We start from the raw sequence: 72089 nt of genomic DNA on the forward strand, positions 1-72089 counted from the left end.
TGTTTGTCCCACCACCTTTTAAGGAATATCACACACACACACACACACACACACACACACACACACACACACACACACACACACACACACACACACACACATACACACACACACACACACACCCCTACTAGAAATTTAAGAGCAGCATGTTAGAAATCGTAACACATCAGGGCATATTCTATCTAACTGCATTGCCGAACACTAATGCATATACTTGTGTCACCAGTTCGATTTGTCCATATTACAGAGAAAATATCACATAAACTCTTTTATTGCTAATGAACTGTTTCTTGAAGAGGTTAACTGACTCTTTCTACTTTGAATTTGATATTACACATGAACATATAACATAGAACATTACTGCACAGTACAGGCCCTTCTGCACACAAAGTTGGGCCGACCTACTCTGAGAGCAATCTAACCCTTCCATCTCACATAATCCTCCATTTTTCTATCATCTATGTACCCAAATAACTTAAATGTCCCTGATGCATCTTCCTCTACACTGTCCCAGCAGTGCATTCATTCCACACAACCACTGCTCACTGGGTAAATTCCTACCTCTGATATCCCTCCTATACTTTCCTCCAATCAGCTTAAAATTTTGTCTTCTCATATTTGCCACTTCAACCCTGGGAAAAAGTCTGTAGCTGTCCACTCGATTTATGCCTCATATCATCTTGTAGACCTTTATCAAGTTATGTCTCATCCTCCTCACTTGAAAGAGAAAATTAACAGCTCATCCAACTTACCTTCATAAGACATGCTCTCCAACCTAAGCAGCATCCTGATAAATCTTCTCTACATCCTCTCTAAAGCATCCACATCATTCCTGTAATGAGGTGACCAGAACTGAATGCAATATTCCAAATGTGGTCTAACCAGGGATTTTATACAGCTGCAAAATTGTGTTTCTTGAATTAAAACTTATGGTCTATAATGCTGAAGGGTATCCCGACTCCCTTTCTTGAATAAAGGAATAACATTTGCCACCCTCCAACCATCTGATACTACTCTTGTAGCCAGTGAGGGTGCAAAGATCACCACCAAGGATGCAGCAATCTCTTCCATTGCTTTCCATGGTAACCCAGGATATATCCCGCTTGGCCCCAGGAATTTATCTGTCTTAAAGTTTTGCAAACGTTTCCAGCATTTTCTCCTTCTTAATGTCAACATGTTCTAGCATATCAACAGGAATTCTGCAGATGCTGGGAATTCAAGCAACACACATAAAAGTTGCTGGTGAACGCAGCAGGCCAGGCAGCATCTCTAGGAAGAGGTGCAGTCGACGTTTCAGGCCGAGACCCTTCGTCAGGACTTAGTCCTGAAACGTCGACTGCACCTCTTCCTAGAGATGCTGCCTGGCCTGCTGCGTTCACTAGCAACTTTTATGTGTGTTTCTAGCATATCAGACTGTTTTACACTGTCCTCGCAAATGCCAAGGCTCATCATTGATGAATACTGAAGCAAAGTGTTCCTTAAGGACCTCCCCTAACTCCTCCGATTATAGGCACATGATTCCTCTTCTATCCCTGCCTGGTCCTACACTCACTCTAGTCATTCTCCTGTTCTTCACATACATGTAGAGTGTCCTGTGGTTTCCTCCTCATGCCCCTTTTAACTTCCTCAAAGTTCATTCTTAAGCTCCTTCCTGGTTACCTTATAAGTCTTTAGAGCCCTGTTTAATCCTTGCTTCCTACACCTTAAGAAAGCTTCTTTCTTCCTCTGGATTAGATATTCCACATCTCTTGATGAGCGGGGTTCCTTCACCCTACCATCCTTTTCCTGCCTCAATGGGACAAACCTGTCTAGAAGTACTCCCCAAACAAACTCCAGATTTCCATTGTGCATTTCTCTGTGCACATCTCTTCCCAATTTACATTCTCAAGTTTCTGTCTGGTATCATCATAAAATGCCCTCCCCCAATTAAATATTTTCCCATACTATCTGCTCCTGTCCTTGTCCAAGGCTATGGCAAATGCCAGGCAATTGTAGTCACTGTCTCCAAAATGTTCACCCACGAAGAGAACTGATACATGACCAGGTTAATTGCCAAGTGCCGGGTCCAGTTTGGCCTCTCCACTAATTGACCTATCTACATATTGTGTTAGGAATCGTTCTTGGATACACCTAACAAATTTCACCCCATCTAATCCTTTTCCACTATGGTGGTACCAATCAATATTAAAGACAATGAAAACACCTATGACAACAATCAGGTTATTGTTGCACCTTTCCAAATCTGTCTCCTGATCTGTTCCACACTGACTCTGTTGCTATTGCAGGGTCTAAGGAATGCTCCAATAGATTGATTGCTCTGTTTCTGTTTTGGATGTACCCACACTGACTCATTAGGCGAACCCTCCAGGTTGTACTGCCTTTCTGTAGCTTTGACACTATCCCTAAATAGCAATGCTGCCCCCAACACCACTTTTACTTTCCTCCCTGTCTCTTTTGAAACACCTAAACTCTGGAACATCCGGCAGTCATTCCTGCCCTCGTGACAGTCAAGTCTCCATAATGGCCACAACGTCATAGTTCCATGTACTAACCCATGTTCTGAGTTCATTATCCTTATTACTGACACGTCTTGCATAAAAGTAGACACACTCCAACCCATCTCACTGACTGCAATTTTGCCATATCAATCACCTATCACAGACTCTTTTCACCCTGCATCTGCCTTATGCCAACTGTCCCATCGTCTAACCTCTCACCTGGGTTCCCATCACCCTGCCAAATTAGTTTAAACCCTCCCCAAAAGCTCTAGCAATAGCTTTTGCAAACTTGTCTGAAAGGATATTGCTCCCCTTGAAGTTCAGGTGTAACGCTTCCTTTTTGTACAAGTCATACCTTCCTCATAAGAGATCCCAGTGATCCAGAAATCAAAATCCTGCCCCCTGCACTAACTCCTCAGCCAAATGTTCATCTGCCAATCATTCTGTTCGTAATCCTCGCTGCCACATGGCATGGGTAGCAATCCAAGGCATTCCAGAGATTACTACTCTTGAGGTCCTGCTTTTCAACTTCCTACCTGGTTCACTATACTCTTTCTGCAGGACCACTCAGGACCTCATCCTTTTGAATTGAATTGAATTGACTTGAACTACTTTATTACTTACATCCTTCAAATACAACGAGGAATAAAAATCTTTATGTTACATCTCAGTCTAAATGTGCAATGTGCAATTTATAGTAATTTGTAATAAATAGTATGTACAACAGGATAGTCAATATAACAGAAATACAATTGTATCAGCGTGAATTAATCAGTCTGATGGTCTGGTGGAAGAATCTATCCTGAAGCCTGTTGGTCCTGGCTTTTATGCTGCGGTACCGTTTCCCAGATGGTAGCAGCTGGAACAGTTTGTGTTTGGGGTGACTAACAATCTTTCAGGTTCTTTTTACACAGCTGTCTTTGTAAGTGTCTTGAATAGTGGGAAGTTCACATCTACAGACGCGCTGGGCTGTCCGCACCACTCTCTGCCGAGTTCTGCAATTGAAAAAAGTACAGTTCCCATACCAGGCAGTGATGCAGCCAGTCAGGATGCTCTCAATTGTGCCCTTGCAGAAAATTCTTTGGATTTGGGGGCCCATACCAAACTTTTTTCAATTGTATTAGGAGAAAGAGGCATGGCTGTGCCTTTTCACCACACAGCTGGTATATACAGACCATGTGAGATCCTCGGTGATGTGCAAGCTGAGGAACTTAAAGCTGTTCACCCTCTCAACCCCGGATCTATTGTCAACCCCAAATTCATCCTACATATCTCTTATTTACCTAAGCCCATTACCCTATTGGGTCATAGGCTGCTGACAGCAATTCATTAGAGTCCTCTCTCCTGGGCCCTCTATCAATCTGTCTCCAGGTGTAGCGCATCTTTGAAGATCCTTCCTCCCCAAGAGATGAGATCTTTGGAGCTTCTGTTGCTGTTTCTGCAGCACTGGGTTTTTAATGGGATGGGGATGCTCGCCCCATCCTCCTTTGGCAGATGGGCTTTGGGCCGTCCATGATACCAATGTGTTTAACAACTTCCTGCTTTTCACCTTCCCCCTTTAGAATGCTGTGGATTCAATCTGAGATATTCCTGACACCATAACCTGAGAGGCAGCATACCGCCTGGAAATCTTGTTCACGTCCACTGAATCTCCTGTCAGCTCCCCTAATTATTGAATCTCCTATCACCACCTCTTCTCCCTCTTTTCTCTCTGGGCCACAGAGCAGGACTCAACGCCAGAGACCTGGTTACTGTGGCTTTTCAATGATGGCTTGCTCTTCTACACCCAACAGTATCCAAACTAGTGTAGTTGTTATTGAGGGGAATGACCACAGGGTTACTGTTTGTCTATTCTCTTTCCCGACACCCAGCGACCTGCCTCTTGCAATTTAGGTGTGGCTACCTCCCTGTAGTTCTTACCTATCACCTCCTCATTCTCCCATATGGGCCAAAGGTCATTTAGCTGCAGCTCAGGTTCCCTAATGCTGTGTGTAAGGAGTTGCAACTGGATGCACTTCACACAGATATAGCTATCAGGGATCTCCCACATCTAGCATGAAAAATACACTAATAGCTCTGGATCCATTCTCACTACTCTAACTAAGCACTGATAGAGAAAGAAAGAAACTTACCTGCCTTAATTTATCCTTCGCTGTATCTAGCTATCGTGAGCCAAACCCTCAGCTCCCCACAGTAGCACTGTCTATTCGGACAATAGCCACTCCGCTTAAACCTAACTTCTTATTATTAGGCTCTGTCACGTACCTAATAAACTGCAACATCTCATGCCCGCCAAAAGTTCCAAAAGGCCCCACACCACCCTGTCTGGCACCGAAAATCGTTCCATAGTCAGAGTCAATTTGATCACATTTCTTCCCAATTCTGATGTTTGGTCTGAATAACAAATGAAGATTTTTACCATGTCTGCATGCTTTTATGCATTAGGTTGCTTCCACATGATTGGCTGATGTACAAGTGTTCCTAATGATGAAGTCACTGAGCGTCTGGCATTGGTGCCAATAAGTAGCATGACTTCTGGCTGCTCACCCTCCCCCTTTGGAATGTCATTGGCTCAATCTGTGATGTCCCTGGCCTTGGCATCTATGAGATAATATACCATCTGGGAGTCTACAGAATCTCCTGTCTGCTGCCCTAATTATTGATTCCCCTATCACCTCCAGTCTCCTCTTTTCCTTCCTTCCCTTCTGAGCCACAGAACCAGACCCAGTGCCTGGAACCTGTTAGCTGTGGATTTCCCCTTGCATATCATCACCTCAATGGTATGCAATGCAATAAGAGATGGGGAAAAAAACACTTTCAAGAGAAAGAAGTATTCCAAGGATTGGTTTGCAAGATAAGAGTGCAGAGCTTGTTTAGGTCATAGGGACTGAGTGGAAGGAGTTTCATGCAATTTTCTCTTAGGTGAAGACATGAAGATCATTATCACTTCTGGGATATGGTTCCACTCTCTACACAAAGCAACTGGAAAAGGAGTGCCGAGAGGGATAAACAGAAATTTGCATTTGACCACTGATCCCCCACCTCCTAACCCGTGTAATAATTGAAGATGAAGGTAGGTGTAGTCCCTGTTGGGAGTAGAAAACAGGCTTAAACCAAGGCAGTAAAATTCATCATCTGAACCTTCCAACCTTCTCAGCTGTGATCTACAGCACTTCAGTGTGAACAGATTAAACCATCAATACATCAGTGCCAGATGGACGAAGCTGCCAAGATTTGAAACATATTTTCTAGGACGTCACACTTCAAATCCTAAAATTAACATTAAAATGAGATGAAAATTGCATTACTCAGTAGGAGGTTTTGTCCATTTATTATTTCCAAAGATGAGCCTGCATTCAATCTTGTCAATTAGTGATATTATATCGTCATCAGAAGCTTGAACTTCAGAATTTCAATGAAGATTTCTAAATAATCCAGGTAAATAATGTCCACCAATATTATAATAGTCCTCAAAAATTTTAGTAGCCTTAAGAATTTTAATCTATTGCTTCCAAAATTCTGAAACAATTCTGAAAATTTTGAGAATTCAAAAGAACAAAAGAAAATCTCAGATTTCACAAAATTATGATTTGAATTCATCTACATGTGATGATAAATTATCAATAACTCATATGGTTTATCTAGACTTTTTGACAGTAACAGTGAGGATACAATGGTATAATAGTCAATCAATGACAAAACACTAGTATTAAAACCAACAATGGTGCCAATGCTGGCAAGAAAACACAGAATTCTATTTGGATGGAAAATAAGATTAGTTTCACTACAAGTATATTTCAGTTATTGTTTATTAATGTTAGTTCTATTAGAAAAAAACATTCAGACCATTTGATTTAATCATTCCAGAACAATATTCTGCTAAAAACTGTATTTGTGATGTTGACAAATGGTACCTTTAAATATTGATTGACACAGTATTTCTTTGAGAATTGATGAAAGCATCTGATAAAGATGGCACAGCAATTCTGGCAGGTCTTTTGATCTCTGATGGAATACAAGGATCAACCTATGTATGAAAATGTAAAAAAAATGCTGCAGATGTGGTAAGTTTGAAATTAAAAAGTCTAAAATGAAAGCACTCAACAGATCAAGAAGCATCAGTAGAAAGAGAAAAAGAATTGGGAAAGAGAAAAATATGGTTTTAGCAACAGACAGAATGAAGGTGGAAAGGATAAGATAAAAGGAATATCGTCAATAAGGTGAGGCCAATTTACTTGGTGATAATCTGTTGGTGAATCCCTCTTGTTAATGTGCCAACAAGAAGAGTTAGAGGGAGAGGAAATGGAGCGGTGGGTAAAATCTAGGGTCAGTGTTATAGAGAATGCCTAATACATCAGACAGTGTCTGTGGAGAGAGAAAAAAAGAAGCTACAATGACAAATAAACATAATACGACAGATTATTTTGACAGATATTTTTTCCACCAGGCAGTTCATTTGATCAGCTTTTCTATTTATTCAATCACAGCTCTGTATCTATGACCTCAGTCACTGCACTGCATGGTAAACACATTTAACAACTTTTTATAATAATGGTATTTATGCATTTATTCACATTTTATTCCATATCCATACTTTGATCTCTAAGTCTATTTTTATACAATTCTTTATTCTTATAATTGTTGGACGGTCTTGCTTTCTATTGCATGTCACAACAACACACCATAAGCAAATTCCTAACATATATACTTGCTGAATACAGTTGATCCTTAATCCTGCTTAACTGACAGACAAAGGTTTTGGAAGTCTGCAATGTGCTCAGACAAAAAGGGAAGCACTATTCCTCAAAGTTGTATGTACATATTTAGATCAGTGAGCAAGCAACAGACGGAGAATAGAATGGAAACTGGGGAAATGACAGGCAAATGTGACTTGGACTGTCCACAGGTGATATGCAAAGGAGTCACCCAATCGACATCTTGCAGTGTACAGAGGAACATTTTGTAACTACTGCATGCAGTGCGTGGATTGGAAGAAATGCAGGTGAATTGCTACTGCACTTGAAAGGATTGTATGTAGTTCCTCATGAAAAATGCTTGAGGGATTCAGCAGGTCAGGCAGCATCTATGGAAAGGACAGAAATAGTCAATGTCTCTGGCTGAGACTCTTTATCATGTTTGGAAAGGAAAGGGGAAGAAGCTCGAATAAGAAAGTGGGGGAGGAGGAGTACAGTCTAGAAGGAGATAGGTGAAGCATGGGTGGTGGAGCCAGGGTGAGGGTCAGATGCTGCGAGTTGATAGGTGGAAAAGGTAAAGGGCTGAAGAAGAGGGGATCTGATTAGACAGGAGAGTGGACCATGGGAGATAGGGAAGGAGGAGGGGCATTAGGAGAAAGTGATAGGAGGTGAGAAGAAGAGAAGAGTAGGAGGGGAGCCATAATGAGGAATGGAAGAAGAGGGAAAAAGAATGGAGAGGGGGAAACATTACTGGAAGTTAAAGAAATTGGTGTTTATACCATCAGGCTGGAGGCTCCCCAGACGTAATAGGAGCTGTTGCTCCTCCAATCGGAGTGGCCTTATTGTGACAGTAAAGGAAGCCATGAACTGGCATGTCGGAATGGGAGTGGGAATTAAAATTAAAATGGTTGGTCACCAGGAAATACTGCAAGTTGTGGATGGAGCAAAGGTACTCGACAAAGCGTCCCCACTCCCCTTGTCTATGTCAGGTCTCACCAATGTACTTGAAGTAGCATCAAGAGCATGGGATACAATAGACAACCCCCAAAATATTTGCATGTGAACTGTTCACTGTTTGGGGGCCTGAATGGAGGTGAGGGAGGTGGTAAATGGGAAGGTGTAGCATTTATTGTAGCAGACACTAACAGAATCATCAAACTCATTCGTAAGGCCAGTGATGTTGTGGGGATGGAACTGGATTCTCTGACAGTGGTGTCTGAAAAGAGGATGCTGTCCAAAGTTGCATGCCATCTTGGACAATGTCTCCCATCCACTACATAATGTACTGGTTGGGCACAGGAGTACATTCAGCCAGAGACTCATTCCACCGAGATGCGACACAGAGTGTCATAGGAAGTCATTCCTGCCTATGGCCATCAAACTTTACAACTTCTCCCTTGGAGGGTCAGACACCCTGAACCAATAGGCTGGCCCTGAGCTTATTTCCTGGCATAATTTGAATATTACTATTTAACTATTTATGGTTTTATTACTATTTAATTATTTATGGTGCAACTGTAACGAAAACTAATTTCCCCTGGGATCAATAAAATATGACTATGACTATGTCTATACTATTATTCTGCTTGCCAGGATGTGTCAGGAGAGAGATTAGTGGGGGGGGGGGGAACGAAGATCAGATTCCTTCTTCTTTTCCACCTATCACCTCCCAGCTTCTCACTTCTTCCCTCCCCCACCCAGCTGGATTCACCTATCATCTTTTAGCTTGTAGTCCTTGCCCTCCCCTGACTTTCTTATTTTGGCTTCTTCCCCTTTCCTTTCCTGCTCTGATGAAGGGACTTGGCCTGAATCTTCAGATGTTTATACCTTACCATAGATGCTGCCAGACCTGAGTTCCTCCAGCATGTGTTACTCTGGATTTCCAGCATCTGCAGAATCTCCACTGGGTCTGCAGTTCCTGTGTGCCGGGAGGGGATGAGATAAAAAAAAAGTAATGCGGCAGCTTCTGCAGTTGCATGAGTAAGTACTATGGAAGAGGATAGTGGGAATGAAAGAGCAGACCATGGAATTGCTCAGTGAATGGTGGTTTTGGTATGCTGAAGGGGATGGAAAAGGAAGAAATGCCTGTTGGTTGCAGAAATTGTGAAAAATCTGTTGAATGTAGAAGACTTACGGTATGTCGCATCCGGAATTTTCCGGTTAGCAGGCGATTTCCTTCCACATCGCTCTGACGTATTGGGAAACCATGTACGAGGCAAGTTACAGCAGTGGCTTGCCATTGCCTTCTGCCAGGTGAGTTTCCAAAGAGATCACCAGCTCGTAATCCCAGCATGGTCAGAGAGCATGCAAGGGTGCTGGCTGGAATCAAACTCGGGACCTCTCGTCCCGAAGTAGAGTGCTGATGCCACTATGCCACCAGCCAGCGTATGGAATAAAAGAAGACTGGGGAATGCAAAATGAGGGCCCTGAGAATTTTATCCTTGTTCAGTTCAGGATGCAAAGTGGGAGGATGTCAGGACAAGAAATAGATTGAATGAGGGTCAAGGCCTCTGTCAAAATCATCGAATGGGAAACATTATTAAGGGTGAAGAACAAAGAAAGATGCTTTGATGCATCCCATGTGGAAGGTCTTGTCACTGAAGGAGATACAATGAAGATGGAAGGCTAGGAAGAAGTTTTAATGAGATCATTATGGGGCCCAAGGTCTTGTAAAGGATGCTCGTCACTATCCTATTCCTGAGAGCTGTATCTTACTTGACTGATGGTCTGTGAAATAAACAGTACAAGATTTGAATGAGAAGTGGGTGAATTCAAAGTCATATTGGATACAAAATAATGAAAAAGGGGAGAAAAATTAGAATGAATGTTAAAAATACAAAATTAAAGGGATCAATATATTGGCTTTAATATTTAATTTCAAACTCCAATCACTAATTGAATGAGAAACCACAGTTGCTATTGATAATTTGCAATGCCTGTGAGGTGGATTGGTAGTAATTGTTGTGACTAACCATAACTGAACCGCACAGAAGCAGTAACTGGGGAACATACAGTAAAAGTCTTTATTCACACAGCAAACCTTCAGGAGAGGAAGTCCAGGAGAATGCAAGAGAATCTCACTCCCCTGACATAATGTTTTCTACTTCTACAACACAAGGAATATTAAGTGATTAACTACAGTTTCAACTGATATCATCAAGTACTTAATCTTATCATTTGGAATATAGTCAGGTAAATTTCACAGAATTACATAGTTATGACGACAGCACATCTCATCTAATAGAACTTCCTTGAATATTCGAGTTTGTTGTCTGCTCCAAAGGCTTCAGTTCAATCTCCAAAATATAAGGCTGGTTCCATGAATGTACAACTAACCAGGAAGTTAAGTGACACAACAGACTCTGTCCTGAACTGTGCCTTAAGTGGAAGGGATACATCTTTAATAAAGTCCTAATAGGAACTTTCATCTGTTATTTTCCACAATATAATTTCAATGGGGCAGCATTAGGATGTCCCACATCCACTGATGAGTGTCACTAGTCACAAATTGTGCACAGGTTTTACCTCCTAAAGACTGGTTCTCATTTTAGTTGATTCATAATTATGTTATCCATAATTTCATAGCCTCAGAATAATTCCTAACAGTAATTAACATAACATTAAAAAGCACCTGGTATGAATTGAGTGAGACCTAATTTTCTGTCCTCCCAATAGAACATAGAACATAGAAAACCTACAGCACAATACAGGCCCTTCGGCCCACAAAGTTGTGCCTCATATGTCCCTACCTTAGAAATTACTAGGCTTACCTATAACACAATGTGAAGGGTTACACGAGGAATTCTGCAGATGCTGGAAATTCAAGCAACACACATCAAAGTTGCTGGTGAACGCAGCAGGCCAGGCAGCATCTCTAGGAAGAGGTACAGTTGACGTTTCAGGCCGAGACCCTTCATCAGGACTAACTGAAGGAAGAGCTAGTAAGAGATTTGAAAGTGGAAGGGGGAGGGGGAGATCCAAAATGATAGGAGAAGACAGGAGGGGGAGGGATGGAGCCAAGAGCTGGACAGGTGATTGGCAAAAGGGATATGAGAGGATCATGGGACAGGAGGCCTATGAAGGGTTACGTTGTCATCCTTATGGAGATATCAGAATCTTAAGCAGATATTGACATTTACTTCAAAATGGACCAGCAATTTTAAATGTATTGGCATTTCCACCTTGTAAAATTATTGTGACTGCTATATCTTAATAGTAAAAGTAGCATTAGATTTTCCATTATCCCTTCAGTGACATCTGTCAATTTCTATTTTTACTTGGTACATAGATGTCATTACTGAGGTCTTTCTCACGTTGCCTAAGCTTCTGCTTTCAATCATTGTTGTCCTTAAGACAAAGGTAAATTGGATCTTTTGGAAGCAACATTTGACCTTCATTTAATAACCATATATTACTAGAAACTCATTTTACTGTGATCAATATTGAGACATTAGTTGAAGGGTCTACAATGTGAGAATCAGATCTTGCATACAGAATCTGTCAATGTCAGTGTTCAGTGCTCGGGCTAATAGAAGTCTTATCACGAATTGTCCTGTCACAGGTTGCAAAGTTTTATATAATTCTCATGTCAGCTACATGCTGTGTCCTCAGTATCATTGCTCGTCTCACACCTTTAGTTGGTTTGGGGCCACATGCAGCACAGGAATCGCTCGAGCTATATTATTGCATGTGGAGAGCCATGACACACGTATCCGTATTCCCACCTTTTAACCTAGCTCCACGATCAATCTCACAATGGCAAATATGAGCTTTTCAATCAATTCTCAATAGGACCTACACGTAGGTTCCATTTTATCACATGCGATAGCACCATTTTTAAGACATTCTGGACAACTTTACGACTTTTTGGACTGGGATCTGCCTGGCAATAGCGTTGCCTGCACATGATTAGCATGCCAAAAAAAGGTAAAAATCAATTAGTAGGTAAAATGTCATAGGCCACAATATGAAAACCCTTTGAGAATGGTAAGTGCAAATTTTATTATTAATTATTATTATTAAATTATGAATGCTCCTCATACTTAGATCATAAGCAGCAAAATCATCTCTTGGAAGCAACTCATTGTGCTTATTGAATCAGTTATTACAGTATTCTCATACCACTCTTACCCTGAGGCAACAATATTCTTCTACAGCCACACATATCCAACATTGCAAAATGCATTGGGGATTTGGCGACTTTTATGTGGACATGGTGAGGAAGAAATATGAGACAATAGTAAATTAATCATTCCCTCTTTATATAGATTATAATGTCCTTACTTGTACTGATATTTACTTTGAAAGAAGATCTACTTATTGCAGATAAAAGTGAGGATGAAGAAGAAGGCATTCAGTTATTACCCTTTACAGTACTTGGTCCAGCACTAGTGAACTGAAGAAGAGCCCCCATTTTACCTTTTGATCATTCTTTTAGCTGTTCTTCTCATATGTCATATTGAACAACTATTCTTCTCCAAACCTAGGCATCATAGGCCCCTGCCCACTTCCCTCTTGGGAAAGAGAGACATGGGCCAGGGCTTTTGGTCCCTGTGGGTGGACTTGCATTGCTAATTTCAGCATCATACCTCTGAAAGAATTTATGAACATTGCAAAAAAACCCAGCCCCAGTAATAAAGATCAAATTTTAGTCATGGAAGCAGCTTCTTGCTAATGAATGGAAGAAAACGTTATGGCTTTATCAACTGTGGGAATGCGTGTTGAATGCTGTCAAAAATTTTCCACCTCTTTTACAGATCTGTCCATTTCGCACCTGGAGGGATCTTTATAATTTCCAGCTCATATGAATCGTCACGACCTCTTTTGAATTGCTGGTAGTGGCATGCAATGAAAATCCGTTCCTGTTACACGGGACTCTCACCAATATGCTTACCTATAGAACTGCTCTACGACAGGTGCTATAGTGCCTGTCATGTACCTGGCCCTGATGCACCTAGAAAACAAGGGCATTTATATCAGAATGCTGTTTCTGGAGTTCAGTTTGGCATTCAACACTATTGTCCTACAGACTCTGGTGAACAAACTCCTAGGCATCCATTAGTCTCCTGAGACCATGGATTTGCACCTTGGAAGGTTTCCAGGGTGCAGGTCTGGGCATGATTGTATGGAAGACCGGCAGTTGCCCATGCTGCAAGTCTCCCCTCTCCACACCACTGATGTTGTCCAAGGGAAGGGCACTAGGACCGATACAGCTTGGCACCGGTGTCATCGCAGAGCAATGTGTGGTTAAGTGCCTTGCTCAAGGACACAACACGCTGCCTCAGCTGAGGCTCGAACTAGCGACCGTCAGAACAGTAGACTGATGCCTTACCCACTTGGCCATGTGCCAACTCAAGAACTAGCTCCTACACCTCTGTCTAAATACACCACTCTGCAAGTGGATGTTGGACTTCCTAAATAACAGGCATCAGACAGTCAGATGCACAATTGCTCCTTCCTCCCCATCATCCTCAACACTGGTGCCTCTGAGGCTGTGTGCTGCTGTACAATCTGCTCACACATGACTCCATGGCCAAACACTTGAGCAATCAATGTGTTAAATTCACTGATAACCCGACAGTGGTGGGCTCATCACCAACAACAATGAGAAATCCCATGGAGAAGAGGTGGAAGAGCTTGAGGCCTGGTGCCAGGCAAATAGCCTCTTCTTCAATGTCAACAAGACAAAGGAGGTGGTTATTGACTTCAGGAAAATTCACACCACTCACACCCCTCTTTGTGTCAGCAGCACAGTAGTGGAAACTGCAAGCAGTTTCAAACTCCTGGGAGTGCACATCTCGCATAATCTCTTCTGGTCCCAGATCATATTGTCCACAGTCAAGAAAGCTCACTAATAACTTTATTTTCTGAGGAGGCTAAAGAGAGCTGGACTGTGCAGAGCAATACTTACAACCTTCTGCAGAAGCGTTGTTGAGAGTGTCCTAATATGCTGCACCACTGTATGGTATAGAAACTGCACTGGGCTGACAGGAAGACTGAACAACTTATCACTGGCACCAGTCTACCTGCCATCAAGACATATATACAGAGAAGTGCTGGAAAATGGCCAACAGTACCACAAAGGATCCCACCCATCCTGCTAATGAGCGGTTTGTCCCACTCGCATAAAGACGACTAGACTCGAAAACAGTTTCTTCCTCGAAGCCGTCAGGCTGATCAACACTTCCGACTGTTAATCCACCCCACCACCCCCGACACCACCATGTCCACATCAGCGCATTAACTACGCCCCTCCACAGACGCTCAGCATCCTTCATCCCCCCATGCACTGCCACTACACTACGCACCTCATGCCTACACTGACACTGTCACTGTCCTACTGTGTTTTCATATTTCTGCTGCGACCTAGAAGAGTTCCACTTGCCAAGAGTCACTTTGTCATTTTATTGTTTCCTGTCGGAGTCATCTTCTGTTCAGATGCTCCTGCACCTAGTGTTATTTATATACGTACAATCAGTTTATGCACTGTGTTTAACCTAATCTTATCCATGACATACATGGCCACACTGAAGAGTTACTTGTAAATTGTGTTTTATAGGATTGCTTTTATGTTTTTTTTATGCTTATTGTGTTTTTGCTTACGCTGCATTGGATCTGGACATGTATAACCCTAACCCTAACCCTAACCCCCACACACCCCCACAAACCGTTGCCTAAACACCCCCGCACTTCAGTACTCATTCCCTACTATCCCACATCACTGCCCACACCAATTATAAGTAATAACCACATCACCTTAGCGTATTGATAACCATAAACCTTAAAATTTGTGCAAGGACGAGGAAGATCCCAATGAAGGCAAGTGTTGGACCTGGTTAATGAAGGCGTGGGCCAGATCAAAGTGACAGGGTTATGTGACGCTGAATCTCCAGAGGCAGTGAAGAGGCACAAGAGGGATCGTTTTCCCACTGCCCGCATAATCACAACCTAACGATTATTTTGTTCTCTTTTACACTTGGGTACCGAAGAATGGCAATAAACAACCTTGAATCTTGAATCTTGAATGTCCGTCATCCTGAAATCTGCCATCTAATTCTGGAGTCAATTTTCTTCACTGCACTATTGGTGGGCGTGTATTTGATCACCTGAGCCCTGAATTCTGAACTTCACACATGCACAAAAAAGCCTCTGACTGCTTCTGCCTCAGTATTTCAATAGGTACATTTAATCTCAGAGAAATGTACACTATAAACATCCTGAAATTCTTTTTCTTCGCAAATGTTCACGAAAACAGAGGAGTATCCCAAAGAATGGATGAAATTAAAAGGTAAAAGGTTAGAACCCCAAAGTCCCCCCAGCTTCCCCCCCAATGCATAAGCAGCAGCAAAGCTATGACCCTGCCCCCACCAGCAAAAAAGCAACGGCATCCCCCATCAAACACGCAAGCATGCAGCAAAGCATCAATAAAGACACAGACTTGCAGTACCCTGATTACCCATTCACTTGGTAATTCAGGCTCTCTCTCTCCCCCTAATGAGGGGAAAAAGAGATGTTCCTGCTTCACAACAAGAGGGGTGACATAACAACAACTTGCTGATTTATGGTGTTAAAAGTCTGTTGCATTGCTTTTTCCGAGTTCTGTGCCCAAAGAACTCGGGTCTCTGGGCACACAGCCAGCGTCCAGCTCGCTGCTTTTGATCTTCCGTCTCCCATGATGCACTGGTTTTCTGCGCCGGCACCGACCTCGAGTCCACCTGCCTCCAGAGCCACGAAATCCCATAAACCTGAAGGCGCACTAGTCTTCTAGGCCACGTCCTTGGCATATCGCATAGCGGCCAGTTGTGAGACCCCGAGAGCGAGTCCCATTTCCGCAAAGAACTGAAATCAGCATGTAACTCCATGTCAGAGTCTTCAAAAGAACCCCAAAAGGGAGAAATAGAGATATTAAAGATAGAAATAGAGCTACCTTTAAAGCGTAATTTAAAATTTACCTCTTGTGGTTACTTTTCTTAACAGTGACTGGAGTTTGCAGCTGGCGTCTTGATTTAACCTCATGCAGAGGACTCTACCCAAGACCATGCAGCAGTCCCTCAGTTCCACACTGGGGAATGCCAATCCTGATTTTTGTGTTCAAATTCTAAAAGTGGGGAACTTTGAATGACAACTTTCTGAGTCAGGGGTTGGAGGGAATAGACAACAAAGCAAATCGAAAGAGGCCTGTGTGTGCAGCATAGAAAATCTCAATTGCAGTTTGCACTTGGGAACCAAGAATCACTCACTCATTGCCTTTTGGTTACTTGTGACTCAGTCTGCTTCTTGCTTTGAAAGCTATGCTGCTTCTAGCAGTAACTCAGAATGATGGACTTCTGCAAAACTCTTGTACATCAAAAAATATCAATTTATCTGAGTGTAATTACCTCATAAAATTATTTGTAGGGCCGCACTATCAATTCATTGACACCGAATAATGAGAAGTGAGCACAATTGACTGTCACTTTGCAATGAATGTAAAGAAGATCAAGCACTGTAAACATTAATAAAGGATTGAAATTTGAAATAAATAAAAATGCCTGGCATTTTGAATCACTTCTCTGTATCTCTGAAGTTTCTTTGGTTGGCTCTTTATTTTGCTGGTAGAACTAATGAGCTAGAGATAGAGCTGCACTTTAATCAGAGTTAAATGAAGATGCAAAGCATGACCACATACTTAAGTACATGGTCCGGGGATACCAGTCGCTACATGGAATCCAGGCGTGAATTCCGGAAAGCCATTAAGGGCGCCAAGAGGCAATATCGAGCCAAGTTGGAAGCCCAGGCTAACCAAAAGGATGCCAGTAGACTATGGCAGGGTCTAAATGAGATCACTAGGCGCAAAGAAAAGGTTGGGAATATCAATAACTGTGGCGCTTCCCTTCCTGACAAACTTAACGTATTCTACGCAAGATTTGAACAGAAGAGGATCGTCCCGCTCCCTCCGGATGAACCGAACCTGGTGGCATTGAGATTCATCATCATCGAGGAGGACGTTAGAAGGGCCTTCCTGAAGATAAATCCAAGGAAGGCGACGAGCCCAGATGGCGTCCCAGGACGGGTTCTCCGGGCCTGTGCAAGCGAGCTAGTTGGAGTGTTTGCTGACATCTTCAACTGCTCCTTGCTTCAGTCTAAGTTCCCCTCGTGTTTTAAGAAGGCAACGATAATCCCAGTGCCGAAGAAGAGCAAGGTGGCATGCCTGAATGACGATCCACCTGTGGCTCTGACATCAATTGCTATGAAGTGCTTCGAGAGATTGGTTATGGCACACATCAACCACAGCCTACCGGTCAACCTCGACGCTTTGCAATTCACCTACTGGAGCAACAGGTCAACGGCAGATTCCATCTCTCTGGCCCTACATTCCTCCTTAGAACACATGGAGAATAAAGACGCATACGTAAGGCTCCTTTTCATTGACTACAGCTCTGCCTTTAATACTATCGTTCCAAATAAACTAATTCCTAAGCTCTAGAACCTGGGCCTTAGCACTCAGATCCGCAGCTGTATCTTCAACTTCCTCACAGACAGGACCCAGGCCGTAAAAGTAGGGGATAAGCTCTCCTCTACAATCACTCTGAGCACCGGTGCCCCACAAGGCTGTGTACTCAGCCCCCTGCTGTACTCACTGTACACCCATGATTGTGTAGCCAAGTTTCCATCAAACTCAATATATAAGTTTGCTGATGACACAACAATTGTAGGCCGTATCTCGGATAATGATGAGTTTGAGTACAGAGAGGAAATTAAGAACCTGGTGGCATGGTGTGAAGACAATAACCTATCCCTCAACGTCAGCAAGACGAAGGAATTGGTTGTTGACTTCAGAAGGAGTCGCGGACCGCATGACATAATTTACATCGGTGGTGCGCAAGTGGAACAGGTCAAAAGCTTTAAGTTCCTCGGGGTCAATATCACAAATGACCTGACTTGGTCCAACCAAGCAGAGTTCAATGCCAAGAAGGTCCACCAGCGCCTTTACTTCCTGAGAAAGCTTAAGAAATTTGGCCTGTCCCCTAAAACCCTCACTAATTTTATAGATGCACCGTAGAAAGCATTCTGCTAGGGTGCATCACAACCTGGTACGGAAGTTGTCCTGTCCAACACTGAAAGGAACTGCAGAAGATCGTGAACACGGCGCAGCACATCACACAAACCAATCTTCCATCCTTGGATTCACTTTACACCGCACGCTGTCGGAACAGTGCTGCCAGGATAATCAAGGACATGATCCACCCAGCCAACACACTTTTCTTTCTTCTTCCCTCCGGGAGAAGGCTCAGGAGCTTGAAGACTCGTACGGCCAGATTTGGGAACAACTTCTTTCCAACTGTGATAAGACTGCTGAATGGATCCTGACCCGGATCTGGGCCGTACCCTCCAATTATCTGGTCCTGCCTCGGTTTTTTTGCACTACCTTACTTCCCATTTTTCTATTTTCTATTTATGATTTATAATTTAAGTTTTTAATATTTACTAATTGTAACTATTTTTAATATCTTTAATATTTAATACTTGTAATCCAGGGAGTGTGAAGTGCAGAAACAAATATTGCTGTGATGATTGTATGTTCTAGTACCAATTGTTTGGTGACAATGAAGTATAAAGTATAAATAACAAACCCCAGCTGAATTGAACAAATATTCCCCCATGGGTGACATTGGTCAGTTTTAGATTCAGCTTGAATAATTTAGGGTGATCATTGATTTTCCTGCATCTAAGAAAAATAAGGTTTGGAAAGTTCTGCTGCCCATCAGATAAATATGCAATTAGTTCAGTCCATTTTACCGTCTTGCTGTTTTTTCCACTCAGAGTGTAAAGCAGCATTCAGAATAGAACATCATTGTAGCAACAATCTTTGCTTTTCTATGACAGGAAGTGGATGCAGCAAAAAACGGATCTGAACATTCCTTTTCACCTTCTGCCTAGATTCTTGGGACAACTGTTTGGTACAGAACAAGGCAGAAACTAAAGAAACTAAAACTAAACAAGGCAGAAATCTGCTTGTCCACCTTATTCATGGTTAGTCTGATCAAACAACATGAAACAGCTTTTTGAGGGCTGTTCTTTTCATCTACTTCCTGCTCACCAGCCACTTAACTAAATGTCCACATCTTCCAATAGCTTATTTGTCGTGGTGAAGAGCAATTTGCCCATTTCTCAGTCCACCAGACTACTTGTTACTATGTCTACCAGTGCATCTTCCAATCAATCAGCCTGCATGTATTTCAGATTACCTGACTTTCTGTCCATCAGTTTGCTTGTGTTTCTGACCTCAAAATCTGCTGCTTTTCAGTCTACTTGTCTTTCCATCCACCTGCTCACCTTCCAATCTATCTGTCTGCCTGTCATTTTGCCTACCAATCCACTTCTTTTGTCCACCAGTCTGCATCCTTTCTGGTGATTCATCTTCTGTCTTTCTACCAATGTCAGCCTGTTTTTGTGTTTACTTGTCTACCCGTCGTTCAATTGATCAGTTCTGTCTGCCTGATAATCTGACTGGAAATGTTCTTATGAGTTCCTCAAAACAAATAAAGAAAAAACAGTACCAAAGTTTAGCTTGACAGGAATCTATTGATTATTTTGCCCTTGATCATTCTGCAATGCAAATGCAACTAAATTGACAGGTGCAATTATGTACACAGTAAAATTAACTTGCCCACACCTTGACCTCTCAGTAAGCAGCCATGGTATTCAAACTCAACTCCTATGATGTTAGATTCGTGGAGTTACATCTCAGGAGAACAATAGATTGGAAGGAAAACCAGAAAATGCTGGAAAGGTCAGGCAGCATCTGTAGAAGGAGAAATTATGTTAATGTCTTAGAACAAAGCCCCTTCCATTGATGTTGTCTGATCTGCTGAGCGTTTCCAATATTCGTTGTTTTTATTTCAGATTTCCTGCATCTGCAGTCTTCTGATTTTCATTAGCAGATACAGGTTATATTAGTTTAATGCTCAAATTCCCTTTATCTCTGATGCCAAAAGTTTTGTTACATAAAGTTTATCTCGTCAGTTCAGTTGCTTGCCAAATTCAGTGTTTTGGGGAGACAACTTTGCTATTAACAAATGCTTCACTGATTCTTGTTAGAATCCATATTTTCTGTTTTAGACTTTTAATTTTGCAGAACAATAGTGTTTATTCACATGGCTAAAAGATTATGATGTAGCTTATGAATTGAGGTTGTACATTCATAATAAGGGTATCTGCCTCTTGCAGCTGTACAGCTTTTCATTTCATTTTCTCATCAGAATATTTGAAGGAATGGGGGCATATTCAATAATTTATTTATTTATTGAGATTCAGTGGCCCTTCCAGCCCTTCGAGCTGCTGAGCCCCGATTTAACCCTCGCCTAATCACAGGACAAGTTACAATGACCAGTCAGGTCTTTGAACTGTGGGAGGAAACAGAAACACCCAGAGGAAACCCACACAGTTACGGCGAGAGTGTACAAACTCCTTACAAGCAGCAGCAGGAATTGACCTGGGCCACTGGTACTGTAAAGCATCGTGCTATCCACTGGGCTACCATTCCACCCATGCCTTAAATGCAAGGGCATAGAAGCCCACTGATAAAGTGCTGGTAAAGGTGAGAGATACTGATGGTAACAGACACAGGAAATGTTGGAAATGCTCAGCAAGTCAGAGTGTATTTGTGGGAAGAGAAACAGTTAAGGTAGGATGTGATGACGTACAGTATACTATTATCATACACTGTACTTCAGTAAAAAATTTACTTGCCTTAACTTGAGTTAAGGTTCTTCAGGTTGGAACAGCTTCACCAGAACTTAAAAGATACTTGCAATTCTTCTAGATGCCTCTGTTAGGGTAAAACTAGGGTGACCACAGACATAAAGTGGTAACAGTGTTCTCTGTTCATTCAGTGAATGGGAGTAGTTAGATAGTGAGAACATAGAAAAAAAGCACTGAGACAAAAGAATGTGCCAGTTGCAAAATGTTGAGTAATTCCATCCTGAGCTGGGCTTGTCCTTCACTCCCAGAGTGGAAAAAATGGGGGAGCAATTAAAGATCTAATATTATAGGTGAATGACTCAAACACTTAGAAATTAAAGTGCTTGAAGTTTGAATTTAATGTTAAGTCAGAAGGCTGCAGTGTGCCCAGACAGAATTTGAAGTGCCATTCTTATGTTGGTATTCACTGAAACAGTGCAGGAGGACACAGACCGATAGGTCGGAGCGTGAGTGGGATGGGGAAAAGGTTCTTCTGTTCTTATCTAAATCTCTCATTATTTTTTGATCAGACAACTTAAATTTCCCCTGAATCTTCATTGTTCTCAAGGAGAGCAGTCTTGGTTCAGCAAGTAACTGAAGTCTCTTGTTACTGAACCCATTCTGGTAAATCTCCACAGCAACCTCTCAAAGATATTGACATCCTTTCTAGAACGTAAGCGCTCTGTGGTCAGAGGCTTAAGCAAGGACTTTGTTAGTGGATGCAATCTGACCGGCACTTCACTCAAGCATGGATCTCCTGGGCACTAGTAATACCTACATCAGGCTGCTGTTTATTGACTACAACTCAGCGTATGAAAGAATCATACCCTCAGTTCTAATCAACAAATTCCAAAACCAGGGCCTCTGTGACTCCTCTCTGCAATTATATCCTTGACTTCCTCATCAGTCTGTGCGGATTGAAAATTACATCTCCTTCTTCCTGACATTCAACACTGGCACCCTTGAGGACGCGTGCTTAGCTCTTCTCTTTCAACACCCATGACTGCACAGCTCAGACACCATCCATAAATTTCCCAATTCCTCAACTATTGTTAACAGAATTTCTTATGATGATAGGTGTACAGAAGTGAGATAGATCAGCTAGTTTAGTGGTGTCACAGCAATAACCTTGCACTTAATGTTAGTAAGACCAAGGAATTGATTGCAGACTTCAGGAATGGAAAGTCAAGGGAACTCACACTGATCCTCATCAAGGCATCTGAAGGGAAAAGGGTGAGCAGTTTTAAGTTCCAGGGTTTCAACATCTCTAAGGATCTGTCCTGGGCACAACATATTGATGCAATTACAAAGAAGGCACAACAGCTGCTATATTTCATTATGTGTTTGAGGAGACTTGGTATATCACCAAAGACACTTGCAAATTTCTACAGATGTACCATGGAGAGCTTTTTAACTGGTTGCATCACCATCTGGTATAAAGGTCTGCCTGCACAGGATGGAAAAAAGCTGCAGATATTTGTGAACTTAGCCAGCTCCTTCATGGGCACTAGGCTCCCCACTATTCAGGATACTGTTAAAAGGCGATATCATAAAAATCTGGCGTACGTCATTAAGGACCTCAATCACCCAGGACATGCACTCTTCTCATTGCTACCATCAGGGAGGAGGTACAGGAGCCTGAAGGCACACACTTAACAATTCAGGAACAGCTTCTTCCCCTCCACCAACAGATTTTTGAATGGACAATGAATCCATGAACACTATTACAGTTCTTTTTTTTACCTCTCTTTGCCCTACATTTTAGCTTTTTTCCCCTTTTTTTGGTACATACTTCTTATTGTAACTTATAGTTTTTATTATTACAATGCCCAGCTGGCACAAAACAACAAATTTCATAACATATGTCAATGATATTAAACCTGGTTCTGATGCTGATTCTAATTCTATATCCTATTACAATATCTATTACTATTACTTCAAGGAATTTGTGTCTGTAAAATCTTTTATTCCTTCCCACTTTAAAATGTTGATCATTCAATCTATATTGTCTCCCCTCATATTTCTTCTAATATACATCTCTTCATTGCTCATTGCATTGAATTTAATTTATTTGTTTGTGTGAAGTTCCCACCTTTTTTGCTCTTTATTTTGAAAACATTAAAAAGGAAATTGCACTTCAAACGTGAATCAAAAATAGAGCATTGGCTGATTGGCAGGAGACGACAAATGGGAATAAAAGAGTCCTTTTCTGGTTAGCTGCCAGTGACTAGTGATGTTCCGCAGCGGTCAGTGTTGGGACTGCTTCTTTTTATGCAGTATATCAATGATTCAGATGATGAAATAAATGGCTTTGTTGCCAAGTTTGCAGATGAGATGAAGATTGGTCAAAAGGCAGGTGGTGTTGTGGAACCAGGAAGGCTGCAGAAAGACTTAGATTAGGAGAATGGGCAAAAAATGGCAAATGAAATACAATGTTGGAAAATGCATGGTCATGCACTTTGGTAGAAGAAATAAATGTGCTGACTATTTCTAAACGGGGAGAAAATCCAAAATCTGAGATTGAAAGGGACTTGGGAGTCCTTGTACAGAACACCCTAAAGGTGAACTTGCAGGTTGAATCAGTGGTGAGGAAGGCAAATGCCACGTTAGCATTTATTACAACAGGTCTAGAATACAAGAGCAGAGATGTGATGCTGAGGCTTTATAAGACACTGGTGAGGCATCGCCTTGAGTATTATGAACAGTTTTGGCTCTGTATCTAAGAAAAGCTGTGCTAGCATTGGAAAAGGTTCAGAGGAGGTTCACAGGGATGAACCTGGGAATGAAAGGATTATCATATGAGGGACATTTGATAGCTCTGTTCCTGTACTCACCGGAATTTAGAAGGATGAGGAGGGGGTCTCATTGAAACCTTTAGAATGTGGATAGCCCTAGACAGAGTAGATGTGGAAAGGATGTTTCCCATGGTGGAGGAGTCTAAGACAAGAGGGCACAGCCTCGGGATAGTGGTGCATCCATTTAAATGCGGAGAAGTCTCTTTAGCCAGAGGGGGTGAATTTGTGGAATTAGTTACCGCAGCCAGCTATGGAGGCCAGGTCGATTGGGTGTATTTAAAGCAGAGATTGATCAGTTCTTGATTGGCCACGGCATGAAATGCTATGGAGAGAAGGCCGGGGAATGGGGTTGAGGAGGAAAAAAGGATCAGCCATGACTGAATGGCAGATCAGACTCGATGGGCCAAATGGCCTAATTCTGCTCCTATGTCTTATGGTCTAAAATTCATGCCTTTGACTGAGTAACAGTGATAGACAGAGCTTTGAAATTATATTGTACAAATATTGTGCATTTGGCTGAAATTTCATTCTATTATTTTGGCCAAAATACTGGCCTATTAAAAATTAAAGGATTAATGTTACTGACATTTCAGACAATCCTGTTAAACACTCATTTGCTAGCAGCCCATAGCCCAATTTTAAGGCCTATTGTCAATGGAAGTTCTCACATATTTGGCTAGTCATTTTCATTCAGCACCTGTAATCACTTTTGCAAGTGTGTAGACAACAGCTCAAACTACACATCATCAGGATTTAAATATGGAGCAATAAGCATATAATCATTAACCACTGAGCTCCTGTGAGCTACTTGTGGCCTTAAATCATGTGACAGACCATCTGATTCTATGAAGAACAAATTCAGCAGCTAATGCTGTTGGTGTTGCTAGTGGATAAGGTCTTCCAGATCATGTCATCTGTCCCACAAGCTAACTAAACACATTTTAAAGGACATCAATATTTTCAGAGGTCTCCAAGAGATGACCACATGAGTGCTGCATCTGAGCTTCTGTGCTGTGTAACTGGTGTTCGGCTGCATGAACTTGGCATATAATATCATAGAAGTGTTTACTAGTATAATCAGCTTGGTAGATTAACAATTTTAGTGTGTAATCTAAAAATGTAATAATATAAATGACTGTGTAAGCAACCAGATTTTGGCTACATACTGAGAGGCTTGCACAGCAGGGAAAAGAATTAAACTTGCTCAATAAAGAGGCTAATAGAAATATCACACAACTAAAATCTGTATTTCCCTGGCAGAGCACAGCTATCTTTGCAATTCATTATAAAGCTTACATTTGAATATATTTCCAGTCAACTTTGCACATCATGAATTATTATACCCACATTTATAATGAAAAGTGTTTATGTAAACTTGTCATAAAGTAATTATAATCTCCACCTCCTAATATCTTCATTGGTGGGAAACTGTCATGAATGCTTATAAAATTCTCAATGGATTGCTCTACAATGTAATGGAAAAGCAGGCCTTATTCTCCTTGTCATTTTCATGTACCTTTTTGTATTTAACATTTGGCTGGGTTTTGCTGGACCAGGGCATCATTTGGAACTTTCACATAGTGTCTGTAGTTATATTTACATGTGCCTTTTAAGCAGCTTTAGAGTCTAATAGTGTATGCAGAGATTCCACACTGAAATACCACAATTAAACTGTATTACACTTGAATTAAACTTTTCTTTGCAAATAAAAAAGTAACTTAAACACATAAAGAGATGGAAGTAATACTCTGAAACAAATTAATTTAAAGTAATACAAATTAAAAGGATCTAAGATCCTGGGCCAAGTCTAGTCTTGTAGTTCAGCATTATATCACCGTGTATGTGAGAGAAAGAGAGATAAGGCTAACCTTTAAATTAATAAAACCTGTTCCTTGAGAGGTCAGTTAAACTAAAGTATGCTTTATGTATATATGTGTAAATATAAAAGTACTAGTTGACGATTGCAACATGCTGCACCTTGAGACACAGTAGTCACATGATAACATTTACTCATCTTCAAGTTTCCCCTCAATGCAACAGAAGATTTAAAGTATTAATAATTTAACAGTTATTGATCTATTATTGTAGCTTGCCAGTCATCCCCAACCTATGCACCACATTGGCTAAGAAATTCGTAAAATAAAAGGAATTGGCAGAAGGACCCAGGAAGAATACATTAGTTTAACTATATCGTAATGGGCACTTTTGAAATTTCTGTCTCCACATTTGTCTATTGGTTTACCAGCAAGTTGTAAATGCAAGGATATCAAAATAATGTACTGCAAAATATTATTGAAAAAAAGATCAACCACCAATATATTTATTCATAATGGAATTTGTTAACTGTTAATAGATCTAGAAATAATTCTAATATGTTTGATAGAAATTCCTTTGTAAAACTAGAAATGGATACTGGTGAACACTCTGTTTTCTGAGTGGTATAAGTTGGCAAAGAGTAACACATTATTTTTTGAGTTACCACACATCAAGAGCTTGAACATAATAGAGAGATTTCCTAGTCTGCATCTATTTAAGGGTTTGTGGCATACACTTGACCATAGCCTTTATATATGTGTTGGAACTGAATACGAGATAATTTCCTAATTTCTATTGTTTCACATCCTCACCATAGGGAATGAAAATCAGAATGAGGTCTACCTTCTAAACCTCTTTCCCCTTTAGCAACAGGCAAAATGAACAAAGAAGGATGGAATGGTCAACACAAAAGTACTAAGCAACACACACAAAATGCTGGAGGAACTCAGCAGGCCAGGCAGCATCTATGGAAAAAAGTACAGACGATGTTTTGGGCCAAAACCCTTCAGCAGGACTGGAGAAAAAAATCTGAGGAGTAGGTTTAAAAGGTGTGGGGAGGGGAGAGAGAACCACCAGGTGTTATGTGAAACCTGGAGGGGGAAGGGATGAAGTAAAGAGCTGGGAAGTTAATTGGTGAAAGAGACAGAAGGCCATGGAAGAAAGAAAAAGGTGGAAGGAGCACCAGAGGGAGGAGATGGGTGGGCAAAGAGATGTGGTGAGAGAGGGAAAAGGGGATGAGAAATGTAGAAGGGGTGGGGTTGGGGGGCATTACTGGAAGTTTGAAAAATCAATGTTCATGCCAACATGTTGGAGGCTACCCAAGTGGAATATATGGTATTGTTCCTCTAACCAAAGTGTGGCCTCATCACAACAGTGGAGGAGGCCATGGATGGACATATCAGAATTGGCGTAGGAAGTGGAATTAAGATGGGTGGCCAGTGGGAGTTCCCACTTGTTCTGGCGGTCGGAGTGTAGATGCCTTGTGAAGCAGTCTCCTAATTTATGTTGAGTACCCCAACTCACTCACAGATGAAGTGTCGTCCCACTTGGATGAACTGTTTGGGGGCCTGAATGGTAGTGAAGGAGGAGGTGTAGGGGCAGGTGTAGCACTTGTTCCGCATGCAAGGATAACTGCCAGGAGGGAGTTCCGTAGGGAGGGGTGAATGGACAAGGGAGTCGCATTTTCTGTGGAATGCAGAAAATGGTGGTGGGATCCCATTGGAGGTGGCGGACTTTTCGGAGAATTATGTGCTGGATGCAGAGGCTGGTGGAGTGGTAGGGGAGAACAAGAAGAACTCTATTCCTGGTAGAGTGGCAGGACGATGGAGAGAGAGCAGACCTGCGTGAAATGGAAGAGATGCAGTTGAGGGCAGCATTGATGGTGGAGGAAGGGAAGCCCATTTCTTTGAGAAAGGAGGACATCTCCTTCATTCTAAAATAAAAAGCCTCATCTTGAGTGCATATGTGGCAGAGATGGAGGAATTCAGATGGAAGGATGGAGGAATTGACAAGTTGCAGGGTGGGACAAGGTGTAGTCTAGGTAGCTGTGAGAGTCCGTGGGTTTGTAATAGACATTGGTGGATAAACTGTCTCTGGAGATAGAGACAGTGAGATCGAGAAAGGGAAGAGAGGTTTTGGAAATGGACCAGATGAATTTGAAGGCAGGGTGAAAGTTGGAGGCAAAAATACTAATCCCAGTTAAGAAATAATGACACAGAATGAGAGGATAGTTCCACTAGGAAGTTTTCAAAATGATACAAGCTATAATCAGAGTACCACAGTGGAATATTCATCTATATCTAGAAGAATAGTTTAAAAACTTGATCAGTACTATGGCTAAAAACAAACTGCTAGAGGAATTCAATGGATCAAACAGCATCTGATAAGGGAATGGGATAGGTAACATTTTAAATTTACTTTGTGCATCAACACTGGTAACAGCAAATCAGTAGAAGGCAGATCAAAGCAAATGTTAAAAAGCATCAAGAAATGTGATCCAGTATTGTCGTGGTGTCTCAGTCATTAATTCAGCCCATGTTCAACTGAAGTATAATGATAGAGTTTTGAACTAAACTGTGGCTGGCCTTCCAACTGCCAATTCCAACTATAAATTAAACATATCTAATGCTTAGTTATGATTCCTATGGGTATCTGAATTTATTCATTGCAAGTCTAGCAGAAAATGTTCATGTTGAAATGAATATCTTAGCACTTACCACGCAAAGTTAAGGCCACACATGCAGTCAAAGAAGAGGAACACATTTCCATATTACAGAGTAGTTTTCTGAGAGATATGCAAACTGCCAAGAGTTGGGGTTGTTGAAGGGCATGAACTGTCAGCTGTTAGCACATTACAGGATGTGCTCTGACTCGGGCAAATATTGTTTTACATGAACTTAATGTCAGCTGGGATGCCAGCTTGATAATAAAATGTAGAAACTATCTGAAATGACAGGTACCGCATGGATTTAGCCTCTCTGTCAGATTTTCGGCTGCAGTTGTCACTGTGATTATTCAGGACAGTTTCACTTGACAGTTAGGGGAATTTCTCCCTTCAAGAAAATGATCTGAAACTAGTCTCATCAACAGTGTTTTGATTTAAAGGAGTTAAAAAATCCAAAACTGACTTTTATGAGCATTTTATTGTTTTGAAGTATGATGGAGTTGAAAGGTTTATGACAGCATGTTTACAAGACATTGACTTGTACTCATTAGTAAGGTCACAGTAAGTTCGTTCACACTTGGGAAGACTAGGATGTGAATGAACTACTGTGTCTTACTTTGTAACATATTGTTTCAGAAAAATGTGTGGCAAACTGAAAGGAATTGAAAAAAGCCCAATTACCCTTTTGAAACATGGGCAAACGCACACTCCTAGAATCACACAGCACAAAACGAGAACAATTTGTTCCATCTTGATATTTAAGTAGTCTAACATCCTTGTACCTTTGCTATATATCTGTGTTTTTGGACTCATCAGATAAAAACTTGCATTTCATTATATTTTCAGGTCATTTTGATGGTGTTCTACATGTTCTATTATTCACTGTGATTCTAAATAGTCGTTCTTGGTTTATGGATAATTTGCACTGTATTAACTCCATCAAATAAACGGATGGTTAACGAATGAATGTAAACTTGTTGAATTTATCATTATATTCATGTTCTCTCAAAGGTGCAATATATTCAAAGGATCTAGCATTACTTTGGGCATCCCTTTGTCCAATAGACAAAATCTAAACAAATATCGCTGAATCTTTGTGTAGCATGCATAGATGTAAGTGTACCTATAAGAAATGAGGATATAATTTTGACACATTGTTGAAATAAACACCATGGTTAGCCTTCAATCAATAATGATTTATTGGTCTTCCTACTTCTATAATTTGTCTTTACAAGAGCAACACTAATGAGACTAGATGACTACAATAATATCAAGTTAAGGATGTTGCTAGTTGAAGGAATGATCTAGTGAAAAAAAACAGCAACCAGGGCTCTCTAGGTGAGCAGTGAATCTGCAAGTTAAAGGAAGTATATGTCAGTAAACATCAGAGATACAGATGGAAAGTTAAACTGTGAAGTTACAGATTTCCATCGGGAGAAGCTTAGGGTGATCCTCTCCACCATTAAAGTACGTGAAGCAGCTCTAACGTTATAGCTGAAATTTCAGGACTGTTGCTGTTAGAAAGATTGGGTACATCTTATGCTCTCCCCTCTGAAGTGATGATGAATTATACAAATTGTAATAGATTAAGTATGCTTTGGATGCAGACAGAATCAGAAATTGCCTCAATGGACTATCCTGTTTTCAACTGCATATATGTTGTGTAACTCTATACTACATTGGAGATCAGTCTTAACTTTGACTGCCTTTAAAAATTAAGATTAGCCAACATAGAAACTAACCTCAGGAGGCCTACCAATTCAATTTTGTTCTGAAATATGCAATCAGCCTGTAAAACATTTTTAGTGGATTCTGGTTAGTTGGTCGTTAATCAGGACAGCCAATTATTTGGGACAATTCTTAAAGAACAAAAATTAACCAAGAAAATATCAGGAACTCCTTTCATTTATTTGGGACACTATGCCACTTAATTGGGACAGGATACTGTTTCTGACTTGCATCAGTTGTGTGAACTTGTGTGGCCATTAGATGCTACACGGAGCTTAGAGCAAACAGTTTTTAAGTAGTGTCAATTGCATGTGTTGTGTTCAAAAAGCGTTAATTTTTGTCACTGACCGTTGATGAGAAATAAGCAATAAGACAATGTAGGACTGTTTTGCTCACTGTGGTTCCAAGCATTCAGACTCGGAGATGTCAAAAAAGGTCAGGAGTGAAAATGAAATGATTTTACTACTTCATCAAGTTAGGAACAACAAAGAATCTGAAGGTATCGACAATCATCTTGAATGTTCCAATGAAAATGATTTGGAGAATGCAATCATCAAAAGCATTGTATTAAGCTATTCCACTACCTGCCTTAGGTGACTGCTCTTATTTTGTTCATTTACAGTCAAACATGGTTGACCATTGTATCAGACAATGACAGTGAATTGAAGTGAATTGAATTGAATTGAATTAACTTTATTACTTACATCCTTCAAATACATGAGAAGTAAAAATCCTTATGTTACGTCTCCGGTCAAATGTGCAATGTGCAATTATAGTAATTTATAATAAATATTATGTACAACAGGACAGTCAATATAACATTGAAATACAGTTGTGTCAGCATGAATTAATCAGTCTGATGGCCTGATGGAAGAAGCTGTCCCAGAGCTTGTTGGTCCTGGATTTTATGCTGCGGTACTGTTTCCTGGATGGTAGCAGCTGGAACAGTGTGTGGTTGGGGTGACTCAGGTCCCCAGTGATCCTTTGGTCCCCTTTTACACACCTGTCTTTGTAAATGTCCCGAACAGTGGGAAGTTCACATCTGTAGATGTGAAATCTGTGCAGGAGAATTTTTGAAGTGGAAAAGCCACTGCACTGGGACATTTCCACTCTCTTGATATCAGAAGTCCAGATCCAGTGGTACAAGTAGTCGTCACAAACTGGGGCCTTCTGTGGTTTCTTCTGTGCCCACAAAGTGTTGCAGAGCCGCCTACTTGGCCGCTGGGTCTCACTGCCCAGTCCACTAGAGCTGCGTTCACATGCACTTCCCTCTTTCACCGGGGTAGGAGGCCTGCCGCTTACCCTCACCTGGTTTAGCTCACCTGTCGAAACGGTGTACCAGGCGTCACATGCAAACATCTACTGGGAGCCATAGGTGAGAGTTGAGTGTCCTGGTAGGGACAAAAGATGAGTGAGCTGCCCCAGAATGTACCCGACAAGTCCCTTCACCGGAGGTGCTACCCCTCCCTGGACACCTCATACATGAGCATACGCTGGTTGAATTTATCCGTCATTAACTATTAAGCACTAATACATAAATTTATAGTACTGTAGTAGCATTGGTATTGTTCTAATTTTTCACTTAAACACCTAATTGGTTACTCAGTTGAATGGTAGTTTGTCCTTCTTAAACCTTTTCCACCGTTTCCATGAAACTTCAGCTAATTGGGCCAAAATGTACTAGTCCCAATATGTCCCAATTAACCAGAATCCACTGTTTTAAATGAAGTGTTTTTCGACTGACTTCAGAAAACAAGATAATTACAGGAAATATTACTATCTTACTATCTCTTCTTTCAGTTAGTCCTGACGAAGGGTCTTGGCCCGAAACGTCGACAGTACCTCTTCCTAGTGATGCTGCCTGGCCTGCTGTGTTCACCAGCAATTTTTATGTGTGTTGCTTGAAATTCCAGCATCTGCAGATTCCCTCGTGTTTTCGTAATTACAAGAAAGCTCTTTTCCCGAGAAGAACTTTTGATATTTGTTTTTATTTACCCATCTAAAAATAGTTTTTAACATGTGTTGATACTTTATCATGTGATGCAATACATTTTCATCATGACAATAACACAAATTAAATAAACGTTGCTGTAAACCACTTGAAGGTGTAGCTGTGGTTCTGTCATGTGTAGAGTTAGCCTCCAATTATGTTTATAAGGGAATTGACGGTGACTGTCCTCAGGGTCTGATTTATGTGAAAGTGAATGTTTGTCATAAATGTCAAGGTTTCCTGGTTCACTCTAATTCACTGCATTTTGTTGCATTTTACCATCAGAATTTGTGGTATTTATATTGACAGTTTTATTGAGCAGTCAGGTCAAAGGATCAAAGTTGCAGTCTCACAGAAGTAAAACATAATGTCTCTGGTGCTACAAGAAGACTTTACAGGGAGATGTGAAAATAAAACCTCTTTTGATGAATATAAATGTTCATATAAAGTTGACAGCATAAGTTGAACTTTGATGTTTAATTTCAGCTACAATGCATCCCAGTTTGCCTTTAATGTGGAGTAAAGCACAAAGGGAAATTTCACTTTTAACAATCCTCAGGCCTTCAACCTTCAGGCAATCAGACAAGGGACAGTGGCAATCAAAGGAATGTGGTGCTGTTGCCCTCATCCAAAATGCAGCCGTTCATAGAGTGATTCTCCAGTGGTTACAAGGATATGCCTAAGATTCATTATTATTCATTACAAAGCTTTTGTAGTTGGTGCAACCAAACACTTCTCAGCTTTGAACTTCTGATGAGAGGATTTACAAAAGCATGCATGGTGGTGATGTGATTTCATAAATGAATTCATGCTATGTATTGTCATATCAACTAAGTAAGTTTAAGGGAATAGAATGGGGCACAATTTTTGTTGAAGTTGTAGTGGAGGATTTGAAATCTAGAATGCATTGAATATCATTTGTGTTTGTGAAGCATTTTCTGCTTTTCTTCTCCATCGTATCTAGGCTATTTAGATGCTAGCAGTGAATGTTGGTGCTGTCCTTTACCTCAAAGATCCTACCACATACCATTTAGACCTATCAGCATTGGCAGCAGGTACACTTATTATTCTGATGAACTGTGGACTTCAGAGATAGTAGAAAAACAATAGTAACACGGATGGTTCAAAACTTTCAATCACTGCTCCAACATTCTTGAATTTCAATATGACATGCCTATCATTTAAGTCAGTGCATGCCTGTATTTCTGCATGCTCTCATTTAAATAACATTGTCAGAATTGCTCTTACCTTTTGCACAATTGTGTCAAGCAATACATTGGAATCAAACTCACCAGTGAACTGAGAAATGAAAACATTACACAGCATTTCAAGTGTGTTTTGCTATTCTGTAAAATAAATACTTCCACATGTCCTGTGTGAGAAATTCAAAGTCAGGTCACAAATTTACTTATGGAGGAAGAAGTGGAGCATTTGACTTCAAAGAGGTTTTTTGCTATTTGTACCTCATTTTTATAAGTACAGAACAGAATTGTCAGCTCAATAAGGAAGCCAGGAGCAGTATGGTTTAAGTCACAGATACTGTGACATGCATTTGCTGGATACCATTTGTTTGCCTGACTACTTCAATCGTCATTTGGAGCATATCAATAATATTAACACTAAATTAACCTGAGGTGATAGAATCCCCAGAAAATGTACCTGGGATTATATGAAGTTTGTCAGCTAGTCACAAAAGGAAAAAAAGACAAAATAACTGCTGCTTCCCATGTTGCAACGAATGAGGCGAACCCAAACGCAGGACACAGGCATGGAGATTGAGTTAGGATGCAGACGCGGGCATGAGCGTTGAATGGAAAACAGGAGGAAGAGTAGGAAGGCAGGAGACAGGCAGAATTTATCTTGACACGGAGAGAATGGGTTTCACGGGTAAACCTCGGAACTGGAGTAGAACTTAGAAAACTGATCTTGACAGAGTTTCACAGATAAATCTTGGTACTGAAGCAAAACTTGGGACACACAATCCTAAGCAGCCGGGAAGTGTTAATTACCACACTGGCAAAACCAACAATCTGTAGTGGTTGCAAGCCTGGGGCTCTTAGGCTACGTTCACACTAGACTGGGTAAATTTGTAACCGAAGCTTTTTCTCTTCGTTTTGACCCTTCGTCCACATTGAAACAACGTTTTCCTCCCCTGAAAACGGAGCTTTTCAGAAACGCTCTCCAGTGTGAATAAATCTGAAAACATCTAATATCCGGCGTAGTGTGTAAGGGGTAAATGGCTATTTTTAAAACTGCTGTCATGAAGTGCCGGAACAAACGGTGGTGGCAACGCGGCATTTCATTGTTTTCTTGAACACAACCTCCAACACCACAACAATATCTGACAACAGATGTGTAACAGCCTAATGTAACATTGTATGGAAATACAAGATAACACTGATGCAGACATGTTTTATACAGTTAACAAGGTTTTTTTGTTAATGTATTGCTTGTGCAAACATTCAATAGATGCATTTGTCACTTTTGCCCAGTAACTCATTTTATTGCACATGTTAAATACAGCAAAATAATACACAAAGTCATGGCAAAAGTAAAGGCAAACAAATGAGGTAACAGCAAATTTCACTTTTGCCCAGTTACAAGCCTTATTGCTTTTAGTTGTAGCTGTCGTCCCTTTCATCGGTGAAGAGACTATGGCTGTAGGAAATGTTTCTGGACAAATGCGCACCAAGTCTTTTGTTTGGCAATTTCCTTTTAAGTTTTTCTAGTCTGTAACTGGACAAATGCACACCAAGTATACCGTTCCCTCTTTGCTTGTCTTCTGCGTGTCCTACACATGCCCAGTAGGAGGAGATTTACCCAAATATCCGTTTTAATATGGACAGGGGTATTTTCAAAAATGCCTAGTGTGGATGCCTGTCGTTTTTATGCAAAACCAGCGTTTTCAAAATTATCCAGTCTAGTGTGGACGTAACTTTATTCTGCAGGTCTTGATGAAAACCAGGTGTGTCATCATCAAAGGGAATTAGGAGAAAATGGGGAATTAACGGTCGGGACTGTGACATCCCAAGCCAGAAAGAGAACAATGTGATAAAATGGACAGTCAACGTTTCAGGTTTGGTTGAATATTGTATTACAGATTAGTAAGGGGAAGAAATGTAGGAACAGAAAGAGCAGTACTAGCAAGTTCAGCTGTTAACTAAGGCTAAGTCCACACTGGACCAGATAATTTTGAAAATGCCGGTTTTGCATAACAACGACAGGCGTCCACACTAGACATTTTTGAAAATACCTTTTGTTCACATTAAAACAGATATTTGGGCGAATCTCCGCCTACTGGGCATGCGCAGGACACATCTACAGAAAATAAGCGAAGAGGAAATGGTATACTAGTGCGCGTTTGTCCAGTTACAGACTAGAAAAACTTAAAAGGAAATTGCCAACCGAAAGACTTGGTGCGTGCTTGTCCAGTTACGGACTAGAAAAGCTTAAAAGGAAATTGCCAAACAAAAGACTTGGTGCGCCTTTGTCCAGTTACAGACTAGAAAAACTTAAAAGGAAATTGCCAAACGAAAGACTTGGTGCGTGTTTGTCCAGAAACATTTCCTACAGCCGTAGTATCTTCACTGATGAAAGGGACAACAGCTAAAACTAAATGCAATAAAGCTTGTTACTGGGCAAAAGTGAAATTTGCTGTTACCTCATGTGTTTGCCTTTACTTTTGCCATGTCTTTGTGTATTATTTTGCTGTATTTAACATGTGCAATAAAATGAGTTACTGGGCAAAAGTGACAATTGCATCTATTGAATGCTTGCACGAGCAATACATTAATAAAGCACCTTGTTAAATGTATAAAACATGTCTGCATCAGTGTTATCTTGTATTTCCATACAATGTTACATTAGGCTATTACACACCTATTGTCAGATATTGTTGTGGTGTTGGAGGTTGTGTTCAAGAAAACAATGAAATGCCGCGTTGCCGCTACCATTTTGTTCCGGCATGTCACGACAGCAGTTTTAAAAATAGCCGGTTACCCCGTACACAATACGCCGGATATTAGGCGTTTTCAGATTTATTCACTCAGGAGAGCGTTTCTGAAAAGCTTCCTTTTCAGGGGAGGAAAATGCCATTTCAATGTGGACAGAGGGTCAAAATGAAGAGAAAAAGCTTCGGTTATGGATTTATCCAGTCTAGTGTGGACATAGCCTAAGTCTTCACTGCAACAGTGTTCCAAAGCTAATTTTGAAACAACATTCTCCTGGACAATTGAACTACTCAAGGCCAATTTATACTTCTGCGTCAAATCTACGCTGTAGCTGAGTACCCTACGCCGTAGCCTGACACACACCTCCCAAAAAATGTAACTACCTGTCGTGGCAACGCAGACTGCAACAACTGTGATTGGTCTGCTTGGTAGCATTGCATTTCCTCCTACGCTGCAATAGCTTCCAATTGGGCGACTGAAGGGCAGGGAAGGAACTCTGGCTGCAATACTTTCCATAAAGCTTTACAGACCTCAGAAATTATGGAGGACCCTGTGCTTGATGCCAGTTTGTAGCTAGCTGCTACAGCCTGTTGACTTCCATCTGAAGCTAAAACTTGAATGGGGATTGCCAGTCTCTGAGTATACTGTGTGTACGCTGATGCGAAATAAATGGTTGGAGATGATGAACCAAATCGTCAAATCTACCTACCGACATCCAAAAATATTTGAAATTCATTTCCTCGTCCATGTCTCTCAGTGGCCAGACAAGCACAGAAAATTCACCCTCCTTCAGTTTCAGTTGCTATTGTTTGAAGTTTGAGTTTCTTCGTGTTGAGTTTCAACACAGTGGCATAGAAACCCCACCGCCAACGATCATTTTGGCGATGAATTGCAGAGCGACACAGACACACCAACGCACGAGTATAAGTGCTCACAATGGCATAGGCCACTTGCCTAGGCTACAGCGTAGGCTACTACGCAGAAGTATAAATCAGCCTTCACAGAACAAGTTATTTTGGGCAATAAACTCTTCCCTCTCTCATATTATAACTTTGCTTCCTTTATGTAGGACTAATTGAAATGTAGGAACCTTTGCCACATGCTTTAAATATGGTCACTTGTTTTAGAGCCATCCTTTTCCTTCTGAATCATAGTGGTTGCGCCTGGGTAGCTTCCAATCTGATGGCATGAAGGTTGATTTCTCTAATTTCCAATAATTCCACCCCCCACACACACACACACTTTCCCACTTCTTCTATTCCTCACTCGGACTCCCCCCTTGCCTGTTCTATTCTCCTCCCCTGTCTATCACCTTCCCTTGGTGACCCACTCCTTTCCTTTCTTCCATGATCCACTCTCCCTCCATGATTCCTTCTATGGCCATTTACCTTTTCCACTTCTCGTCTCCCAGCTTCTCGCTTCATCCTCCCACTCCCAGCCACCTCGTTTCATCTATCGCCTTCCAGATTGTACTCCTTTCCCTACCTGTGCAACTGTAACGAAAACCAATTTCCCCTGGGATCAATACAGTATGACTATGACTATGACCCCCACCATCTTATTCTGGCTTCTTCCCTCTTCCTTTCCAGTTCTGGTGAAGTTTCCCAGTCTGAAAACTCAACTATTTATTTCTTTCCATAGATGCTACTTGACCTACAGAGTTCCTCCTGCATTTTGTCTGTGTTAGCCTGGATTTCCAGCACCTGCTGAGTCTCTTATCTTGGTGGAAAGCTTTGTTAGTTTGATGAACCTGAGTAAACTCTGATTTCACTAAACTGTGAACGCTGGAAATCTGAAATAAAAGTAGATTATACTGATGATACTCAGCCAGTCAGGTCACAACCTTGGAGAGAGAAATAGAGTTAACATTTTGACTCAATATTCCTTCCTCAAAACAGGTGGTGACTAGGGCTATCCGCTTCCTCTAAATCTCACCTAGTAGATGTGAGGGTCTGAGCATATTTGGGATTCGGATGGAACAGGTACTCTATCTTCATTGCTTCCTTTACAGCCATCTTACAGTGCATGGTAATACATATATTTCTAAGCAATGAAAATACACCCTTCAAAGAGACCAGCTGTCAATTGCCACGTGACTGACATGCAATACTCAGCCATTGACCTGTGTGAACAAGACCAAGGCAGTGTTGTTCACAGGTATATATTGTATGTATGTAGTTTTTCATTGATTATGATCAAATTCTACATCCTACACTGCCTTGCAAAGGCAGAAGTTAACTATGTGTCACATATTTAGGATTCCTATCAGGAGGTGGTAGATTTCCTGGACATGAGGCTGCAGAATTGATTTGTATCAGCAAATTGTATTTGGGCCTTATCAGCAATACCAGTTCTAGTTTTATGAGTATACATGGTAATTAAGGAAATACAAAGTATTTTCCCTCACTCAGTAGATTACTTTCAGATCATTCATAAACCCTGGACTGAGGGTGAATAGACATTGATCGAGACAATGAGGCCAGGAGTGCCCCAAGAGCAGTAACAACTCACCTGTCCTTTTACCTCTTCATTTATTCATATAACCAAACATAACCCTTATCTGAGGCAGGAAATCAATTATACTTCTTCCAATCTACTGTATATTGCATTTGCTTTTCACAGATGAGAAGAGTGTAGCAAAGGTTAATCAGGAGGAATTGGATGGATTTGCGGTGCCCTCCAATGCTCATGTGCATGGTTTGACCATCCCAGACCTCAAGGGATGTCCAACAATGGGCATGATGAGTCTGGTCCAGAATGGTGTCTGTTGCACCGGAATTCACCAGAGGACTTGTTTGAGGGAAATTATAGAGGAGCATACATGCAAAAGCTGGCAAATTAGCACCTGGAAATGCCCAAGCACTGTTTAGCTGGATTGCACAACTACCTGACAGCATGATAGAGTAATGAAAAAGCATAGGTATCAATTTGCAATCCGTCAGAGAATTATGTGACACTAGGAATGCATTAATCTGTGCACTACATAATAAAACCACCCTAGACCGAACTAAATGATTCTCCTCCGTATGTGAGAAATCTAGATGTTGACTTGTGCTGCTGATGAAGTTACCACTGTGATGTCCATTATTAATTCATAGTTGAAATTTAGTGGTTGCTTAAGGAAGAGAATCTTGTTCACTTTATATAATTTTTCCTTCCCCTTGGACTGTAAATATCGGAAAAATGTTTTGGCCTTTAGTGGTTGCTGATCAGCTCTTATGGTCAACTTTAAGCAAGCCTTTCGCTGCTGTCATGTTGATCACATTTATATGATATGAAACCCCTTTTTACTAGGCGTCTCTGGAAATGTGGCTCGTTAGCCCCTCGCTAACAGGCGGCGGACTCCACGGCGAGCAACTCACCTTCCTTGGGCTTCATACTTCTCGGATAGCTGGCTGGTGGCGTAGTGGCATCAGCATCGGACTTCGGAGCGAAGGCGCTCGAGTTCGAATCCAGCCGGCTCCCTTGCACACTTTCCATCTGTGCTGGTTTGAGCGTCAAGCTAGCATCTCGGCCTTGTAAAAATAAGAAAGCCTGCTGAAAAAACGCCGTCATGACGGCGTCCCGATGACTCCACTCTGAGTTAAGGGCTAAAAAAAAACTTCTCGGATGTATATGACTTTGGTGCCTTCAAATCCTTGAGGTTGGGATGCCTCACCCACCCAGATCCCGGTTTGTGTGAATACTATGTGATTTACTGTCCTGGCAGTTACTTGTTGGCAAGAAATTACAGATCATATACTGCATACAATCATAAAAAAGTATATTTAAGAATGTAACTTAAGCAACCAGTTATTAAAGGAAAGAAAGAAAAAAAACACAAAAAGCTATCTTCCCTCCTGTCTGCTCCCAGCTCCCACCAACATAGTCGTCGACCCACACCGGTGTCCCTCACAAAACTCTCACTCAACATTCTCTAGATCCTTCTCCCAATTCTACCATCCTGATTGGCTGACACCACATTCTGAAGTCAAACATCAAAGCCTCTTATCTCAGCTTAAACCCAAACAGTCTGAAAGCAGAACAGACTGTTCTTACAGAACTGCTACTGCTAAGTTGAAATACTTACGGCATAGCAGTAAAAATCTTAACTAGGGCATTACAGATACAGTACATAATCAGAATCAGGTTTAATATCACTGGCATATATTGTAAAATTTGTTGTTTTTGTGGCAGCAGCCTCTGTCTGTATCAGAGATCTACTTCCCAGCTTTAATCACTGACATGACAAGTTTCATCTACAAACATAGGAGAGGAGGAAACAGCAACACCTCTCTGCCTTTTCTGAAAGGGTAGAACAACGGGTCATTTGCCCTGGCGCATTTTCTCTTTATCTGTTAATGGATGACTAAGTGATGGTAGAGTGGATATTCGGCTTGGCTGCTCAAAGGGAATAAAGTAGAAGGCTGCTTGGAGACCAAAAAAAAGAAAAAAAAAGCAGAATAAAAGGAGAATGACAAAGTGGGGAAAATAGGAAAGAGAGAAGGAAATAAAAAGTGCAAGAAGGAAAGATAGCATGAAGAATAGTGATAGAGAAAAAAATGAGAATTATGAGGGAGGAGAGAAAGAAGGAATAAAAGAGTCAGGAAAAGAATCACAAACAAAAATTAATAAAGAGCGAAAGAAACAGAATGAAAATAAAAGAAAGGATGTATAGGTAGTGAATATTACAGAAGGATTTAAACTGGCTGCACTACTTTCCTTACTAAATAGTTTGCAATAATTTGTCCTTCTTGCCCTGACAAATTCAAGTTCAAGTTTAATTGTCATTCAACCATACACATAAATACAGCCAAACGAAATAGCATTTTCTCCAGGGTCAAGGTGCAAAGTACAGTACCAACTGTAGCACACAGCACAAGGCACATATAGCACATGTAATTATGATACCAGAAAAACATACACTCACACAAAAAAATAATACAGTCCAAGTCTCTGAGTTGATGGTACATGGTAATTTCAATTGGAGCCACGTCTCTTCAAGAACAAGCACGTAGCAGTTCTCATCACGCACTAGTGCAGTGGCAGACAAATACAATCCAGCTTGTCTTCCACTGAGCAAACATTAGCAGGTAACACCAATGGGAGGGGCGGCACAAAACCCAGCTAAGACTCCTGCATTCCCGCCACACCACTGTTCTCACCTACACTGCCTCCGGAATCTTCTCCACTGGGAGGCGACAGCACTCAACCCTGCGGCAGGAGTGTCCGTGCAACAATCGAGGCCATGCAGCTCCCCCCACCATCGGCCTTGCCAGTAAGCCAGAGAAACAGACTTGATGTATTCAACATCACCAATGTCCAACAGAGTCTTGTAATCACAAGAAAAGCACACAAAACAATCACCTGCACTGTTTGTTGGACGGCACACTGCCTCTGATGCAGCGTTGCAGTACGTGAAAAGTTATCGAGCAATTTGCTGGTGTGGTAGACCTGCAGGACCTGATGTTCTAAATGTTTAGCAGTATCTTGTGATCATAAAAAGGATGAACAATCAGACCATTGTTTGGACCTAGAAAGGCAACTGCAACTGATTGTACTAGAATCTTACCAGAATTAGTCAAACTCCAATTAGGACTAGTGATTGAAAATCATATGAAATGTCACGCTTGATATGGTTTGCCAGGATTATCAACAACAAGCAGATTGCATTACACTGTGTGTCCGACAGAGTGATCAGCAGCACTGGGGCTCCACAGGGGACTGCCTTGTCTCCCTTTCTCTTTACCATTTACACCTCAGACTTCAACTACTGCACAGAGTCTTGTCATCTTCAGAAGTTTTCAGATGACTCTGCCATAGTTGGATGCATCAGCAAGGGAGATGAGGCTGAGTACAGGGCTACGGTAGGAAACTTTGTCACATGGTGTGAGCAGAATTATCTGCAGCTTAACGTGAAAAAGACTGAGGAGCTGGTGGTAGACCTGAGGAGAGCTAAGGTACTGGTGACCCCTGTTTCCATCCAGGGGGTCAGTGTGGACATGGTGGAGGATTACAAATACCTGGGGATATGAATTGACAATAAACTGGACTGGTCAAAGAACACTGAGGCTGTCTACAAGAAGGGTCAGAGCCGTCTCTATTTCTTGAGGAGACTGAGGTCCTTTAACATCTGTCGGATGATGCTGAGGATGTTCTACGAGTCTGTGGTGGCCAGTGCTATCATGTTTGCTGTTGTGTGCTGGGGCAGCAGGCTGAGGGTAGCAGGCATCAACAGAATCAAGAAACTCATTTGTAAGGCCAGTGATGTTGTGGGGATGGAACTGGACTCTCTGACGGTGGTGGCTGAAAAGAGGATGCTGTCTAAGTTGCATGCCATCTTGGTCAATGTCTCCCATCCACTACATAATGTACTGGTTGGGCACAGGAGTACATTCAGCGAGAGACTTATTCCATCGAGATGCAACACTGAACATCATAGGAAGTCATTCCTGCCTGTGGTCATCAAACTTTACAACTCCTCCCTTGGATGGTCAGACACCCTGAGCCAATAGACTGGTCCTAGACTTGTTTCCTGGCATAATTTACATATTACTATTTAATTATTTATGGTTTTATTACTATTTAATTATTTATGGTGCAACTGTAATGAAAACCGATTTCCCTCAGGATCAATAAAATATGACTATAACAATCACTATGACTATTAGTGCCTGCTGGAGACTAGGAACAACTTCATGAAAGCTGGACATTGCCATCATATTCTGAGAAGATTAAAGATTAGCTTTATTTGTCACATGCACGTCAAAGCATCGAAACACAGTGGAATGTATTGCTTTGTGTTAATAACCAACACAGTCCAAGGATTGTGTTGGGGACAATGCCAAATGTCACCACATAGCAAAAAGTTCGAAGTTCAAAGTACATTTATTATCAAAGTGTGTGTACCAGATACAACCTTGGGATTTATCTTCTTGCAGGCAGCCACAAAACAAAGAAGCACAATAAAATCCACTAAAAAGCAATCCACACAACAAAGACTGTCAAACATCCAATGTGCAAAAAAAAGAACAAATTGTGCAAACAATAAAAGAGTAAACAAACAACACACAGAACATGAACCACAGAGCCCCCGAAAGAGATTCCACAGCCGCCGAGCCAGTTCAGCACGGCAGCCGGGCCCGGAGCCTGGTGCTCAAACTGACTAAACTGCAGCTCGTTTTCTACTCTTGGGCCCAGGCCTGTCACTTCAATCTGGCCTGGAGTCTGCTCCAGCACTGGCTGCTGCAGCCATACCTGCATTCTCAAGAGTCTAGTTTGCTGAAGCTTTTAGAATATCACAAAAACACCAGGTCACACAGACGGACCAAAAGCAGAGCTCCCAACAGGAAACTACCGGCTGTGATTTCAGTTCTCATAACCCAGATAAAAATATAATTAATATGATAGTCAGTAGTTTTGTTTGCTGCCTGCGCCATTTCAGGGAGTATGTTTGCATCTCACTAACCTAACCATACATCTTTGGAATGTAGGGAGAAACTGAAGCATCCTGAAGAAACGATACATAGTCATAGGAATAATTGTTAAACTCCTTACAGACAGTGGTGGGAATCAACTATTCTCTGGCACTGTAAAGAGAGTATGCTAACTGCTATTCTATAATGACACCACTAATTATTCCTCAACTAATAGGAGGGAGGGAGGAGAAGATGGCGGCGCGACGCAGCGTGCGCGGCCATTCCAAATGATATCGATTATGTGTTAACTAGGGGGCTGTGCACAATCCAGATTTGATGAGAAACATGGAGGAACACCTGGAGTAACTTCTGAAATGCCCGCTTCGCTGCCACTGTTACTGTGTGATCGGGAATCTCCGGAGACGAAGGCCCCAAATCCTTGGCTTTGCCTATCGCCTGTTGCCGGGGCCGGGGTCGAAGCGCTCGGCAGAGATGGTGCTCGGTGCTCGGTGTCAGACAGCTGGTCGGAGGCTCGGAGTTTTCGGACGGTCCTGGAGTCGGACTGTGGTCGGATGCTTCCAGTATGCTGCATCGGCAAGTTGGCGGCGCTGGAGGTTCACCGTCTGCGTGAGAAGATGGGACTTTCGAGAGACTTTGAGACTTTTACCGTGCCATGGTCTGTTCTTATCAAATAATGGTATTGCTTTGCACTGTTGTAACTATATGTTATAATTATGTGGTTTTTGTTAGTTTTTAAGTCAGTTTGCCATGTGTTTCCGTGATATCATTCTGGAAAAACATTGTATCATTTCTTAATGCATACATTACTAAATATCAATAAAAGAGGACTGCGTGTCCTCATAATCTATTCTAATCTAATAGCCTAACAGCAACATATTACTAGTTGCGGGTACTTTCTGTGATAGAAAGCAGCTACCACAGCAGCTTCCTACCAGGGCTGCTATAGAACAGCAGTGGTTCTTTGGAGCTTTGTGAGCCATGAGGGTCATGTTCTTTCTTTCCTTTTAGCAACAAGGATGAGATAATTTATCCGAAGAGTACATTCAACCAAGATGCAGAAGCAAAATTGTAACTTGTATTTGTAACAACAGTAGCGTTTGTACGTAACAGAGGTTCCATCCTGTTGAAATGAAAGTGTGGCCAATTCAGTTTTTTTATGCATCACCAGAGTATCCAAAGAGTGACTATAAAATTTGTTGTAACACTATTGTTCAATTACCTCTTGTGGTTGGATGGGACACTATTTAAAAAAAAAACTTTGCACCAAGCAGAGCAAGTATTAAACCCATTGCAACTCGATTCTTTTCGGCATGTTTCAAATTTGGAAGTGTGGGACCATGCTGCTTGTGGGTTTCAAGATGTGCAAATTTAAAGGAGACTGTTTTGTGAGGAGAGACTAAATTTTTAGCAGACATTTGATATAGTCCAGGTGACGGACACAGTTGTTTACCAAATATGATTTTGCAGTTTAACTTGTGAAGGTTCAGAGTGTTAACAAATGTGTGGCCTTGATCTCATGTATCTTTAAGAAAAGAGAAGAACTACTTGAAGGGGATACGTTATCCTTGTGGCAGCACAGAAAATCAGGCTGGTGATTACATATACAACCTGTTCTCCACAATTATGATGTCAAGGAACACTGCCGAACAGTTTGGTTGAAAGCAAAGCTAGATCCCTGAGAATTTAAGCAATCAAATGCTCTTGGGAAGAACAGTAAAAAGCATTGTACATATGAATGTGGTGAAGAAACTAATGGTCTAGAGGGATCAATTTAAAATAATCTAAAAAGATTAGATTAGATTATTAGATTAAATTAGATTATGAGGACACGCAGTCCTCTTTTATTGTCATTTAGTAATGCATGCATTAAGGAATGATGCAATATTCCTCTGGTGTGATATCACAGAAACACAGGACAGACCAGGACTGAAAAACTAACAAAACCACATAATTATAACATATAGTTACAACAGTGCAACAATACCATAACTTGAAGAAGAAGGCCGTGGCACAGTAAAAAAGTTCAAGGTCTCTCGAATGTCCCACATCTCACGCAGATGGGAGAAGGAAGAAAACTCTCCCTGCCATGCCCGACCACAGTCCGACTCTGAGTCGTCCGAAAACTTCGAGCCTCCGATCAGCCCTCTGACACCGAGTACCGAGCACCATCTCTATCCGAGCACTTCGACCTCAGCCTTGGTCGCCAGCAGCAGGCAAAGCTGGGGATTTTGGAGCCTTCCCTTTGGAAGATTCTCAATCGCACGGTAACAGCGGCAACAAACCGGCATTTCAGAAATTTCTCCAGATGTTCCTCTGTGCTTTCATGTCTGTCTCCATCAAATCAGAATTGTCCACGGCCCCTATTTAACAGAGATGATATCATTTCACTGGAGAGCTGCGCGCGCTGCGTCGCGCTGCCATCTTCTCCTCCCGCCATTCACACCGCTTTGAATTCTACCGAACTCTACTTGCCACATGTACATCAAAACATACAGTGAAATATGTGGTTTATGTCAATGACAAACACAGTCTGAGGATCTGCTCGGAGCAGCCTGTATGTCACCATGTTTCAGGTGCCAGCGTAGCATGAGTACTGCTTATTAATCCTAACCTGCACATCATTGGAATGTGGGAGGAAACTGGAGCACCTGGAGGAAACCCACTCAGTCACAGGGAGGCAGTACACTCTCTTTACAGGCAACAGTGGGAATTAAACCCTAGCTGCTGGTTCCATAAAGCGAGGTGTTAACCAATACCCTTCCATGCCTTTAAGATATGATAGGTCAATTGAAATTTGCACCGGTGTTGAAATAGTGCTGATGTGTTACAAGAATTTGGCATTTGAAGCAGCTACAATTGTGATGTTTTAAATACATTTATACAGACACATACATGGATAGAACAGGTTTAAAGGCATCTCAGTGAAGCACAGACAAATGGGACAGCTTAAATGGACATCTTAGTTGTCATGGATGAGTTAGTTCAAGGGGCCTATTTCCATGAAGTGCAACACCTTGACATCTTTTAAAGCAAAGATTCACTTGGAAGTGAATACCACGGGATCTTCTCCTAGATATAAAGATTAGAAAAGCACTGAGAAGACATCAGAAAACAGGTATCATTGAACATGAGGACCTCTTTCCCATTTGTTTCCATAGCAAAAGGTTAGTGTACTGCATACCACCTCAAGATCAGAGGATATTAGGGAATATTCAATTGAGAAGCAAAAGTGGACTGATATTCCTTAGGGATAATTTGCTTGCTCAACTAACATTACACCAGATTTTTGCATTGCACCTATCAGCAGATAATGTTGGACAAAAATTCAAAGGAGTGTCAACTTGGATAATTCTACAACAATAAAATTCCATTTGGGATAGTTTCAGTTCAAGGCTTTGTTTTAGACAACACAAGTCAGCATTCTCCTCAGCCTCCAAGTGCTATAGCTTACCCTGTTTGGTAGATGGCAAGACAGAAGAAACACAGTCAAAGTAAATTTCAAAGAAAATTCATTATGAAAGTCTCTATATACTACCCTGAGATTCATTTTCTTGTGGGCATTTGCAGTAGGTATAAAGAAACGCAATAGTATCAATGAAAAACTACAAACGTGGACAAAAAAAATGTGCAAAAGATGGCAAACTAAGCAAACACAAAAAGAAGATAAATAAACAAATATATAAATGAATACTGAGAACATGAGTTGTGGAGTCATTGAAAGTGAGCCCATAGATTATGGAATCAGTTCAGTGTTGAGGTGAGTGAAGCTATCCACTCTGGCTCAGGAGCCTGATGGTTGAAGGGTAATAGTGCAGACTATTTTTTAAATAGGGAGAAAATGTAGGAATCTGAGATGCAGAGGGATTTGGGAGTCCCTATGCAGAACGCCCTGAAGGTTAACTTGCAGGTTGAGTCAGTGGTGAAAAGGCAAATGCCATGTTAGCATTCATTTCAAGATGTCTAGAATAAGAGAGCAAGGAGGTGATGCAGAGGCTTTATAAGGTACTGGTGAGGCCTCACCTTGAGTATTGTGAACAGGTTTGGGCCCCTCATCTTAGGAAAGATGTGCTGGTATTGGAGAGGATCTGGAGGAGGTTCACAAGGATGAGTCCAGGAATGAAAGGGTTATCATACAAGGAACACTTGATAGTTCTGGGCCTGTACTTGCTGGAATTCAGAAGTATGAGGGGGCATCTCATTGAAACCTTTTGAATGTTGAAAGGCCTAGACAGAGTAGATGTAAAAAGGTTTCCCATGGTGGGAGGGTCTAGGACAAGAGGGCAAAGCCTCAGAATAGAGGGGTGCCCTTTCAAAACAGAGATGTGGAGAAATTTCTTTAGGCAAAGGGTGGTGAACTTGTGGAATTTGTTGCCTCATGCAGCTGTGGAGGCCAGGTCTTTTGGTGTATTTAAGGCCGAGGTTGATAGGTTCTTAATTGTACATGGCATCATAGGTTACGGGGGAGAAGGCCGGGAACTGGGGTCAAGGAGGAGATAACAAAAGGACCAGCCATGATTGAATGGTGGAGCAGACTCAATGGGCCAGATGGCCTAATTCTGCTCCTATGTCTTATGGTCTTATAACCTGAACAGGTGTGGGACCTAAGGCTCCTAAGCCTCCTTCCTGATGGCAGCAGCAAATAGAGAGCATGGCCTGGATGCCAGGGGTCCTTGATGATGAATGCCAGTTTCTTTTTGGAGCTCTTCTTATAGAAGTGCTCAATGGTGGGATGGCTTTGCCTGTGATAGAGTGAACTGTATTCACTACATTTTGTGGGCTTTTCTGTTCATGAGCATTCATGTTGCATACCAGACTTTGATGCAGCCAGTCAGGATACTCTCCGCTGTGCATCAGTGTCAAAGTTTCAGATGACATGCTAAATCTGTGCAAACCTCTAAGAAAAAAAAGATGTGTTGCCATGCCTTTTTTGTTATGTCACTTACATGTTGGTCCTAGGACAAATCCTTTGAAACGATAATGCTGAGGAATTTAAAGTTACTGACCCTCTCCACTTCCAATCCCCTGATGAGCAGTGGCTCATGGACATAAGGGTTCCTTCTCCTGTGATGATCAGCTCTTTGGTTTTGGTGAGATTGAGTGAGTGGTTGCTGTTGTGGCATCTTGCAGCCAGATTTTCAATAATCCTCTCTATATGCTGATTCATCGCCATCTTTTATTCAGCCAACAACGGTGGTGTTGACACCAAACTTAAATATGCCATTGGCGCTGTTCTGAACCTCACAGTCATAAGCATAAAGGAAGTAGAGCAGGGGACTGAGAACACAGTCTTGTGCTACTCTTGTTGTTAATGGTGATTGAGGAGAAGATGTTGTTGCTAATCTGACCTGACTGGGGTCTGTACGTAAGGAAATCAAGGCTTCATTTGCAAGGAGTATCTAGAAGCTGCAATGAACCTGAGAAGCAGAGGTACCGTTAAGGAAAGAAAAGTGCCTGTTTATGGCCTCAGAAATAATCCACCTTGATTATAAGGTAACTGCCAAAGGACTCTTCAGAGCTGACAGAGCTTAATGTCTACATAGGACTTCTCAACTATTATGGACATTTCCTGTTATCCTTAATTGAAGATTAGGTTAGAGACTCTACACGAGTCCTGAATCACAAGATAATATGAAAGTGAAAAAGAAACAAGTGTCTGTGTCCTAAGAGATGATGTAGTTGCTGGTGAATTTACTGTCAGTTATTCATTATCATCTGACGAAAGTGTTCCTATTGTTGTCTGATGCATCTCCTGACAGCATTGGTGTAGGTTAGTCATGCCATATGGAGAATGGAGATTAGTAACTGGATTTGTGTCAAGTTTCCTTTCCAAAACAAAGAAACAATAGTGACAAACAGCCAAAGAGGAAATGAACGTCATCTACTTGTACTGTGTGACAAGGTTTCACAAGCAAATGTTTAGAACATTTTTAAAACACTTTTACACATTACAATTGGTGACACATCAGCTAGAGTGCAGAGCTGAATACCATCATTGTCTGAACTTGACTTCATTCTGGATTATAAGAATGGAATCAACTGCATTCTATTCACACAATACAACTGAATGAAAATGTGCAGAAATTAATCACCATTTGAGACACTGATATCAAATGAGATTATATAATTACTGGAATGTATTGATGGATGTCCAGTCACACCTTTTGCTTTGTTACATGATGAGAGATGAACCCACATTTTTCTGAATGTAAAAGCCTATACATGATGGGGTGGAGAATATACGTGACACAGCTTTACTATAGTGTAGGGAACTGTCCAAATAAGCATTGAAAAAGGGATAATTGTTGTCATCCAGAGTTGTTTTTGTACAAGGAAACTTAAGTTTTCTGAAGCAATTACAGGAAGGACAACCAGGTATATTTTGTATCTGACAAATGACCAGATGTTTTTATCTGTTGGCAGGAAAAGAGAAGATTTGGATGATAGTACAAAGGAAATTTCAAAACATCATGTACACTTTGTTCAGATCAGCCCCCAATAATTATATTATATTCCCAAGAACACAAATTCCTCTGCATCCTGAATTTCTACACAACAGATGCTATTTTTTAAAATAAAAATACCCATATATTGAGAGATCTGAGGTAACGTTTTCCACACAGAGTGCTGAATATCTAAAAGGTGTTGCCAGTGGAGGTGGTGGATGCATATACAGTGACAAAAAAATTAAAATGAATTTTGACAAGTACTCAGATAGGAAAGGCAAAATGGGATTTTGGGCTATGGGATAGCTAAATCCGCATAGATAGGCATTCCGATCAGCATGGATAAGGTGGCCAAACGGATCTGTTTCTCTGCTGCGTGTTCCTATTATTATCTTTCACTGAATCAGCATAGAGCACTGACATTGACTATAATTTCACGGGAAGAAACAAATCAATAAGCAGTTTATTTTACAAAATGACGCTAATGAATAATTTGATGCATCATAATTTATTGCTAGGCATTTTGTGTCTGCTGCTGGAATGGCCAGGAGCAATAAAAGATCTGCTTAAGATAATTACTCACATTGCAATTGTGAAACAGCAAATCCCATTTAATGTTAGAAAAACAAAAATAAAACCAGGAAATTGATTACTGAGCAATTTTGTAGTTGATTTGCCATTCCCTGTTTTGTTGGCTAGCGTGCAAAGCAATTGGGAGAATGAAGGTCACTGTGAATTAGAGGCACTGGTCAAGGACTGCCTTGCTCCTCGATTCAAGTAACACTGGTCGAGATTCTGCATTGGGGGAAAAAATCTTGCTTCAGCTCTTCACATTAAATGCAGCAGTTACTCTCTTGCACAGAGAGAACAATTTGATGCAACGGATCAATCAAAATGGAATTAGAACCACGGTGTAGGAAGTATGATACCAAGGATTGCTCAGAGGACAATCCACGTTAAACATTGAAGAACCCACTCACATCTACAAAGCACATGTTAGGATGATGGCATGCTTCAATACTCAAGAAGCTTGGGACTAAAATAAGGCAAGCAGCATCTAAAGATTAATTCTCATCACCAAGAGATCATGGCTGCAGTGTGTATCATCTATAAAATACTTGCCCAGGCTACCCCAGCAGCTCTTACCAAATCTACAACTGCTCCCACCTAGAGGCCAAAGGCAGCAGTGCATGGAGAACAGCACCACTTGTTGTTTTCCTTTCCAGACACACACAATCTTGATTTCAAACTCCACTCTATGGCCACTTTATTAGTTACCTCATGTATTTAATAAAGAGGCCACTGTGTGTACATTCATTTTCTGCTGCTGTAGCCCATCTGTTTCAAGGTTCAATGTGTTGTGCCTTCAGAGATGATCTGCTTCACAACACGGTTTTTGAGTTAGTGTTGCCTTCCTGTCAGCTTGAACCAGTCTGTCCACTCTCCTCTGACCTCTCTCGTTAACAAGGCATTTTCACCCACTGAACATTTTGTTTTGTTTGTTGCAGTGTTCTCAGTAAACTCTAGAGACTGTTGTGAGTGAAAATACCAGATCAGCAGTTTGCTGGATACACAAAACAACCCCATTTGGCACCAGTAGTTTTAATGTTTGGTCTGAGCAACAACTGATCCTCTTGATTATGTCTTTATATATTAAGATGCTGCCATATGATAGGCTGATCAGATATTAGCATTAAGAAGCAGGTGTACAGGTGTGCCTAATAAAGTGATCACTATATCATCACTGGCTCTAGATCCTGGAAGTCTTTATCTAACAGCACAGCAGATAACCCTCACCAGAAAGACTGTAATATTTCAAAAAATGGTTCACTACCTACTTCTCAAGAGCATTTAGGAAAGAGCAATTAATGCAGGATTTGCTACTGAAGCCCACTTCTTGAAAAATGAATACAATATCTAAGGCATAGGGAATGATCAAGAAAAATCTTTATGTTCTTAGCTTTTTCAGTCACCTTTCTATGACAATTTTGAAAGCACAGAGTTGGCCTTAGTGAATTAGAGACTCTAATTTTTTCCAGTAAGTTGGGTCTCCATTTGAGACAGGCAGCAGAGTATAGAATAATGTGGAAAGTAATTTATTTTATGATATTTACAGTTAGCATCATCTCAACCTCTCTTACTGATTGTGACTGCAACACAGTACAGATTGTGCTCCCTAAGGCCGACTCTGCAAATATCCAGTTCTGCAAGAAGATGATAGAGGAGAAGCAGTAAGATATAGGATCAGAATTTCTCTGCGATGTATTAGATTACAGTCGATAACAGCATTAAAGGTCGATTGACTTTTCTCACCTTAGCTTCAAGAGGAATTTATTTATCACTGTTTAAGCATTCTAAAAAAATGAGCATTCTGATTGGTCATTAACATTGAAGATACAACAGCGTCAACTATGTCTCAGTGGTTACCGTCGCTGTGTCTGAATCAGACAACGGTTGACTGAAGTCCCACGCTAGAGACTGGAGAATATAATTCAGGTGTGGATTCCAACCAATTAGCAGATTCTGTCTTTTATAGAAGACTTAAAGTAACACATGTCTTATCAGTTTAAAATTACTTTAAACTGTCTGGGATAACTTGGTCACTATTTATCTCTCAACCTAAACAAGATTATCACACGACTGTATGTCAGTCCAAGCACACTATATGCCCACAAGTAGCTACTTAATTCACTTAATTTTAGTAGTGATTACATTTCATGTATTTTATTAGTTTATCAAAAAACATTTAGAAAAAGCTACATGTTTCTGTAAACACATGGAGTAAAAGTAACTACATGTTAGGAATAGAATGTGCAGCACTAGATACAGAAACTGTGGAGAACAGCACAATCTGATTGCCCTTGCATCAGCCTGAGCATCAAGCGTGATCAGCACAGTATCAACTCTCCAATAGATGTGATTGTCCATTTACTATGATTGTGTCATTCATTGAGAGGCTTCAAAATGTAATGTTCAAAGTAAAATCAAAGTACATGTCAGCATATGCAACTCTGAGATACATTTCTTATTTTTTTATTATTATAGCTATATAGTGCGGAGTGAGCCCTTCCAGCCTTTTGAGCTAAGCTGTCCCAGCAAACAAATCCAGTTAGCCCAACTCTAATCAAAGGATAATTTACAATGACCAGTAGACCTACCTGGTATGTCTTTGGACTGTGGGAGGAAACTGGAGCATTCCACAGGAAGGGCATACAGAGACTCCTTATGGAATGGTGTCGGATTTGAACTCAGAATTCAAAAGTGCTTCGAGCTGTAATATTGTTCTGCTAACCACTACGCTACTGTGGTGTTATGTTCTTGTGGGCAATTACAGTAATTACAAGAAACACAATAGAATCAATGAAAGACTACACCCTACAGGGCGGACGACAACCAATATGCAAAAATGAAAAAATATTTTCCTAATCACAAACAAGAGAAAATCTGCAGATGCTGGAAATCTGAGCAACACACACAGAATGCTGGAGGAACTCAGCAGGCCAGGCAGCATCTATGGAAAAAAGTACAGTCAACGTTTTGGGGTGAAACCTTTCAGCAGGACTGGAGAAAATAAAGCTGAGGAGTAGATTTGAAAGGTGGGGGCAGGGAAGAGAGAAATGCCAGGTGAAAGGTGAAACTTGGCGGGGGGGGGATGAAGCAAAGAGCTAGGAACTTGATTGGAGAAAGAGACAGAAGGCCATGGAAGGAAGAAAGAAAAGGGTGGAGGAGCACCAGCGGGAGGCGATGGCAGGCAGGGAGATAACATGAGAGAGGGACAAGGGGACAACCATTTTAATTCCACTTCCCATTCCCATTCCGATATGTCTATCCATGGCCTTCTCCACTGCTGGGATAGAGCCAGACTTAGGTTGGAGGAACAACACTTTATATTCCATTTGGGTAGCCTCCAACCTGATGGCATGAACATCGATTTCTCAAACTTCCAGTAATGCCTCCACACACCCACTCCCCCCGCCCCGCTCTTCACCATTTTCCATCTCCTTGTCCTTATCTTCCAAATGTTTACTTTCCTGGGAAATTTATCAAGAATGGTCAAAGCACCAAGCTGTACAGTGAACTAAAAGCTGCTTTGTCTCTGGAGATCCATAAAGCTAAACGTAAAACTTAGACAATTGTGACAGAGAACTCATGGATGACTTTTCATTTGCATATTCTATTCCTTGTAGAACAATGTGGTAATTTGGATTAATTAGTTCCCAACTTTCACAGTTTAATTCCATGCAATAGGTAAAGATGAGTCAGGCCAAGGGTAGCAACAATACATTTCACCATGAATTTCCTCCCTTCCTTCCTCTATTTTAATTGACAGAATCCCAATCACAAATTTTCCTGAGGTTTATTTGGCTATATATATTTTTGCCTGTCAGGAAAAATACAACAGTCTCTCCAACAGTCTTCTAAACTCAAACAGTCTGAGTTGCACTTCTACTTGTGATTCTAAGTTACTAGTTTATAGTCTAGGTTTTGAGTCCTCTTTGCTTTCATCCCCTTCACTTCAGATAATAACTCCTGTAAAACTAAATATTGGTTCCATTGGTTAATAGAATTAGTCATTTTCATTAAGCAGTGTTGCTGAAACAGTTGGATTTCACTTCACATCCTGAGCACATCCTTGAATGATTTGTCTGAAGCTTAAGGAGGAAAAGGAGTCAGAGATTGAAAGTTGCAGGAAGAGAATTCTTGAGTTTCCAGGCAAATTAAGGTGTTGTGAAAAGGTGTGAAAATTGGGAGTGCACAAAGGATCTTGGGAAATCTGAGGCTACGTCCTCACTATATTGGATTATTTTGAAAACGAAGCTTTTTCTCTTCGTTTTGACCTTCCATCCACACTGAAACAGTGTTTTCAGCTCCCGAAAATGGAGATTTTCAGAAACGGTCTCCAGAGTGAATAAATCTGAAAACACCTAATATCCGTTGCAGTGTTTACGGGGTAACTGAAGCTTTTTAAAACCGCTGTCATGACGTGTCAAAACAGATGGTGACAGTGTGGCATTTCATTGTTTTCTTCTTTTTACTCTTATTATTCTTATTACTACTTTATTGTCGCCAAACAATTGATACTAGAGCGTACAATCATCACAGCAATATTTGATTCCGCACTTCGCAGAACCTAACAATATCAGAACAGACAGCAACGAGACTGAAGCCAGAAGAGTTAGAAATGTACTCACCAAGTACTTTAATCCATAGCTTACTGAATAAATAAGTATACTCACTTTGCCCTGTTTTCTGCCCCTGCTTGTATGAAGGTGGTTTACCTATTTATGCAAGTACTTCTCTGACAATAGATGTGTAACAGCCTAATGTAACATTGTATGGAAATACAAGATAACACTGATGCAGTCATATTTTATACATTTAACAAGGTGCTTTATTAACGCAACAGAGTTAGTCAGTTTTTCAATGTTCGTCATCAGCCAGGTCATACTGTCCGTGAATTCCCTGTCGGTTGCCTCTATACGCTCCAGTACTTGTTTTCTTTAGTTTTAAGTGCTCCTGTGCTAGAGCCAAGAGCAATTCCTTTTAAGTTTTTCTACTCTGTAATTGGATAAATGCGCACCGAGTATATCGTTTCCTCTTTGCTTCTTTTCTGTGTGTCCTGCGCATACCCAGTAGGAGGAGATTCACCCAAATATCCGTCTAATATGGACAGAGATATTTTGAAAAACGCTTAGTGTGGATGCCTATCGATTTTACTCGAAACCGGTGTTTTCAAAATTATCCGGCGTAGTGTGGACGTAGCCTTAGAATAAGAGGCCAGAGGTAGAGAAGAATTTGAAAACCAGAATGAAAATTATAAATCAGGGCTTTGATGCACTTAGTCAAAGCATGACTGAGGATTTCAGTCACTGATAAGTATAGACAAGAATGGAAATGAGCAACATTGTGAAACTGGAAGCTGGTGATGAAGAGGATATTGTGTTGAAAGCTGAAGTACTTCAGTGGCTGAAAAGTGCTTTGTGACATTCTGAAAGATGTGTGATAGGTGTGCAAATGCATTTTTTTCTTTTTCATCTTTATGTTAGATATCAAATACATTTCGTAGCAATGGTAACACATCTAGTTAAATCAACAACATAAAGAGTAGTTTTGCTTTTGCCTGTCCACATTGTTCATTAGTTACAGTTTGAATTCTGATTTATGGAATACGGTCTCATTTTAAATCTGGGACCATATCTAAATAAATCCAGAATGCTGAATATAAAGACTGAATCAAAATTACTTCATCTAGTTTCCTATGTGTGAGGTTTAACAGCACAAATTGTCCAGGAATCTGTCGTTTAATTTATTTCATTATTTTCTGGCAATTGGATTTGTATTAAAGTACATGTGAGATCTTGAAGAAAACCGTGGTCTTTGTTGTGCATGTCTGGATAGATAAGAATTGACCGTGTTTCTGAGGCTTAATGAAAGCCAGATTCAAACTTTGATCAATTGGTGTTCCAGTCTCAGATGCAGTTCATAGTCAGATTCCCACATGAAAGGCAAGACAAAACAAATACAAAGGAGCAGGAGGCAAAAACAAAAACTAGAAATAAAAGAACAAAAGGAGATAATGAATGATGAGGCAAACAAATAAAATGAAATAAAAGGAATAAAGAGGTATCTTTCACAATGTCAGGCCTTGCCAAAGGATTTTACAGCAAATAAGTCAGTGTGACACATTTTATGAAAGGTGCTTTTCTAAGGTGCATTCATTGTTCTGATGTAAGAAAGTTCATTTATGCACAGAAAATCTCACATACATCAATGAGAATATCTCCTTTTGGTACCAGGTGAACAGAAGTACACTTCCCTTCTTTAACAAAGTGTTGGAGGATCTATCACGCTTAAGAGAACAGACTGAAACTTGAACACTCTATTCCAAAGGTGGCAAAATTCCCTCCGGGACAATTAGACTGGATTGTGTCCAAGCTCCTGAAGCAAAGTTTTCATTAAAATCCTTTTAAATCCAAACCACACTAACTCACTTTGAATAAGTTCTGTTACGTGAATATTATTCTTATTGATGTCAATGCCGTTTAGTGTCAGAATTTTCAATGTTACCATTACAATATAGAATGTAATAGTTTCAGCAAGCTTGCTGAAACAAGAATAAAATATGAACACAAATATTGTATTCTCTTTTATACAGATTTACATAATCTAGATTACATTTGTTTCATTGTTGCTTTAGAAAAGGGCAATTAGTCCTTTACATGAGTTATTCTGAAATTCTTCAAAATATTTTCTTAACTTTGATGTCCTTTGAAAGAAGGCTGTTATTTGAAGAAATTCAAAATGACACCGATCATTTGAACAAAACAAAGTTTTGGGAGAGGAATGACTAATTGGTATGCATTGGAGGATGGAGGTGGAACAGAGCCATGGTTATATTTTATAAGAAGTAGGTCTTTAATCATTCTGGAAAAAAAAGAAATGAAGAATACGATCATATGTTAGTAAACTGAATCTTTTGCCAAAGACAATATGGCCTACTAATAGGAAAATAAGGATATTGTCTCTGGTACTCTGAAGAACCTGAGTCAATCCAAAATGCAGATTTTAATTATCTGGTCATCCAGAGTGAAAATGTGGAATAGTATGGCCTGTCAGTCCCTGTAAAGGACAGAATAAGGTTAGGAAATAGTCAATAGTGGGATCTGGGTCCTTATACACCAGGTAGATTTCAATTTATTGCTGTTGCATCTTTAGCCATGACTCTCAGGTAGGTCTTAGGAGTGGAAATAATTGGAAGGGTGACAACAGGGATTTGAACAGATGCCTTGGATGTTGCTGCACTTAACAGAGGAATTGCTCCTCTTGGCTCCAGATGCAGCAAAGTATTTTTCCAATGACTGTCTTTTTGGTGACTTCTTCCAGCGTTAAATCAGTTTTTCATGACGTTAAAGGAGAGAAATGTATTGACCAAGTTTCTGCTGGAACTCACTAACCTTGAGAAAGTCATAAGGCTGCTTTACATATGCTTTACTTACTCACTAAAGCAACAAAAATTAGAGAAGGTGCATTCAGGTGAAAGAAAGTGTTTAATAGTTTTATATCAAAATCACTTCCAATGTCACTCCTGCAGAAAAATTAATTTTACAACTTTCTTCAGGATTCAATCAGCATTGGAAAACTTGAAAGAAGTATTGATTGGTATCTCTGCAGAAATGTTAATCAGATGCATCATGCTGTGCTAATGAAGATGCTGTTTGTAGGACTACATCTAAGAGATTCAGGAGCACAACTCTAATGGCCCGCACATACAAGGGAAAGAAACTGGGCATGAAATCATAGATTGTGATCGGATTGGGACAGATTACAGGGTGACAAGACTAGGGCGGGATCAACTCTCAGGGCTCAGTGTGGAGTTGAGGGTGGTCCAAGTGGTCGGCTTGGTGATCAGGAGTAAGATTGACAGGAACGGTGGTGCGTGCTATGGTTATGTGGTTGAAAATTATTGAAGTAATGTTCGGGCATGTATCAAAATCATGAATGCCTAGAATCCTCCTTGCATTAAAGCATCATGAGTAGAGAGAATAGGACTGAAAACTATAGACTTTATGCAACTCAAATTGTCTCCAATTACCTTTCATTCTTTTTTGAAATCTCAATTGAAATCAAATTGAGTGATTTACAAAGATTATGGGGTCCAATAATCTTACATTCTCACTCTACTTGCTCAGATCCATTATTAGTTGCCTGTTGAACTGGACTGGATTGAATTTGATGCATGATAATAGCCGCATCTTTCTCAAGAAGTTGGAGGTAAATCTTTTCTGGTAGTTAACACTGCAAACTGTGCTTTCTTTATTGACCACAAAATCTAAGAGCTGCATTAAATAGGTGCAAATGGTGCAAAACCTTCTCATGAGCAGAGAGTATGAAAAACACACAGGGAATATAAAGATGTAATTGTGGAAGTAGGAAAGAAAATGAAAATGTGCCAACAGAGAGTTTTGAGAGACATTTTATTTTATTGTTTCTGTAATGGTTGAAATGCCTTTCCCACTGTTCTATACAAAGCATGTCCGAATGCTGTCAGCTTCATTTTCAATTCCATGTGGAGCATGTACAATGAGTATTGGTCAAGATTTACATCAAACAGACAAAATAATTGTTGGGCTAGTTTAGCTTCAATGAAGAAATTTACTGTGAAGTTTTTATCAAGATATTTTCTGTTTTTCTATACCTGGGAACTGCAGGAAATAAAGCTGCAGCAGAGTGGCAAGAGCAGAATTTATAAATGGAAGCTGCTTTGAAAGCATTCACTGACCTTGAAGAATCAGAACCATTTATGAGAATTCCTGTCCATCGCACTGGCATGAAAAGTTCCTCAGAGTTATTATATATTCATGTTAATGAAAACATTTAAAATTTTTCCATCTATCTCTAAATAGTGAGGGCACAGTAAATGATGTAAGAATTATCTTTGGCTTGCATTCCTCCTGCATTCAATATTAAGCATAACTTTTGTAGCTCTGAATTTACTTTGATGAAAATAAGCAGTTATCCTCGAAGCTTGTTCTCAGTAGCTCAGTTGAAATTTGCACTAACTGTGCAACAAAATAACAAATTCCTTTGAATCCAATCATATTTCACAAAGAAAAAATCAGAAAATGAGGACCATTACTTCAAATCAGTAGAGCTAGCCATCAAAAAAGTACTTCTATTGTACCATTTCTTACAGGGATAATCCTGAATTACAATAAATACTAATACATGGATTAACAAAGACACAGAATGAGACATTTCTTGGAGTTTTCAAGTGTCCAGCTAGCAAAGCAACTATTATTGATGTCTAATTAGACAGATTTATTTTTCCTTAGACAAGAGCCCATCCAGCATGAATTACTTCATGGAAAATATAGATTATTAATTTTATATTTGTGATATTTACTATTACTTTTTCTCCTCAGGTTAGGTAAGACTACAGTTTTAGGGTGAAATTTATCCTTAAAGGTGAAATATTTAATGATAATCTGTGGGGAACTTCTTCACAGTTGGTAGGTGAGTGTGAAACAAGCTGCCAGCAGAAGTGGTGCGTGGGGGTTCACTTATAACAGCGGTCCCCAACCACCGGGCCGCAAAGCACGTGCTACCGGACCACGAGGAAACTGTACAATTTGGTGATATGAAATGATATGAGCCAGCTGCACCTTTCCTCATTCCCTGTCACACACTGTTGAACTTGAAATAACCTACCAAATCATACCAAATAACACATAAAACCTAAATTAACACTAACATATAGTAAAAGTGGGAATGATATGATAAATACACAGCCTATATAAATAATATATGTACAGTGTAATTTCACTTAACAGAATCGGGAAGATTAAGCCAAAACCAATTTGTAGAAAAAAATCGGCACGTATACGCATGTGCACGTCACGCATGCGCACACAGGTGCCCGCGCAAGGCTTCATGGTCATGGTAGTCTTTCTCGGGGTAAACACGAGTGTCCCGTATTTGACTGCTACTTTTGTCCCTTATTTGGGAGTGAGAAAGTTGGCAACCCTACTTAAACACCAACCCCTCCCCCACCGTCAGCTGGTCTACAAGAATATTGTCAATATTAAACCGGTCTGGGGTGCAAAAAACGTTGGGAACCCCTGACTTATAACATATAAGTGAAGCTTGGATTACTATATGGATAAGAGAGGTATGGAGGGCTATAGTCCAGGAGCAGATAGATAGGGTTACATCATAACAGGTTAATAGCCTGTGCCATTTCATTGGCTCTTCACTTAGCTCTGGAACATCTGGACAATGAAGAAACTTACATTACGATACTCTTCACTGATTACGGCTCAGCATTCAGCACCATCTTCCCTTTGAAACTAATTACTAAGTTCCAAGACCTAGGCCTCAATACCTCCCTATGCACCTGCATCCTCAATTTCTTCTCTTGTAGACCCTGGTCAGCATGGGATTGGCAACCACATCTCCTCCATAATCAACACCAGCTCAGATGCATCATAAGGCAGTGCACTCAGCTCCCTGCTGTATTTGTTTTATACTTACGACTGTGTGGCTTAGTACAGCCCCAATGCCTTATTTAAGTTTGCTGATGACGTGGCTACTGTTAGCTAAGTCAAAGGTGGTGACAAATTGTCATATAGAAGGGAGATTGAAAGCCTGGTTGAGTGATGTCACAACAACAACCTCTCACTCAATGGAGATCCATGAGCCAGTCCTCATTACGGATACAGAGGTGGAGAGGGTAAGTAATTTTAAATTTCTTGAGACTATTATATCAGAGGATTTGTCCTGGGACCAGCATGCAAGTGTCATCAAAGATGGCACAACAATGCCTTTACTTTCTTAGATGTCCAGTGGAGAGTTTTCTGACTGGTTGCATCATGGCCAGGTATAAAATACCAGTGTCCAAGAATGGATACAGCTCGGTACATCACAGGCAAAGCCCTTCCCACCATTGAGCGTGTCCACAAGGAGCGCTGCATCCATTATCAAAACAACCCACACGATTCAGGCCATGCTGTCTTCTCACTGCTGCCATCCCAAAGGAGGTAACCGAAGCCTTAGGTCCAACAACACAAGTTCAGGAACAGTTATTATCCTTCAACCATCAGGCTCCTGAACCAATGTAGATAACTTTACTCACCTCAATTCTGAACTGATTCCACAACTATGGACTCATTTTCAAGGGCTCTACAACTCGTTTTCCCAGTTTATTCATTTATTTATTTGTTGGCTTGTTTATCTATCTATCTATCTATCTATCTATCTATCTATCTATCTATTTATCTACCTATCTATCTACCCATCTGTTTATCTACCCATCTACTTATCTATCTATCTATCTACCTACCTACCTATCTGTCTATCTAATATTATTATTTGTATTTGCACAGATTACCTTCTTTTGCACATTGGTTATGTCAGTCTTTATGTAGTTTGTTTCATTGATTGTATTGTATTTCTTTGTTCTACTGTGAATGCCCTCAAGGGATTTAACCTATAGGTAGTATCTGGTGACATATATGTACTTTGATAATAAATTTATCTGAACTCCAATTTTCAAAAAATACAATCAGCCATCTTTAGAATGACATGGTTTGGAGGAAGTGGATGAATTACTAATATTCTGGAATTCCTTAAATGGTTCCTCAAGAATAGAGGGGAGGAAATGTGTTCTTATTTGCCAAGAAAGGAGGAAAAGAGAAAATAGAGTATTGTCAGCCTGTTAGCCTGACATCTGTAGTTGGGCAAAATACTGGAATCTATGATAAAATTGGCCTCAGTTGGCCCTATATTTATAATCCGTATAACTGACTTGGCAGGAGAGATCAAATGTAACATTTGAATCTCAGCTGTTATCTCAACACACAAGGCTTTGAGAAGACATGGGCATGAGTAGCAACAAGCTGGAATGTGAATTCCAATGTTGGGAAAATTTTCCACTTCAGTAGAATAAAGAGAGGTTGAATATCTTATAAATAATGAGAAATTAGGAAATGTTGATAAATTATCAGTGAAAGCTAATATACAGGTGCTGCAAGAAATGAGGAAGTTAATATCATGTTGGCTTTTCTTGAAAGAGGATTTGAATGTATGAGTGCAGATATCTTATGTATAAATGTAATCTTTTTCCTTGGAAAAATACACTTATATCTGAAAAAATGCAGACAAAATTCACGTGACTGGTTATTGGGATAGCTTCCTGCTTCCAAAAGGAAGCTCAGGTCAGAGCTTATGCCTGTCAAAGATGATCTGGGGCTCCATCTGGGCGGTGTTTACAGGATTGCTTGTGAATGTAGAGCAACGTGTATTGGCCAGACAGGACACATGGTGGAAACCTACATCAAGGAGCACAGGAAGTATATCAACTTGGGTTACCTGGAGAAATTAGCGGTAGGTAGCAGAACATTGCATTCACAATGGCTCATTTATCTTTGTAGTTGAGAGTAATTATCTGCTGACATATAAGGCATATTTTAATGCCCAATGGACAATATGAACATGTTCTGACTAGCAAACATTTGAATTATCAATTACTTTCCTGACTTACAACATTATGTTGTTTTGCTTGTGTATGAAAGATTTTGTCACGATTAGGAACGATAAATAAAAGTATATCTGCTCCACACTAACCCACATTTTCTGGGTATTTTGCCACATTTTATTCCTGTTACATACAGCACGTTACAAGTTATTAAAAGTGTGTATTTTGAGCGGAATTAAGAACTGTGGGCTGGTGTAGCCATTTGTCTTGGTCTTCAAGTAGTTCTTAATAGTGCGGACGATGGCGGGGTCAAGAATTTTAACTTTGATCAACTTGCTCCTCTTGAAACTGTCCTATAATTTCTTTATGAGAACAGAGTTTGTTAAAACAAATCCTTTGTCTTCATTTGACTGTAATTAAAATGTCAATAAATTCCTCCAGTCGCAGTACTGCCAACTTTCATGCATAAACTCTACATGTCTGACAGCCTCAATGGATCAGGAAAATACTCATCTATTGTTGCAAGAAATTAAGATTGAAACAAATTAGTAAAAGCTTTTGTGATTTATTGTTTGATCTTGGTATTTCATACTGGACAAAAATCTTTACGACTGTATCCTTTACATTTCATTTGTCATCAAAAAAGTTGTAAAATCATACAAGAATGGAAAGTATAATAGGCAAGATTATTTGATGAAACAGCAGCTGCATTACCAGCAAGTAACAAGCCTTAGCAATGATTTCCAATACCAAACATTAAATTTGTTTCTCTCGGCAAAGATGCTAGCTGAACTGTTCAATCTTTCCAGCATTTTCTGTTTGCATTTCATCTCACAAGTATTCAGGTTCAACAAGTCAATTTCATTAAAAATAACAATGCAATTGGAAACAAAGAAGAAATGTATGCTGGATGTGTGGCTGCAACTTGAACACCAAGCTACGAATTATTCATAAAATGCAACCGGGACAATACAAAAATTAAAGTACCACGATGAAAAATATTGAGCTGGTAGTTGACCAATCGATATGTTTTTTCTCCTGCACTGCACTGCAGTTCAGACTATTGGTTGATGGATGAGTGAAAATACAGCAAGAGTATGTTTGCATTGCCACTTAGATTGCTGTACTTCAGATTTCTGCAAGTCTGTTTGATACTGATTCCCAAATAATGAATGAAAACAGAGCTGGGCCACAGCATGTAATTTCTGGTCACTGGGATAATGTGACTGATGCTCACAAACTGAAACCTTCCAACAAGTATATTCCAAGTTAATCATCAATCATGAGACAGGGGAATTGGATTACTTGGCTTTACGACACAGAAATGAATGTAGATCACTTTTACTTTGAGAGATAGTTTCGATTTAATGGTGCATGAATCCTAGACAAGCTTGAGGAAACTATTTTGTTTTATGTCCATGACTTTCCACTCCCTTCTGACTCTCCCACACAATATACCACAAGCAAGAATGACCTTGAATCTTGACGTGATTGTGAGTTTTAAGTCATTATGATTAGAATGTTTGTTGCTTTTTGAGTGGTAGCTGGGAGGAGTTGGGAAGAATGAATATGGGATGTGATTCTAACCTGCGCATTTCAGGGAACAATACAGGAACCTAACATTCCATGGCGTCTTGATCTTGCAGGAATTTGTAGATATCCATCTTCTGTAAGATTGCCATTGTCTTTTCACCTTGTTTCTTACTGTCCAGGAAACTTACTAACATTAAGCTAAATTATAATCTGTACAAGTTTTACTCTAAATGTATGTGCAGCATCAACTTATTGGCAACCCAATCTCAGCATCTACTGCTGTGCCATCGTGAAATCAGAGGTCATTTGCAACTCCGCAGAAAAATGAAGCAGCCCATGCCAGCAGGCAGCAAGAGGTTAAGTATGGGCCGATGTGTGGAAAATAGCATTTGCGTCAGGCATGTATCAGGTCATGAGCATTGCCGATAAAAGCCTAATCATGCCCCCCTCACATTGACATCATCATTCTGAGGTCACCAGAAACAAAATGGACCATAGGTACAGGAGCAGTTCAGAGTCTGGGTATCCTGTGTCAAGTAACTCGCCTCTTGTTAACCCAAAAGCTTTCTGCCATAAAAGTCAGGAGTGCAATGGGCTACCATTTTCCTGTCTAAATGGCTGGACTCAAGAAATGGGGACTTTTTCCACAGATGCTCTCTGACTTGCAGAGTCCCTCCAGCATTTTGTGTGGGTTATGGTATTACCATCACCTTTAGGCTTTTCTCCTGCTTGAATATAACTGAGGTTTGGAGCTATTCTTCCTGTCCTTCTTCATCAAGACCCAACCAGTAGTATTGGAGGAGAACCTTCACCAGAAAGTAGCTCAAGAAGGTGATTTATCAACACTTTTTGGAGGATAATTAGCAATGAAAAATAAATGTTGGTATTACCATTGACAGCTACCTATTGTAAATGAATGGAACACCTACTTACCTGAGGTAGCTGAACGCAGTGAAGTGAAATGCAGAATGCAGCAGCCAGCAAGTCAGTCTTCTAATTTAAGCTGTCTCATGCTTCAAGATGCAAGGACAATATCCTTTCTGAGTCACCAGGAAGAGTTGTACTTATTGCTTCATTGGATTTGAAGGTAGCCTCATTGATTCTGACATGTTAAGCCAAGTCAGCATTTTTGTGTGGAAGGACATTATTTATGATCTTTTTGGTGTTGGTCTACCTTTTTTCACATGCATTCAGCAGGGGTATTCGATTTCAAAAGAATCCTGAAGAGTAACTGACCAGATAGAACACGCTTTCAAGCGATCAGCTATTTAAACATAATTCTTACTGTGTCTCTTTGCATATACAGAGACATACAAATTATCGTTTGGAATGAACCTGTACCATCGGTAAAGCCTTTCTTTCATTCAATGTGTCATGTAGGGGCTACAGTGGCAACATAAAAAATAACTCAATTTCCTCCAGGACTGATGCAACTGAGAGAGATTAGTCTGCTGGTACTTCAAACTGCATAGTTAATTGATTGGGTTTCTGTTCCATAACCAAATAATGGTTAATGTTATTAATGGTGATTTGAAATTATAAGCAGGCTATAGTGAAAACTTGAACATGTAGCTCTCATTTAAATGCATTTTGAGGAATAGCAGCAGTGCTGAGATTAATGTTACTTCTGGCATAATGTTATTGTGAAGTCAGATTGTATCTTCAGCAGATGATCTAAACCATGTATTTCCCCTGCTGTTGTTAAGTAGTTTCTTCTTATGGAGTTCATTGAGGTCAAGGAAAGTTTGCCACCATCAAGTTCTATGGGTTTGAGGTAGTTCCATGTGGGTTTTGTTGACTCTAACAAAAGTGGGAGAGATAGTTGTGGGTAGAAGATCCAGATGAGTTGTTTGGGAAGCTATGCACTCCTACTGTTTCCATGCAAACTCCATGTGCTCCTGTCTGAAAGACTTGAGATGTTCAGCACCTTCTCATGTGGTGCCCTCTCCATTTTACACAGTCCTGGGCCATGGTTTGCTATGACTCAGTGCTAACAATGAATTTTTCAAGTACAATATCTATTTTTTTTATGCAGAGAGTGGTAGATGCCTGGAGTAGTTTACCAAGTTTAGTAGTGGAAGTGGGCAGTTTGGTGGAGTTTATGTGATGAGTGCCCTTAATGAAGATGGTCTGGATCACAATGCTGGGGTATCTGAAGCAAGGTTTGAGACACGATATCAAACTGGATCTGAGCACAAAACAAACGCCAGACAATATCACCAGAAGGTTAACCATTAAGCACGGAAACGCGATTCAGGTGTTCCTTAAGTACTCCATTCTTGGTGCCCAAAACATGAGTATCAATTAGCGGGACCATCCTGAACCCTTAAAGGGGCCATGCCAGCTATCTGTACTCCAGGGAGATAGTGTCTAAATCCGTGAAGCTGGCGCGGTTGGGAGCATCTCGTAACAGTTTACCCTGATAGAACCTAGAACATGGTGCTTGTTTTGGGAACCTGGCTTCATGCAGGTAGAAGGTGTGGCTCAGGTTGGTTGCGTGTTACCTGAGTCTTGGTTTTGGAAAAATTGACCTGGAGGACGATTCAGATATTGGTTTATTTACTCCACCAATGGATTTGAAGAAATTTGCTGAGAAGCAGTCTGTGTGACTTCCCATTTGCAGAGAGGTTCCTATTGTAGGAGGTCTTGATCTTCTCAGGTTTTTTTTTTCCTTAAATGGCTGAAGACAGGTTCCTTTTTTGAACTGAGAGGCTCCAGGTTCATTTTCTTCTCCTGAGGCTTGGATCTACAATGTTTGTTGTCACTCTAATGCAGTACTGAGAGAGTGATGAAACAATAGAGGCAACATAGAAATGAGATCCAATTGCACACCTCCTAATTCACATCCTTTAAGATGAGAAAAAATTGTTCCACTGATCAGAATTTTAAGGAACAAGCGAGTTCTGTCAATAAACAACATTAAAAGAAATTACATACACTTTATTTATTTGCTGTTTGTTAATTGGCCACTATATTTCCCTACAATTGTGGCGATATTTAAGAAGTTTAGCTATACATAAAAGACTTTGCAAAATAATGATGTCATTACATGAACTTTATTTCTTTCTTTCTTTTAGAGGAAGCAAAATTTGACTTGTTTTACTGAAAAGAAAACAAAGGTTAATTATAGCAACCCCACTCAGACAGAACATCAATATGTGACTTTGCTCTAAAGCACAGGATCATGTCCTGCTGTGAATTTATATTTCTTCTTTGTCTGGTTGCCACATGAATGCTATCCCTGCCATATCCCCTGGGTGCCACTATAAAAAATCTACCTCACCATTAATTCTTGTAACTTTTTAAATGTTACTAGTACCTCAGTCCAAGAATATAATACTGGAAAATGGCAACACTAATATAATACAATCCAGGCTAATGTTTTATGCATATAGGTTCTTTTGCAAGCTGCTCGTTCTGGCTTGATACCAAAACCTTAGGATTTTTATCTCTACACATCTTTTCAACTTCTTTCGTGCATCATTGTTGAAGAATCCTTCGCACATCTTCGTGCGGAGGATGCAGAATGATCTTTAAAATGTGTGGGTCAGAGAATGAAAGGAATATGTTCTACTATGAATGTCAACACACCTGTCACTGTGCAATTACTAATGAGAAATAAACACTAGTGACAAACAGATACAAAGGATTTTAACACACACACACACACACACACACACACACACACACACACACACACACACACCACACACACGCACACAGGCACGCACACAAACAAAATTAAGCATTAGCTGTACTTAGCTTGATAACTTGTTTTCTATTTGTTTTTCTCTGATTCTGTCACTTGGGCCTGACATTTGTGTTTTTCTCTTCTTCTTCCTGCCGTCAAATAACTTTAAAAATATTTTCTATTGTCCTTAAATCGAGATACAGCACTGAAGCAGGCCTTTTCACCCACTGATTCTGCACTAACCTTCACTCACCCTTAGGCATTAAACTCAATATTTGATTCTCAACACAGTCTCAGTATCTCTCCCTAAATTCCGCCACTCGCCAATTCAATATGGCTGTTTTTCACTGGCAAATGAACCAGCCATCCCGTATACCCTTGGAACATAGTGGGAATCCTGAGCAGCCAGAGGAAGCCCATGCAGTTGCAGTGAGAATGTGCAAACTCCAGAAGACAGCGCAGGAGTCAGAACTGAGCTTGGGTCACTGACACAGTAAGACAGTGGTTCCACTAGCCGTAAAGCCACTGCCTCACAGAGGCTCTTCCAGCACTTGATCTGTACTCCCGCAAGTTATAATTGTTCAGCTATATGTTCAAGTTCTCCTCAGCTATGCTGAGGTATTATATCTCTACCAGCCTTCAACCAGAGTTCTAAATTTCTTGGGTGTAAAAAGAAACCTTCTCATGATCCCTCCGATCTTTCTATCAATTAGTTTGAATCCATGCCCTCTGTTCTTTGACTAAGGGGAATAATCCCTTCTTCTTTTACTTTGGTATCTCATAATTCAATGCATCTCATACTAATGTCTTCTGCTGCTTGTTTTCAAAGAGAGCCAACTAAACTTATCTTTCTTTTCCTCAAAGCCAAAGCTTTTCATTGCGAGCAATGTTTTCATGAATCCCTTCATACACTCCAGTAATGTGACCTCAAGTGCACCAAGTATTCAAGCTGTGCTCTAACTAGCAATGTATTCTGACCTTGAATAGCGAAGGGAAGTATGCATTTTAACTTCCTTATTTATTGATCTGTCTCCTTTCAGGATGCACGTGCATTCATTCAAATATCCTTTCCTTCCTTTACAAGACTCATAACCTTCCATATCAGTTAATACAGCTGCTGAAATTCTATAACATTGGCAGCATTCTGTAATATAAATTTTCACAGTGATTTCTGGAGACAAAAGACACACATGAAGATATCTAATGATTAATAGGATTAACAATAGCTGCATTAGCTCCAGGCATGTTTTTGAAGGTTGGAAAGAGGAAAAATGCTTTGGTATGATCGCATTTTGTGTCTTAAGGACATTCAAAAACCTTTTTACAGACAATTAAGTATTTTTGAAGTGTAATCACTTGCTGAAATGCCAGGATTTCTCTTACAGGTGAAAGGACATTTACAATTTAATAATTCATATCCTGGATTAAAGAGTTCAGCTGTCATCAAAACCAAATTGATTATTACTGATTTAGATTATGTGAAATGTGTTGTTTTGCAGCTGCAGTGCAGTACAAAAACATAAAATTTCTATGTTATATTATAAAATAAATAAATAACACAGATATAATGTACTATTTATGGGTTCATGGAACATTCAGGAGGGGAAGAAGTTGTTCTTAAAGCTTTTGAGTATGGGTCTTCATGCTAGATATCAAGGCAGTTATCTATGTTACAGCAATATTCCCTAAACAATGAATGTGCTCACTAATTGTGTACATTTCCCACAAAAACTGGTAGGATATATGCCTTAACATCGCACAGACATGATTTACAAGGATTTTTCAAATTCAGATTCAGAATATGGATATTCCTGTCAAGAACAGAATTGTTGTCCAACCATAACATCTCTCTCCTTCTGAACTACACAGGTTCTCTCTCACATATCATTCTTTCCACCCACTCCACCCAGCCCTAACTCCCAGTTTCTTTCCCACACACTACGTAATCCATTGTCCATTGCTCACACACTTCTCCCACCGGGACCTCTCTCTAAACTTTTCACAAGACCTCCTTTACTTGGCTCCTCATCAACTTCACTTCTTATCAGATTCAACAATCTATGGGTTTCTACCACCTCCCAACTTACTGTGATGGCATAGAAAGGGTAAACAGTCAAGAATATTTTCTCCAGGGTAGAAATGGTGAAATCAGGGAACACAAGATGATATGTTTTCAAAGTTAGAAAGGGTAAGTTTAAAGCTGATATGAGGCAGAATTTTTTATGCAGAGAATGCTAGATGCCTGGAACAGATCACCAAGGGGAGAGGTGGAAATAGGAAATCTGGAGGAGTTGAAGATGCTTTTAGATAGACACACGAATATAAAAGGATTTTAAAGATGTGACTCAAGAGGAGGGTACTTGATATAAATTTGCATTGTGGGCTGAGTGGCTTATCCAATGCTGTACTGTGCTATGATCTATCCAACTCCTTCTGCTAATCAACATCTCCTCACCTGAATCCTCACATCATTGCCAATTAGTGCTCTACACCCACCCCATCATCTCTTCAGGCTAGCTATTTCCCCTCTACTTTTAAAGTTCAGTTGAAGTACCTTGACCCAACATGTTGACTGTCCACAAATGTTGAGTTCTTCTAGTAGCTCATTTTCACTCCAGTTCCAGTATATGCAGTCTTCTGTGTCTCTTGGCTTTTATGTTGCATTCTGAAGCTAAAAGATTCTGAATGATGAAGAGACTTCGGAAACATGATGAGAATTTTTGCTGTCAATTCCATCTGTAAGCAATAATATGCAAAAAAAAACTGACTTCAATAATGCAGAACGTCTGTGAATAATCAATGCAACTGACAAAGATGCAATGCTCTTCACAGGGGCATTATTGGATGGGTTTCATTATTTTTTAAACAATTGGAAACTTGCCTGGACAAAACAGATATCAAGAGGTATGGAGGATATTTAGGGAAAGTGGTATTAGGAAATGATAAACCACGATTGTATTGCATTGTGAACAGGCTCAAAAGAATAAAAAACTTACTTCGACTCTAATTTTCTGTTTTGTATTGTTTCGATATGGGCAGAAGCATACAAATATCATCTGAAAAAAAATTAAGGTTTGAAACTATTCTATGTTTTTTCAGGAATATGAAACGGCATATCACTTCTTGTTTCTTATATCAAACAATGAGCACTTACATGTTGAGCGCACTGCTAGTGGCTACTTCTTACAGATCTCCTTTTTCTGTGATGATCATGAGGTGATCTATGCATTTTACTGTTGTATATTTAATTAGATGTTGTATATACATTTTATGTCAATTTGTACATCTATGGAATGTTTTATTATCTATAAATATTATTGTATTAATATCATTTTATGAGCTGTATGTACCATATGTACTGTGTTTTGTAGTTTGTTTCCAGACAGACATTGTTTCATTTAGCTGTATACATGTGTATGGTTGAATGACAATTAACTTGATCTTGAACTTTCTGTCTCAATCACCAGGAAAGGTTTGATTCAAGATTCCTTAAGCATGATACCTGAATTCACTGGTGTTCAAAATAAATATGTCTTTTCCTCAGTTATCTAAAATCAATTCCCCCCAAAAAGTTGGCACACCATACAGCACTGAAAACAAGTCTGCAATAGGATCCAAACATGCAAACACTCAAAGGGTTGAGCAGGGCAGCAATTACGAAAAGAGGAACAGAGTTAACATTGCAGGTTGAAGACCTCTTGCCAGAACTGGGAAAGAATTCAATTATTTTTAAGGTACAAAGAGAATGCAAGAAGGTTGGAAAGGACAAAGGGTATTTCACTATGCAGGTGGACCAGGATTACAATGGTGTAAAGCTGTTAATAAATCTATTTTGCTGAAATCTGTTTGAAAGAGAGAAAACCTGAAATAAAAAATCCATTTCTCTTTCCATGGATGTTGCCTAAGCTGCTGAATCCTTCAATGTTTATTTTTCTAGCTGGGTAACTTGCAATCTTGAGGATTCAATGTCGATTTCACCAAATTCAGCTAACAGACTTTCATTACATCAGAATTGGACAGATCTGCTGAAGGTTACCCACATATAATATTATCTCAGTTTATCTCTCACCAGTGATCTGCTGGACATCCCCACCAATTCGGAAGGAAGCTCACAGCTTTAGCATGTCCTTTGTTTGTTTGTTTGTTTGCTCTGTCTGGCTTTGATTCCAGAGGC

Source organism: Mobula birostris, chromosome 19, assembly GCF_030028105.1.
Source record: "Mobula birostris isolate sMobBir1 chromosome 19, sMobBir1.hap1, whole genome shotgun sequence".
NCBI lineage: Eukaryota > Metazoa > Chordata > Chondrichthyes > Myliobatiformes > Myliobatidae > Mobula > Mobula birostris.